Source organism: Lissotriton helveticus, chromosome 7 (genome assembly GCF_964261635.1).
Source record: "Lissotriton helveticus chromosome 7, aLisHel1.1, whole genome shotgun sequence".
Taxonomy (NCBI): Eukaryota; Metazoa; Chordata; class Amphibia; order Caudata; family Salamandridae; genus Lissotriton; species Lissotriton helveticus.
The window spans coordinates 1,846,000,796-1,846,072,884 of NC_136068.1; positions in this window are offsets into that span (position 1 = coordinate 1,846,000,796).

The window sequence follows — 72,089 nt, forward strand, 5'->3', positions numbered from 1 at the left end:
ACAGTCTTGGCGCCCACTGGTGCGGGAATAGTTCCAGGGGTCAGGCCGCGACAGCGTCAGCAGGGCCTCGATGATAGTTCAGCTTGGTCAGGCCGTGACAGCGTCAGCAGGGCCTCGAAGGTGGTTCAGCTTGGTCAGGCCGCGACAGCGTCAGCAGGGCCTCGAAGGTGGTTCAGCTTGGTCAGGCCGCGACAGCGTCAGCAGGGCCTCGAAGGTGGTTCAGCTTGGTCAGGCCGCGACAGCGTCAGCAGGGCCTCAAAAGGTTCCAGGTGCAAGAGTTCGGATCAGGATCAGCCGCGACGAGGTCAGCAGGGCTTCGACTCCAAGATACAACTGACTCCCTAATCCAGGGCTGGCCCAGATATAGGACTGGAGTCCTTTGATGTCCGGACCCTCGCGCCTGGGGGTCAGAGGGGCCGGGATGAAGGTGTCTAGACGCCCAGCAGGGGGGTGGAGCCAGTGCCCAGGGAGGCTGGAGGGCGATCGATACCAGGCGTCCGGGGACGGCTGGAGGCCCATCGAAACTCCCGAAACTCCCCTCCTCCGGGATCCGCCAAGTGGCCACTCTACCACCTGGGAGGATCTTGGTGCCTCGATGTCGGGGCTTTGCCGGGGCCGTGCCAGGGCGGCTGTGGCCACGTGCTCGGGACGTGATGGGCCCAAGATGGCGTCGGGCCGGAGATGGTGTCCTGGCATGGTCGCCAGACCGGCAGCGTTGGCGAGCAGGGTCCGCCGGGGTACCAGGAAGGGGGAGAGCCGTAGGTTGCCAGGGGCTGCTCTCATTAAGGTTTCGGGAATGGTCATGTCAGGAGGGGTGGCAGCAGGTCGAAGGAGGGCCGAGGTCGTCCTGGGCCCGCCATGCGGGAGGGGTCGGACCACGCCACGAGGCCGTGTCCAACAATCATAATTCATAATGAATTTAAAATATATTATTATTAAAAAAAGATAATAAACATTCATTGATTACACATTCTTTAACATTATAATATCAACAACACACACCTAAAATTAATTACACAATTATTAGTATAAATGACTAATTAATGAATTAATATTAATTGGCAAATAATCAATAATTCATCAATAAAAATACATTACTTCCCTTCATACCATTTATACCTATAAATACCACAACACACAGCTAAAATTAAATACACAATTACCATAAATAATTACTAAATAACTATTTTAAAATAATTAACAACTAATTCATATTTAATCAATAAAAAATAAATGACTTCCAACTATTTACACCTATAAACATCACAACACATAACTAAAATTAATTACACAAGTACCATCATTAATTACTAATTAATTAATTTAAATTAATTAACAACTAATTACAAATAAATTAATTTACACATTTAACACCATAACATCACAATTAAACAAATATGAGTACACAAAAATTATTTAATACATTTTATATAATTAAATTACTTCCCACCCTTTTCCCCTATAAACCCAGAACACACTGCGGAACTAAAAACGCAAAATTCAATTTATAAAAAATTAATAACTACTTTAAATAATCAATAAGATTTATATAATTAAATTACTTCCCACCATATTCCCCTATAAACCCACAACCCGCTACAAAACTAAAAACGCAAAATTCAATAAAAGAAAAAGTATTAACTACTAAAATTTTAACAAATATAATAAAAATATAAACAATTCTTATACAAAAAACAAACATCACTCACATATAAAATATATACAAAAATACATAACATGAATTTTAAAAAACGATATTTTTAACAACTATATTTTTACCAACGATATTTAACACTTTTTTTTTTTTTAAATTAATATTACATACCAAAAATCGATATTCTTGAGCACGATATTTTCTCTGTCGTTGTGCAAATTGATATTTTTGCATCGATATTTTGTCTCTGTACCGATTCAAGGATTTCATGCTGTGTAATGATGCAATATCATGAATCAATTTCTCTGCTTTATCCATATAATCAAAAGACTGAAACATACACAAAAACCCGATACCATCTCTTCTAGATAACTTTCCTCTACTTTCTCTTCTTAGCTTTGTCTTAAGCTTACACATAAGAAGTTTTAAAGCGAGAAGATTTTCTTGTAACCCAAGTCAATATTATATCCACCAACCTACATGGAGCACTAAATGAAGTGGTTTTTTTTTTTTGAATTTGTCAAATTGTTTCACCTTTTCTGATTGTTAGTGGTCTTCTGGTGCAGTATGTCATTAAAAGGCAACTGAGGAAAATCTTCTTCAATGTGACAAAACCTAGATCTCAAAGCAACTTGCCCATATCTACCCTTCCTGGTTAGCGAGTTTTGCACTCAACACAATATTACAGGTACAAGTTGAAGGGTCACCAATTTCCTGCTGATTAATGACCTAATTTAGATTGCAATGTTAGCAGAACTTCTTTAAAAAATCCATGGAAACCCACTCTGCTACTGTTGGCTAACTCACCTCATTTCAATAGCAGAAGAACCTCTTAATTTCCTCAGTGGGTTCTGCCATAACAAACTCTTTGCCACTGGACTATCCGTCACAGGCCCACCAACTCGACAGTGTCAGAAGGTTTCCTGGTTATGGTGTTTCCACCTGACACAGATTTCTCCTGTTCCCTGCAGCAAAGCAAGATATGGTTTTCAAAAACAAGAAAAGAAGGAGAAACTTCAGGCATGTGCTAGAAGAAAACCACCAGCACATCAGCCACATTTCATTTTAGTTTCTGCAAAACAATGGCCCAGCTGGCATTAACAGTTTTTCTACGGCTGCATTGATGGATCCTAACTTACATGGCACGGATGGCTTGGACCACAAAACACTAAATAAAGCCCTAAGTTCCTTAAGAAAATGAAGACAGCTAGCAGGTACTTAAAAACAGTGCTAAAGGATCTTTACAAATTGAAGAAAGGGGATGTCAGAAAATACTTGACTTTATCTACATTTGAGGTTAAATACATTCCCTTCATTAAGGGTACCACACTTTTTTGAGAAATGGTCCTCTGTGGGACAGCTATCAACAACTACTTTCTCATTAGTATCAAAGGTACACAGATGATTCTAGTAGAACCTCTGCTCCGGAATAGGGTAACAAGAGTTTTCAGTACACCAGCTCAAATGTTTCCTCTATCACAGACCACAGTTGCTTTGTTATTGTGTGCTTGGGCTAGTACTGAAATGAGTAACTTTTAGTGTTGTATTCTAAAAGTGTTCCAGGCTGTAGACTTGTGTGTGTTGTCTTTTAATTACCACCCTCACAGCTGATTGCAGTACTTCTGTCTTGGACAGAGATGGATGGACCATTGCTGTACTGAGGATATTAAAAGAGACAATGTTTCTCTTCCTCAGCCAAGGAGTATTCTTTAGTTCTGATACAGTCAGTGCTTTGAATGTTATTTCTGAGGTGCTCTTCACAGTCAGGTATTATTTAGGAATTCAATAACTGTCAATTGCTTTAAAGAAAATTCTTTGTATGCCACAAAACATATGTCACATTGCAGTTCTAAAACACAGATTTTTTAAAACTTGTATGAAACGTATTCATGCTGTGGATGGCTGCATTAAAATAGAGCAAACCCTCCATTTGACGTAAGTACGCAATATAGATGGCTCTGGCTCCACTTAAGCAAGAGTCCGGGTTACCCCATCAGCACGTTCACCATCAACCCCAACAGGCCACCTACCCTCCATGACAGAAGTGTGATGGAAAGTAACCTCGCACCAGTAGTCCTGACTGTCCAAACCCCGGTCACCTCCCTTGACCCCCCCTTATCTGGTCTCTTAATCAATTGCAGTTCAGTAGTCAAGCATGCCGCTAATATTGCTGACCTCATCCTCAACAAAAACTTAGACCTAGCTATACTAACATATTCTTGGCTCAATGAATAAACCTCCCCTTGCCTTGACTTATTAGTTCCTCCTAACTACAATATCTCTAGACTAGACAGCGCTCCGACAACAAAGGTGGAGGCATTGCCTGCATCTATCGATCCTTCCTCCTTGTCACTGAACTCTTGGCAGACTTCACTCACTCCTGTGAATACCTCGCACTCTCCATCTGCAGCAGTTCACTACATATCTGCAACTTACACATCTTCTACCACCCTCCAGGCTCCAACGACTCCTTTACTGATCACCTCTTGGAAATCATCACAACTAAGATTTCCTCCAATGCTAAAGAGTCCTACTAACTGACCAAGCCCTAACCCAAGCCTGTTCTCAGCCAACTCACTCAAAAGGGGCCATCCTTGACTGGATAATTTCTAAGGAATCCTCAGTCAAGCTCATCTCCATAGACCCATGTGACTGGTCTGATCACCACTCCATCTCCTTCATTTAGCCTGGGCCCAGCAAGTTTAAGACTTTGCAATCGGTGATCCCCAAACGCTGGACCAGAGACACTAAAACCCTTGACCTTATGGAACTGGAGGCTCGCAGCATACTTGACCTCCTACCACCTCCGCACATAACTGCGGTCAGAGACCTTAATGACATTACTCATCAACTATCTCAATCATTCTGGACGACCTTGCCCCTCTTAAGCTAAAATGAACACAAGTCAAAGAGAGAAATCCCTGGTTCACCGGTTCCCTCAACATGGAGAGGAGGTCCCTACGGCAATGTGAAAGAAACTGGAGACAACACCCCTCTGCGTCACATCTTAAACTTCTCCGCCAGACAAGAAACTCCTACAACAAGTACATCCTCAATTCAAAAAAAGAATACTCCAGATCTGAACTGGGAAGGCCAAGAATAGACCCCGTAAACGTTTTGAACTGGTCAAACACCAATCCAACAAACTGGCTAAAACACTGAAAGAATCCCCCAAATCTCTAATTGAGGAATTCTCCTCCTGCTTCACGGATAAAATCACAGCGTTAGGAACTGAACTTAATACCGCCTCCTACTCACAACCCTCTCCTGACCTGCCCCCTTTCCCCGCTCCACCCCCTATGGCCTCTCCTAAAAACCAAGCCCATTGGACTGACTCCCAATTCATTGTTCCTTGCTGTAGTACAATAATAAACGCCTCTCTCCAACAGGGATCGATTCCGGACCCCTTGAAAGCGGGCCATGTTCTTCCCATCTTAAAAAAACCAGCACTGGATCCATCCTCCCACGACAATTTCAGACCCATATTCAATATCCCGCTACTAGCCAAAGTACTTGAGAAATGTGTACATCAACAACTAAGTCAGCACATCAGTAACTTCCACCTACTTGATGACTTCCAATCTGGGTTTAGACCGGGGCATAGCACTGAAACCACTATGCTCCACATCATGGATGATGCCCTTCAAGCCCTAGACCATGGCAAAACCTGCTTGCTAATCCTTTTAGACCTATCCTCCGCCTTCAACACGGTCAATCATGATAAACTTCTTGAACGCCTCAATCTCCGGATGGGTCTGGATGGTGTGGTCCTAGATTGTTTCTGGTCCTTCCTCCATAATCGTTCACAGAGATTCCTTATTAACGGCAACTTATCAGCTCCCTCTCCGGTTATGGTTGGAGTTCTCCAAGGCTCAACCCTGTCCCCCACCCTCTTTAATCTTTACTTAGAGCCACTCACTGAAGTTCTTCGTACCGCCAACATTTCCTACCACATGTACGCGGACAATAATATGCAAATATACATCAATATCTCTTCATTGGAGGAGATCCTCTCCCTGACCAAGAGCTTGAAACTGACTGTCCAGTGGCTAGTCGCTAACCAACTAAAACTCAATGCAAAGAAAACCGAATTTCTCCTAATCTCCCCTTCTAAAGCCAACCCTGAGATTCAGACGTGGATCAAGGCCATCACAGCCTAAACTGCCCGCCGACCATTGTGGACTCTGCGAAATCTCTGGGCATAATCCTAGACTGTAATTTGAACATGTGGGACCACATCAACTCAATGGCTAAAGCAGCTAAATTCCACTTGAGCTATCTTTGGAAGCTGAAACCTTTCATTGAGGATGCTGACTTAAAAATGGCAGTGCAAGCACTAGTCATCTCCAGACTGAAATATGGGTTCTCCACCCTCACTGATTTACCCAATATCTCCCTTGCACCCTTAAAAGCTTGCCTCAACGCGGCTGCCAGACAACTCACCGGCACCAGGAAATTCGACCACATCTCTCCACATTTGAAAGCACTGAACTGGCTCCCCCTAGAGGCCAGAATTCAGCTGAAACTGGCATGCATCACACATGAGGCTCTTTACTCAAACTCTCCTGATTATCTGGCACAAAAACTAGTGATATCTGGAGGAAGCAGGAACTCCGGGTCCTCCAGAAACCTCTTACTCAAACCCGCCTTCTTCCAGAAAAAAAGAACCTCTTATAGGGCATTCACCGACCATATGTCTGTTGTTTCTCAGACTAGTGCCTCTCCTGGAGACCACCAACTCTCCCTGCAGAGAATTTTCGGGTCCCTTATTTTTACTTTTATTGTTTACTATTTTATTATTATTATTTGCCGACTTTAAATATGATTGCATTAGTATTGTGTATCACCAGTATCCGCATGTTCCCTACACCCGGGCCCATCGCCATCCCCCTGTACAGTTTTGTATGTATATTACGGCACCTTAACATTGTTTGTACTCCTCTGTATATCATGTAAAGCGCTCTGATACCCTCACGGGTCAAGTTCGCGCTCTATAAAACACTAAAAATAACTATTCTAGCTCCCAACCCTCCCATGAAATTAAGTTTGTCTGTTGCCTTTGCCTACTCACACAGAGCAGGATATAATAAGGTAAAAGGGTGCAATGCATAACCTCTCACCCATACTAAAATTAGTCACGAACATTGATCTTGGCGGAATAAATTAATCCCATATAATACACAAATTTTGAAAGAAAACAGGACTCATTTTATATCTTGTTCTGACTGTAAAGAAACATCTATTGTCAATGTTCTGTTGAATGAGAGAGATGTGAAGTATATTAGGTATTTTAATGAATTTTCTTTTATTTTACATACTTATTTTTAAAAGTTGTAAAATAAGTGCACAAACGTTTTTATGAATGTTTTTTAGTGTAAGGGTTTTAAAAAGACTAAACACTAGAATAAAAAAAAACTTGAAACTTGAAAAACATGAAACACCCAGCTTAGGGGCACATTAGGATAACGGGCGGATCGCCACCGCCCGTATGGCGCTGGCGATCCGCCCGCCATAAACCTCCGCCCGCATCTAATTTCCCCCGCCACATTACCAGTTTTCCGCCGGTAGGCAATCTGCCCGATTGCCTACCGGGCGGAAAATCAGTTTATATGCTGGCGGTGTCTGGTAGGCACCGCCATCCATATTAGTATGCTGGCCGGGACATGCCTTACCGCCACGGAAAGGCAGGTGGTTTTTGACATTGGGGGCCTGTAGCGGGCCCCCAGGGATTCTAGGGTGTGGGGGGTGCACATGGGGGTACCTGGAGTTCCATGCATAACAACATGCCTTCCTGGCATTGTGGCGGGCGGTGCTGAGTGCACCGCCCGCCACAATGTCAGGAATGCAGGATGCGCCCACCAGTGTGGCAGGTGCATCCTAATACCACCAACGGGACCCCCTAACCGATGCGGGCGGTCCCATTTCCCACTGGTATGATGTGCCCCTTAGTTGGGAACTAGTGCTAAAGGAAGGACCCTTCTTTAATGATCTTCTGCCCTTTGGTCCATGGACCCACCAGCCAGTACCTGAGGGAATGTGCAGAATCCTGTTGATCCTAATTACAGTAGCATAATAGTTGCAGGTGTGTTATGGTCAATCAGAGGCTCCTCCTCCGTCAGATTCAGTTTCCACAAAGCCGGCATCTTAGTTGTACCTGAACCTAAAGTAACAACCTAAGATTATACTTGATGCATATTCAGTAATTAATTAAGTATTCTTATTTTCCCTATCTTCAAACTCTACAGCTGCTTCCCAGTGTCCCCAATGGCACAGACGTATGCTATGTGTTAGTGGAGTTCTGCTTATAATGGCGGTCCTGACTTTCATAGGATGTGGTGTTTGGGGTAAGTGCTGACATGTATGAAACTGAAAAATGTTACATGTGGGAGACCTTGATATCAGGTCCAACAAAGTGTTGTTTTTGTGGTTTTGGAGTTAAACCCAATACTTAAGGTTTCAAACTAGGAACAATTTTGTTGCATGGAGCACAATAATCTAAGGCAAGAGCCACTAAAAAGCAATTAATGGGTCTATTCACAAAGTAAGTAATATTTGTCAGTGAATGACGTATCATATACTCTTACCCTTTTGATTAAATTTACTACTTTTGGCTTTGCACAAATTTCAAGGTAAAGTTGCTCAAAAGTGAAAATGTACATGTCTCCACCTCCCGAAAAAAGGGGTAGAACAAAATTTACATGTGTATGTTATAATTGCCAGAAAAGAAATAGCAGTAAGTACAGCACCACACATTAACATTCCAAAGGTACTGCAATAAATAACAGAGGTAGAAACTCAATATAAAACCACATTGGAAATAATAGTAAACTAAATTACAATATTTAAAATAGATAACAGTGTAAATAGAAAATTTAGGGGGTAATTAGGATGACGGGTGGGGGTCCCGTGGGGGGGTATTAGGATGCTGTGGTATATAAATAAATAATACCGGATCTATTTTTGACTGGATATAGTAATAACAGATAGCTCAATAAATAAGAGTCAAGATTCGAGGTAGTAGGAGTTTGCAGGTTTTAATACAGCATAAAGGACAGGAACAGGACAACCTGCAAGATCTGGGATGGCTAGTTAGCACGGGCAGGATCGGCGTAACATTTAATAACAGTGCACAAGTATATATACTAAAACAATTTCATTACAGTACATACAATAGGCGGAGCAGTGGGTGTGGTGCATAGCAGTCGCGAAAGATAAGGGTGAAAGTGGGTGTAACAGGAGGCGTATACATAGACATGTGATGTAAACGTAACAGAATATGTCATAAATGGGGCGGAAACATGGAGGGGGCTACCTAAGGAGCCGGGACCTCTAACCTAATGGTGCGCGCAAACTGACAATGACGTGTTACTAGGAGAAGCTGGGGGCTATGACTTCTGCGCTAGGAGCAGAGACTGAAGTCTGGAGAGTCAGAGCGACATGTACCTAGACACTATCTAGTATCTGATGTTTAGAGAACATGTTGATAGAATCCAAAAGTTATCGGGGTAAAGGCTAACAGATTCTAAGACTGGTGCATGCATTATTCTACATGTAGTGCGTGTTGAGGAATATAAATGACCATTAAATGCAGTATTTCTCTTACATGGAGACGTAAAGGCTAGACCATGACGGAAACTATTGATGCGATTCAGTAGCTTAGGAATGCAGAGAAGGAGGGCTGGACTGATAACTAGAATCATAACATACTCTTGGCAGACTAGCAGGCAGAGCCAGGCCGAGCTGGGCACTGTGAGGCAGGAAGTAAGTGAAGGGTCAGGAACACAGGTGGGGGCTGTATCGCTCCTCAGCGAGGGCTCAGGAGACAGGAGCTGAATCTGGTGTCCGGGCCCTTTTGAGGCCTGGAGACGGGGACTTTTCAATGAAATACCGTGCACACTGAGAAACGTGGCAACGTAACTTTACATAGGCCTAATACTCGTAGCTTTCACGAGAACTGGAAACTGGCATACTAGAGATGGACACAACTATAATTGCGTCTTTAATCGAACATGGGGAATACATATGCATATTAATCATGCACATGCAACATAAGATGGGGAACACGTAGGGACACAGAACATGGCAAAATTTACTTTTCCACATTCCCTCCTTGTCACTACGTTTCCATCAGGAAACATCAATATTCATGATACCATCTATCATTTCATACAGTATCATTTGCTCGTCTCGAATTGCCTTGGAACGGGTTTTAGAACGGGATTTAGAACTAGGAATACAAGAGGTAGCACAAATGCCGCAAATCGCAGGGCCACATTGTATACAGAGGCAGCAACTGAACATAATCGCTACTGCAATACCTAGAAAGGACAATGCTTTCCATCCCCAGGCAGAAATTATATTCCAGAACCAACCGGACCATGTCCAGGTGCCTGGATCTTGGTGTAACATATGGGCAATTTTATGCAGTCTGGTTATAGCTGAATAAACAGACGGCGCGTTATTAGGAATGAAAATGCAACAACTAGATCCGATGACTCTACATGCCCCGCCCCTATCGGCCAGTATGACGTCAAGGACGAGACGATTCTGGAGCACGACAATTCTCATAAAAGATTGCTCTTCGGTTAAGTTACCTAGAGCAGAGGTAGTCTCAATCACTACTGCTTCAAGGGTTCTGGTTAATCTACGTATCAGTTTACTATTCACGACAGTACCTAAGTAGGGAAAGACACCTTTATTGATATCTATGTATTGTTCTAGGGCAGTTTCAGTATAATCGACAATCGGGAGGTCTCTCTTGTGTCTAGTATGTACTAGGTGGGGGTTTCTATGATAGTCAGGTGGGGCTAGGAAAACTGGTGGCTGTAGGAATGCAATGTAACATGTACCATCCCAATCAAGGGGCAGACGAACATATGCGGTCCGACCACAAACAAAATAAGAATGACGTGAAGCTTTGAAAATAGATTTCCCACTGTCACTATACTTGACAATAGTAGTACAATCACTATGGCCTACATGTACGGAACCATTCTTTCTGACACATAATTCGCCTTTAACGGGTAATACTGACATAGAGGGTAAGTCTGGAGTAGTATCAGACTGAACATTCAGGACCATAAAATTCGAAGAATAATTACCCAGATTATAAACTTCATTTTCTAGATCTAACCCTGTTCTATGGGGGAGACCTTGCTTGTCTGGAAAACATGTACTATTAAGAAAAGACATATCTGTCAAGGATGACGTTAACGTGGACCATGCTCCACATGAACCGTTATGTGAAAATGGATAAGGAAAAAGTGGTAGAACTCCCTTCGGTGTCTGGAAAGGGGGGAGTCGACCACACACCCAACAATTAGTGGCATTGCTGGTCTGGTGTGAATAATGTAACATGCGGATAAAGGAATTATTTCGCATAGCAAGACGATAAGAAAGTTCATGAGGAGGCAGATCACTAAACGTATGCTCTACTGTAGCATTAGAAGTCTTATTTACATGAGGAATCGGAAAACATAAATGCAATGCATAACTCGTGCAGATAATCATAAGGCTGAGATATAGCAGAAAACATAAAATAATAATGCAACTTTTAGAGTTCTCACTAACTCTCTCTCTGTGGGGGTCTATTTTATACATGTCAGAAACCTGTCTAACCGTTTCACCTAGGGGAGGACTTAGACAATCAAACTGGCTGACTTATTTTACTAGACCTTAATTTCAACTTATACTCCTGTTGCGGAGTTTTCTCTAACAGGGAGGGTTTTGTATCATTGTCTTTTGCGGGACAGTCCTTGAGAATAGTACTTTGACAGTCTTTAAAATCCTCGGAAATGTTCTTGGAAACAGTCTTTAGTCCATAAAATTTCTTTACGTGAGACAGATGGACCCACCCCTTCCTGCCTTCCAGCTTGACGGCAGTGCGGGTGGCCAGGAGGACCTGCTTTGGCTCCTTCCAGCGAGGCTCCAGCGGACTTGAACGATCAAAGTTCCTTACAAGAACCAGACTTCCGGGAACGATTTCATGCGGTGCCACCTCGGTATTGTCTGGAAATGCGGCGGCAACCTGTGAACGACAAGAGTGTAGGGCAGACATCAAGGAAGCTAGGTAATCTGTCAGCATATTACTTGAAACATCTGTAATACTTCGGGGTCTAGGTGTACCCCACATATTAGGGGGGCGGCCAAAAACGACCTCATAAGGGGACAGACCTGATCTGGAATGTGCGACCATGCGCATATAAAACAGAGCGATTGGCAGAGCTACTAGCCAGTCCACACCTTTCTCTTTACAAATTTTAGCAATGCGGATTTTCAGGGTTTGGTTATGTCTCTCTACTAGACCGGCTGCTTCAGGATGGCGTACACAATGGAACTTCCACTGGTACCCTAACAAAAGGGAGATGTGTTTCATGAGCTCAGATGAGAATGGCTGGCCGTTATCAGAATATACGACCCTAGGGAGTCCATAGCGGGGGAAGAATTCACGAACCAACTGCTTGGCAGTGGTCGCGGCTGTGTAATCTGGAACTGGATATGCTTCTGTCCATCTGGACAAAGCGCATACAACTACAAGGACATACTTGAAACCTCGACATCGCTCCGTCTGAATATAATCCATCTGGAGGACTTCAAAAGGGTGGTCAGGAGGCTGGAATCCCCCTTGTTCCACCGGGACACTTTTACCTGGATTGAACTGGCAACATATCATACAGGTGCGGACTTTCTGCTTGGCTGCAGCTCGTAAATGCTTGTTGAACCAAATGTTCTGGATACTGTCTAACATAGCCTTTCCTCCTAGATGTGCTGGACTATGTGCGGTGTTGATAATGACTTGAACCATAGAGTCGGGGAGAAACCATGTGGCTTTTCCCTTCGTCACCCATCCCTGATCTGTCTGGACCCCTCCTTGTTCGGACCATTTCTTGATTTCATCGGGAGTAGCATGTAACTGGATATCTATGACATCTTGAGTAGGGTCCTTAACTGTCATACAAGTAGTCTGTTCTAGAGTGGATGTCGGTGTCTTGTTAACTGGTATGTCTGGTGTCTGTGCTGTAAGCTTGGCTGTTCGATCTGCTAGATCATTACCTTGGGAAATAATGTCTGTAACTTTAGTATGTGCTTTGCATTTCATGATGGCAATAGATGTCGGTAAATGTATTGCATCTAACAGGGCTTGAATGAGGAGACCATGCTGAATCTTGGTTCCATGAGAAGTCATGAAACCTCTCTCCTGCCAGAGCACTCCAAAGTCGTGTACGACTCCGAATGCATAACGTGAATCTGTATATATGTTAACTTTCAGGTTCTTGGCGTGTATGCAGGCTTGGGTCAGAGCAACTAGCTCTGCTGCCTGAGCAGACAAGGTATCAATACGGTGTGTTTCAATAACTTCAGTGTCAGTAGTCACTGCATACGCGGCTACTAGATCTCCTGTACTTGTTCTCATACATGAACCATCCACATAAAGTGTCAGGTCAGGATCTGGTAATGGAATATCTGTCAGATCTTGTCTTGGCTTAGTCATAGTGTTCACAACTTCCACACAATCATGTGTGGCAGAATTTGAATTAACTGACGGTAACAGTGTAGCAGGATTTAGAACGTGGCAGCGTCTGATTTCTATGTGTGGCTGGAACAGTGTCAGTTCATAACCTGTCAAACGTGCAATTGTCAAGTGCTGAGTCTGTGTTCGGTTTAAAAGAACTTCCACGGAGTGTGGAACTTGTACTGTCAGGGAGTGTCCTAATACTATGGAATCACTTTGTCTGATAGCTAGTGCCGTGGCTGCAACTGACTTGAGGCACGCAGGCAAAGCCTGGGCTACTGGATCTAATGTGCTCGAAAAATAAGCACAGGGCTTGTATTGTCCTGCTTGATCTTGTGTGAGAACAGATAATGCTGTACCATCACGTTCTGTGACAAAAAGTGTAAAAGGCTTACTGTAGTTCGGTGTTGCTAGAACTGGAGCTTGGCATAGAGCTTTCTTTAACTCATTGAAACTAAGTGTATGTTCTGATGTCCAAGGGAGGACAGTCGATACGGCTGCCTCCTGTGTCGTTAACTGTATCAGTGGCTTAGCTAGAAATGCATACTGAGGAATCCATTGTCTGCAATAAGAAGTAAGGCCGATAAAAGCACGTACCTCCTTCTGTGTCTTGGGCTGAGGAAGACTCGCTATTAACTGGATACGGTCTGGTGTCAACTGCCTACCCCACTTGGACAGTAAGTGGCCTAAGTAGATCACTTGCTGGACACAGAATTGAAGCTTCGAAGGGGACACCTTGTGCCCCATCTCGGCTAGAAAATACAAAACCGTAAGTGACGCACGCTCGCAAGCACGTTCAGAACGGGCTGTGATCAGTAGATCATCGACATACTGGAGCAGGGCAGTGTCAGTTGGCATGTGAATGTTGTCTAGTTGTCTCTTAAGTGCTTGACTGTAAATACTAGGACTTTCTGTGAAACCTTGAGGAGCGCGTGTGAATTTATAGCTCCTTCCATTTAAACAGAATCCGAAAAGAAACTGACTGTCTGGATGAATGGGGACACTGAAAAACGCGTTCTTGAGGTCTATGACTGTGAAAAATGAGGCTTCGGAATCAATGGCTGTCAATAGGGAAGAAATATCTGGGACAACTGGGTACTGGGGAATAATACATTTATTGAGTTCTCGAAGGTCAATCACTAATCGATATACTGGTGGTGCATTTGGATCAGTACGTTTCATGACTGGAATGATCGGAGAATTACATACATTGGAGTCAGTTTCTACAACTACTCCTTGAGCCATGAGCTCGTCAATTATTTTGGATAAGGCTGCTACAGCCTCAGGTGGTAATCTGTACTGTCTGATTCGTGGTAACACTATACCTGGTTTGAGAGTCACACGATGGGGTGTGATTTGCATGTAACCTACATCAGTTGGACCTTGCGCCCATAGATGCTGCGGAACATTAGACAATCTCGGATCAAAATCTCGTAAGACATAGTGACCCTTGAAGTCACGTAAAAACAACCGTATTCCCTCTGGGGAGCAGCAAATAACTGCACCTAATTCTTTCAGTGTCTTAATGCCTAACAGATTTTCTGGACATGATTTCGTAAGTAACAGATCAGTAGTACGGGACAATGGACCTACTTCTAGAGTAACTGGTTTAGAAATCTCGTTTATAATAGGCTTTCCTGAAAATCCAAGGGAAACATTTCTAGAGCCTGAGAGCGGAGCCCCTGGAACCTCGTCGTGACTTATGGTAGTCCTACTTGCCCCTGTATCAATCAGAAACTTTCTATCTTTCCCTAGTACTTGACTATGAACATAGGGACCTTCTTGATCTACAGGAATCTCGATGAGAGGCAAGCCTACCTCCCTCTCTAGGCTGTTTCATGAATACTGTTGATACTCTGGATACTCTGTCTGAGCATACTGATACATCTGCTGTGTAACATGCTGTGTTGCAGCAATAGGCTGCGGTGCTGGCACTGTCTGTTGTGCATTCTGCGGCTGAGAAGTCTGTGAAACTTGTTCTTGTCTAGGCGGACGTGGTCTTTCTTTAGTCTTACCGGTAGCTATATTGTGTTTCAGAACTGCACACTCGTTTATATAATGACCTGGCTGTTTACAATAATTGCAGGTCCCTTTAACGGGAGCTGCAGGATGACTGACTTGATTCGGACCCCTCTTCTGACTGTCTTGAGGAACAGATTGTGCAACTAATACTTTCATTTTCGTGTCTTTCATACGTTTCCTTTCATGTTCTTGCTCTTCTCTGATTCTATTCTGGTGATACTGAAGCATCTGAAGCATTTGTGACGGAGTATTAGCTTGCCATGTACTTTCGACTTTCAAAACTCGATTCTTAACTTGTGGACTGGAATTCTCGACTAATTTAGTAACAAAAAGATGAGGGTATGACTCGCTACTCGTCTTGAGTCCACTGTTAATGCTAAAACATTTCTCAAACCTAGAATAAAAATCACTCGTGTCTTCGTCTGGTTTCTGTTTACAGGCTGAGATTGCATCCCAGTCTTCCTTTTTAGTTGCTAACAATCTAGGCAAAACTTGTATTAATAATTCAGGTAATTCTTTACATTTGTCTCCAAGACCGGTACCTGGTACTCGTATCTTATCTTCAGCTTCTAGAACTGCCCAATCGATCTTTTTCTCTCCCACCTCCCATTCTTTTTCCTTGAGTTTTTCGTATACCCCTGCGGGCAATAGGACTTTCAACATTTTAATAATATCTGGATACGTGTATTCTCCCATACGGAGCATGTCCTTTAATTCTCGGTGGAACCCTGCTGGATCTTTGTCATGACAAGGAATTAATTTCTTCATCTCTAAGAGTTTCATTTTTGTAATCGGGGTGTAAACAAATACTCGTTGCATTTCACCATCTGCTGTCCTGACTGGGTGTACTTCTCGTAGCGGGTGCTGTCTATCTATGTAAAACTGTTTACTTTCTGGAGGTGAGACATGAACAAAATGCGGGTTCAAAAACGTTCTATATTTGTGACGCTGTTCTAGAATAACACTAATTAAATCGGTACCTAGACCTTTCCATCTATACTGGAGTAACTCGTTCAATACATCGTGTAACGGACCTGGATCGGAATGTTGACCCTCATAGAGTGTAATGAGGTGCTGAATCATATACATACCCACCAGTCGCTGCTCGGCTGGGGGCAGTTTCAGAAACATTTGTGCCACTATTTCGTCCGGAAAAGTGGTAGAATCAGAAGTCCATCGGACTGCTGATCGGACTAGTTCTTGGTCATGCATAGTACTTAACTCACTATAACCAATGCGTGATTTCAGGATATGATCGGTAGCTTGAAATACTTGTTCTAGAGAACCTTGTTCCGGTGCTGGATGATGAAAGACTTTCTTGTGTTCCAGACGTGAATGTCGGTCGGAAAGTCTAGTTTTACCTACATACGCTATTCTAGCGGTATTCTCGTCCTCTACCTCTTCTGTAGGAGAGTCATTCTCTTTCTCGCTTACTTGTGCTGTTTTACGTTGTTCGTGTAACCTTATTATTTCCTTACGAATTTTCTTGTACATACTCTCTATACTACTGATGGTTCTGTGTTTACCCTCGGCTATATTATCACTCCACCTTGTCAGAGTTCTCATTTCGGTCGGATCTTTGGACGGGTAATCTTGTTCCCTTATTAAACAATTAATCAGAAACTTTAATATCATGAGCTGGATCTCAGCTTTCCTTTGAGACATGGTTTCGCCAATACTTTCTGGATCATCCCCTGTACGGATGAAACGATATATTCTGTCTAGATCCTCTTTCATATCCGGTAGGGTGTCCAAATACCCGGTCACCCGTCTTACACGTATGGAATATATAACCGTACTATCATCGCCTGGGACTGGATCATATCGGCATTCAGTAAGGGCTCGTCGGATTTCTGCAACGGACCTATATTTGGGCGTACGCTGTAACGCACGTTCATGTAACTCGACTAATGTTACACGTTGGTGTGGTGGCGGGGTACCAGGAGGACCTCCTCCTGCGGCCCCTATACTGGAATCGTCGACTGATACTCTTCGTGCTGGCGCGGCGGGAAATTGTAATGTTGGCTGGACCGGGGGTACCGTAGCAGGTACTGCAAAAGGTGCCCCGGTGTCTGGAGGAGCAGGAATTGCATTATTTACAGGAACTGGCGGAACAGGATTTGCATATTCCGGGACTGTGTCGTCTAAATAGGACGAGATAAAAATATCAGCTGCGGTCGGTTTGTGACGTAGCTTGATCGGAACTAAGGGTGGTGGAAAATTACTGGATGCCTCCGGGGTCGCTTTTGACAAGCCCTCGGCAAGAAGAGGATACATACCCTTAATAAGGGCATTCCTCTGTCTGTCTGACTGTTCGGTTTTAACTCGTTCACCTATCTCGATTAGTTCCCTTTCTTGGGCTCTTTCTAAGGATTCTCTACTTAATTCTGACTTTCTGATTTCTTTTTCGGTTCTCTTATGAGATTCTTTGCGCCATAACTCGATGGCATCTTTCTGTGACTGTCTGGCTTTCTTTTTCCATAATGCTTCTTCTACTCGCATGATGCACTCGGCATCCCACGTACCTGATACGGGCCATCTATACTTTTCTTCTAACTGTTTGGTGTACTCTACCCATAAATCTAGATACAATATGGCACTTATGCCATGCTTTTGATACATAAAGTGACCTGGGCTGTCCCTAGGCGGGACAGGAACTGCTGCTTCTAACAGACCTTTTCTGGTTTTTAACTGACGTAGTTTGGAAAACAACGGCATGACTGGACTGTAATCTAGATACAATACAATACACAATAAACACGATAATTACACCACTTTCATACCACGACATTAGAATACATGAAGGACATTTAAAAATAACAGTTCTGACGAAATACTACCTGGAATATTGAAAACAGAATACAGAATTTCTCGAGAACAGAACTGACTAGAACAGAAACTAGATGCACTGCTAAAACAGTACGAAACTTACCGGTCTCATAAAGAGACACGTCAGGACCCGCATCCACCGGAGTGGACACTTCGTGTTGGGTCTGTGTACCACCAAACCCACGGACCAGAGTCAATTAGATTGACCCTGTCTAGATACTACCCCAGCAACGGTACTCACCGGGCAGCAAGAACGGAAGGCCTCGGACTGGACTGGACTGCTTCGACGCCGGACGGACGAACTTCGGACTTCAGTTACGGGTGGGCCTCCGGATACCTCGGACCTTGGACTCTTGGCTTGGGCTCTGGTCGGGACTCGCCGCGTTCCTCCACCGCCTCGTCTGGATGCTGGACGGCAACCTCCGTCTCCTCCGTGGGCCTGAGGGATACTTGAAGCAGAAATATCTGCACGTGCACGGTATGGTTCCGTCACGGCTGCAGAGGTTCAGGGGGCCTGCGTGGCTTCACCGGCGCGTGGGGAAAGGGCAAGTCCCTGTTCGGGCGCCATTATGTGGTATATAAATAAATAATACCGGATCTATTTTTGACTGGATATAGTAATAACAGATAGCTCAATAAATAAGAGTCAAGATTCGAGGTAGTAGGAGTTTGCAGGTTTTAATACAGCATAAAGGACAGGAACAGGACAACCTGCAAGATCTGGGATGGCTAGCTAGCACGGGCAGGATCGGCGTAACATTTAATAACAGTGCACAAGTATATATACTAAAACAATTTCATTACAGTACATACAATAGGCGGAGCAGTGGGTGTGGTGCATAGCAGTCGCGAAAGATAAGGGTGAAAGTGGGTGTAACAGGAGGCGTATACATAGACATGTGATGTAAACGTAACAGAATATGTCATAAATGGGGCGGAAACATGGAGGGGGCTACCTAAGGAGCCGGGACCTCTAACCTAATGGTGCGCGCAAACTGACAATGACGTGTTACTAGGAGAAGCTGGGGGCTATGACTTCTGCGCTAGGAGCAGAGACTGAAGTCTGGAGAGTCAGAGCGACATGTACCTAGACACTATCTAGTATCTGATGTTTAGAGAACATGTTGATAGAATCCAAAAGTTATCGGGGTAAAGGCTAACAGATTCTAAGACTGGTGCATGCATTATTCTACATGTAGTGCGTGTTGAGGAATATAAATGACCATTAAATGCAGTATTTCTCTTACATGGAGACGTAAAGGCTAGACCATGACGGAAACTATTGATGCGATTCAGTAGCTTAGGAATGCAGAGAAGGAGGGCTGGACTGATAACTAGAATCATAACATACTCTTGGCAGACTAGCAGGCAGAGCCAGGCCGAGCCGGGCACTGTGAGGCAGGAAGTAAGTGAAGGGTCAGGAACACAGGTGGGGGCTGTATCGCTCCTCAGCGAGGGCTCAGGAGACAGGAGCTGAATCTGGTGTCCGGGCCCTTTTGAGGCCTGGAGACGGGGACTTTTCAATGAAATACCGTGCACACTGAGAAACGTGGCAACGTAACTTTACATAGGCCTAATACTCGTAGCTTTCACGAGAACTGGAAACTGGCATACTAGAGATGGACACAACTATAATTGCGTCTTTAATCGAACATGGGGAATACATATGCATATTAATCATGCACATGCAACATAAGATGGGGAACACGTAGGGACACAGAACATGGCAAAATTTACTTTTCCACAATGCGCCCGCCACAGGGGCGGGCGCATCATGCATGTTTAACATTGTTGCGGGAGGTGCTCTCAGCACCGCCCGCCACAATGCTAAAAATGCATGTGATGCATTTGCATACACAAAGCGGCAAGCACCGTGCGGTGCCTGCCTCATTGTGTATGCAAATGCAGGGGGGTACCATAGGTACCCCCCATGTGCACCCCCCGCCTCGCCTTCACCATGGGGTCCCGCAGGGGGGCCCCAAAGTGAAGACCGCCTGCCTTGTCATGGAAAAGCATGTCCCACAGCCCATGCTAATATGGCTGGCGGTGTCTGATAGACACCGCCACCATATCAACCCTTTTCGGCCCTGGCCGCAAGGCGACCGGGGCGGAAAAGCGGCAGACGGTCTTTCCGTCCGCCGCGGAACCCCCAGCCATACTAACATGGCTGAGGGTCATTCCTGGATGGATGGCGGGTGATTCGACCCCGCCAGGCTGGTGGTGGCTACCGCCGGCCTGGCGGGGGCGAACCGCCCTCCATCCTAATGGGCCACTAAGTGTTTAAAAAATCTGTATATAGTATATATTTATTATTAAATAATAAAAAATTACTAATCAGTTTAAATTACCTCTACAAATCCCCTATGATAATTAGTAATGCTTAAAAAAAACTATTTGTTTTGCTGTTTATTTTATAACTATTATTTTAGAAGAATTGTAATTGAATTTATACATTTATTTTAAATGTAGAACAAAAGGAAAAATGCCACCGCTATTGTACCTTGATTTTGAATTAAATCTTTAATTCATAAAATATGAATTGAACATTATTTACAATGGGGATTTATTTTACGTCCCTATCTCCATCATTTTCTATGGGAGGATATTGCTGTACCAGAGGTTGACCATGTATGGTGATGGAGTTAGTCATGCTCTGTGCTAACATAATTTACAAATATTTTAGGAGTAACTTTAGGAGTACAATTTGTGAATAACAATGTGCTTTCTCTTTTCTGGGTGGGTGTACATCCCTCACTAAACCCCTTCCCGAAACCCCTCCTTCCACCTCCTTAATCCGCTACCATTTAGCCATATGTATCCCCTTTTTTCAGCCATTCCCATTTTTTCTCTCACTTTTACTGCTAAAATATATACTAATATATAGAGACTCTGCAGTCAGGGTGTAGACTCACAGAAAAAGAAGAGGTGGAGGCAGAACCTCTGTAATTTTGGTTGTGAATTCCATGTTGTAGTATGTTTGCATTTCCATAATGGTACTACAAAATGTACTATAATATGCAGTTTGTGAAACAGCCTCCGAAACTACAACGGATCAATATATGTTAAGAAATTTGGTAGCCATTAGGTACAATGATATTTCCATAGAAGTCTAAAGCAAATGAGTTGAATGTACACATTCTATTCAAGGATATTTACCCTGTCAAATATTTGACAGTCTGTACATTGGGGATCCTAGGAAAGGAGCCCCAGACAGAATTACATGTAAAATCATGAAAAGTTGATGCACCACCAATCTACTATGGCAGTCAAAACATATGATGCTACATTTTTATTTTTTATTTTTTTATTTAAAAAGGTTTTATAGAGCGCTGGCTAGACCCGGAGGTATCAGAGCGCTTTACATGAGTATCAGACCATAATTTCAGGTTACATCATTACAAAGGTTATACAGTTATTAGAGCCTGGCAACATAGTTACAAGTAAGGTCGATACAAACAAAAATGGAACATTTACGTGAGGGAAAAAGAAGGGGAGGGATTCAAGAGAGGGGGGTGGGTAAGAGCAGGGGAAATAGAAAGAGAATGGACGAGGGAAAGAGGAGTGGAGGGTGAGAGACACAGCATGGAAAGAGGAGGGGGAGGACACAAACCGGTAGACGAGTCAAATCTGCATCCAAACTCCAGTTAGCTGTGATCCCAGGGGAAGAGGTATCATTTCCCCATCTCTGTTGCGAGAGGCTCCCTAAGCGCAGTGGACTCTCTCAGAGGGGTCTCTGGGACTCCAAGACCTACATACTGGATCCTTCCCCAAAAAGGGGAGAGGGAGTGCTTTGGCAAGGGGTGCCAAACCGTGCCTCAATTGTCAGTGGCTCCCTTGGCGCTGTGGACTCTCAGCATGGTACGCTGAGACTCCAAATCATATATTTTAGATCTTACCCCAGCAAGGGGAGAAGGAGTGCTTAGTCAAAGGGCACAGAAGAACAGGGGGCTTGGCGGTGTAGAGGGCAAGGGAAAAGATTCAGGTGAGAGAGGATAGGAGCAAAGGAAGTAGACAAAGAACGAAAGAGTGCTGAATGGGAACAGATAGATAGATAGGCAACAAGGAAAAAGCAGAGTTACCGAAATACGATGGGGGGTGGGCGAGACAGGGAGACGGGGAGAAAAACTGTGCCCAAAGTCCGGCTGGGTAGGTGACGGTCAAGGGATGAACCAAGGCCGATCTCCTCAATAGCTGAACAGAGCAGCTCCACCAGGCGTTGGACATAGTGCTCGGACTCCGCTGTCAAAACACAGATGGGGGAGATGGTGTCATTTGCCGTCCTGAAAAAAGAATACGAATTAGCTGATACAGAATATTTCCTGTATTTACAGGTGCCACATGCACTAATATCGAATTTGCCCAAGGGAGAATCTCCACCAGAGTCGCCGCCACTGAAAGACAGGTTGCTGGATGGCTACATGCCCACAAAAGCGATCTCCCTCACATACAAGAAACAAATAAACAACACTTCCGATCCTCTCGTTTTGATCAGGGGGCGGTGGGAGAGAGATGGATTAGAACTTGACGACGAGGAGTGGCAGGAGGCAGTAGAATCCCCGAGAGAAGTCCCAATTTCCTCCAGACTCCACCTGGTTCAGTTGAAGAATTTACATAGGGTCTATAGATCAGGGTACAGGCTCGCATGGGGAGAGTGTCTTATGGGTTGTGCAGGAGGCAATATGGGCAGGAAGGTATATTCATGCACATTATATGGGACTGTGCAGAATTCAGACTTACTAGAAGGGGATACATGAGCTTATAAATTAAGTGCTCGAAGTAAGACTCAGAACTGAAATCCAAGCAATGTCTGTTGAATGTCTGGGAACCTACCGATTTAAATAGCAAAGGGAAAATTTGGGTCACATTGGGCCCGATGGTGGCTAAGCGAAACACTGCCCAGATGTGGGGCTCCGAAATATTGCCTACATTGACTACCTGGAAGGCAGATATGGATTGGTGCATGCTTGGGGAAAATACTTTTTTTTGGAGGGCTCGGGGGTGTCCCAAAAAGTGGTCCGCAATTTGGGACAAATGGAATGTATACAGAGGGAACATTTGTATCCCACCTACTGTCCATACCCCCAACGAACCTCTAACGCCTTGAGTCCCCACTTTCCCCGTCATACCGCTGTGGTTCATTGACAGACTGATGTCTATGTAGAATTAATATATTGTTCCTCCTTTTGTATTCAGAAATGATTTAATGATTTATGATTTAAAAAAAAGAAATCTAGCAAACAGAAGAAGATATTGGGTATTTTGACTTTGTTAACCACATTATCTACAACTCGATGCAATGCATGTTAGTCTCCTGTATTCCAAAATCTAATGATATTGAACATTTTCCAATTACACTAAAAAGCGGATGAAAGGACAGGCTGTTTATTAGAAAACAACCCAAATCATCAAAGGTGATCCGGCATGGAAAATGGCTTGAACTATCAAATTGTTGGGAGATATACCAAAGTGCCTTTCCTAACCAATCTACCCGCAATCACTATTGACACTCTACCGTAGCTCCTAGAAACATCCAATTACAATTTGTATAATGTAATAAATCCCTACTCAAAAGGCATCTATTACCTCAAGAAATGATCAATAACATTTCCATAACAATATCACATCATTTGCAACTAATGGGCTTATTTATGAAAGGCTTGCGTTGGTGGCCAGTCACTTTTTCTGATGCTCTGGCGGTGCAAATCTCTAACATGTCTACGAGGCCACACAAAGCCACTTTGCGTGGCTTTCTATGGACTCATAGTTACGAAGTAAGACAAAGCAGCTCAAGTCACTGCGTTGCCTTACTCTGGGCCAGGTAAGTATTGCATGGGCATTTCAGTGGGTTTTCCCAGACAACACCCATGAGTTTTAAACTTGCGTCGTACTCACTTTCTTTACCTGCCCACTGGAGACCTTGCCAACTGCCTCAGACCCTGGTCCGTCACGGCTTGTGCCGCTTGAAAGGAGGGTCGCCTTGGCAACTAATCAACTTCCGGTACACCGGCCGGAAGCTGCAGTTAGCATTCCAGCCCTCGCCTGCCACAATTCCCCACTTAAAGCAAGCCAGGACGCGGACGCGCGCAGCGTCACAGCGGCGGCACGCCAAAGGCAAACCCGCCTGCGCCCGTCCACGCCTGACCGCCGCCAGTTGCCAGGACCCCTGCCCATTTTTGTCTGAGACCCAAACACCATCCAGTTTGAAGAAGCTCTACGAATACAAGGTTTCCTGGTACTGTTAAAATATTCTAGTATCGAACTAAAATGTTTAAATAAACCTCATCTAGAACCTACTAAAAGACAAATTGCTGAAATACATAAAAATCCAGACATCGCATGTCTAATCAGACCCATTAGTCTAAACCAACCCCTAAATGCCCTTAGTCCTGACCAATCTACTGCTTCTAACCAAGTCAGTGCTGTCTATTTGAATGCTCGCTCCATCCCAAAACACTCGCTAGAGATCTGGAGTCTTCTAGACCTTGTAGCTCCTGATATCTGTTTTATTACAGAGACTTTGCTGCATGAAGATGCACACCCTGATGTGTACACCGCCTTTCCGTCCCAGTATAAGATAACTAGAATGAACTGAAAAGAGAAAAGAGGAGGAGGCCTATTAGTAGCCTCCACCGAGGATCTAAACATCACAACCTTAGAAACCATGATCTCACACCACATAGAACTATGTATTTTCAAGATAGATATCCAACGGCACCTGGAGAGGGGCCTTAATCTATAGACCCCCTGGACCCAAAGAGGACTTCACTGATAAATTTTTAGAGGCCATTGCTCCCCATATACCGGCCTCTGACAATTTTCTCCTAATCGGAGATTTCAACTATCATGCCAAGATTTTATCAAACTCACACACCGACCAATTGATCTCAAATATGAATAAGCCTGGACTTTGCCAACTGGTCACAGGCCCCACTCATAATGCCGGCCATACACTCGACCTTCTTTTCACCAACTTTTCAGATAGCACAACAGAAACCCCAGAACACTACTTGTTAAAATTTGCCATCCATAATAATATAATCAAAACGGACCACAAAAACAAATAAATATCATGAAGATCTTGGCGAAAAGTTACTCAATCTCTCTTTTCAAAACATTTTTGCCTAGACCTCCCAGGTCAAGAAGTCAGTGTAAATCAAACAGCATGTGAACTTGACAAAGCAATCATGGCTGCGTTGGACAAAATAGCCCCCCTCACCCAGATTAAAATGAAGCCCAGAACCGCTCCCTAGTTCACAGATCAACTAAAGACCATTAAGTTCCTGTTTTGAACTGCGGAGCGAAAATGGCGAAAAAGCGAACATATTGACGGTCGCAAAATCTACAAAAAAAATTCATCACAGCTATATGAATGATATTAAATCGGCAAAACAACTATTTTTTCTAAACCGGATAAACCAGGTAGAAAATTCTTGTAAAGAACTTTATCAAATCTTGAAAGAATTTACACCCCTTCCAACCAGCCATCGGTCCTCAACTCCCAGGACTGGACGGACTCGCTTTCTAAATTCTTTGAAGACAAAATCTCAGCCATCCATCATTCTTTTCCATCACAACATAACAACACCTATTCTCACGATGTGCCCAGCTGATCTCCTGACCCCCTTCATATTCTTAAAGAATTTGTAAAGTGTGACATAAAATCAGTTACTACTGTCATGCTAAAGATAAAATCAGGTTCGCCTACATACCCAGTACCTCCCAAAAATTTCCCAACTATTGCACCTCTGTTATTAGAAGTCTAAGAAGCCTATTTAACAAGTCTCTTTCGGAGACTGTTTTTCCTAAAATGTGGAAAGCTGCCAGGGAAAGACCTATCCTAAAAAAAACTACAGCTGACCCAAAATTACTTCTAAACTATCGTCCCATAACCCTACTTCCCTATTTTGTCAAAATGTTGGAATCTCTCATAAACCAGCTAGTTGCCCACCTCAAGAGCCATGGACTACTTGACCCTTCACAGTCTGATTTTAGGGCCGCACACAGTACAGAGACAGCATTGGTTGAAGTAACGGATAACATCAGGCTGGCTCTGGACAAACACCAGTCAGCCTTTCTCGTCCTGCTCGACCTGTCTGCCACCTTTGACACCATCTCCCATAGCATTTTAGTACATCGACTATGGGAGATTGGTGTCAGGGGGAACGCCCTTAAGTGGTTCAAGAGCTATTTAGCTGACCGAGTAACTGCAGTCCAAATGGGCAAGAATGTTTCAGGTGATAGACCAGTTGCCTTGGGGGTGCCACAGGGCTCTATTCTGAGCCTGACCCTCTTCAATCAGTACATGACGCCACTGACCAAGGTGATCAGATTCTACGGTTTTGATGTCATATGCTAAGCGGATGACACACAGATTGTGGTCACCATTGGCCCAGACCCTGCAGAAACAAAGCAGCGTTTTAAACAATGCATGTCTCACGTAGACAGGTGGATGCGTTCCAACTGCCTCCAATTGAATGGAGGAAAGTCTGAGATCATGCTTTTTGGTAAGGCCCACGAGCACTGGTCTCACGACTGGTGGCCTTCCAATCTTGACCCCTGTCCAACCCCCAAACCAAAATTACAAAATCTAGGCGTTTACATGGACAATCAATTGTCTATGCAAAGTCAGATCAACCACATCACTGGCACTTGTTTTGGAGTGATGCGTAGCCTACGAAAGGTTTTCAAATGGATCCCTATTGAGGCCAGGAAACCACTAATCCAGGGATTAATAATAAACAGAATGGACTATGGAAATGCTCTACTGTTCTCAATCAATGAAAACCTGTTGAAAAGACTCCAAATTTTGATGAACACGGCAGCCAGGCTGGTTGTCGATCTTCCGCCCAGAACCTCCTCTGTTCCTTGTTTAAGAACACTACACTGGCTTCCAGTAAAGAAGCACATTCTTTTTAAGGTCCTCTGTCTGATACATAAGCATATGTATGGAAGGGGGCCAAAATACTGGTCCAAAAAACTACACTGGTACCAGCCTAACCGGGTGCTCAGATCATGCAATGCATCATTGCTTACTCCCTTGAAAATTCACACAGCCAGAAAAGGAGGACAATCTTTCTCCTTTCTCGCCCCGGCATCGTAGAATAAAACCCCTGCTCACTTACGTATCATTCCAGATCATAACCGTTTCCGTATACAGCTGAAGTCATGGTTATTTGATAATTAAGCCAATGTCTAATCAGAGCCGTCTGCAAGCGCCATGAGACTCTTGAGTGATGTGTTGTACTATACAAAGGTCCCTGATTTGATTTGATTTGATCTACAATGGAGTACCAATTAAGTCTTCTGGATTGGTTTACTCCGGGCCCTTGTCGGCATTAGTTAGGTGTGTGCAGAGTTGAGCCTGCATTTGATTTATAGACTTCCAAGTGCTGACTTGTGGGGTCCATTTATGACACCTATATTAGAAATATTAGAAATTTAGAGTGATTCCATTGTTGTTACAAAAGGGGAAAACAGATACATGGCTCAACCTTAATGCTGGCTGGTGGAAACTTTAAGGCAAATATTCATGGGCAGATGGGCAGTAAAACCATTGGACCAGTAAACTTGCAATCAACACTAATGAAGTGGGTCTATTCAAGAGACACTAGAGCCCTAATTGCAAATGCTCAAAAAGTTGTTGAATTTGTTTTAAAGATTTTAAAAACCCAAAACTCAGGAAAAGTTTGGGCACTGATTGACTATGCTTTTGACACAAAGAAATGCTAACAGTTTCACATTGTTTGACAATTAGAAAAAAGCATATGTAACTCACTATAGTAGACTTTATACGTCAGACAGTTAAATTACTACCAGAGCAATTGTAGTCCTAGTAAGGACACTAATATTTACTTTAATTGACTGTTGATATTTGTGGTGATCATGCTTAGTTTTTGGAAACCTGGTGCTCCTTTCTTGAATCTATCGTTGGTAACCGAAGGCAAATGCAACTGCCAGACTACCTGAGGAATAAGACCCAGTTGCGTAGGAAAACCTTAGGGGCCCCCTTGCAAGGCATGATGAGGGGCCCCCAAAATGCCCATACGTTTGTAGTCACTAACCACCCTTTAGAAGGGCTTTGTGGTCTGCATCCACATGACATCAGCAGGAGTTTCCATGATAGGTTTAACATAAAAGAGAAAAAGTTATACTTCCGGGATGACCTTAAATCTGCAGCTTTCACTTCCCTGCCCCTTTTCTGGCTGAAACCTGCCCCTATAAACTACTTTGCGCTGGTACAAACTGAACCAACTCTTGGAGAGTAAAGGGCACCATTTAGATCGTCTGCCCACCGTTGACCGCTTTACGTGTGTCCCGGATGTGCAGCATTGCTTGATGCTGTGCTACCTGCTATCCGGCCCGATTTCGGCAGCCCAGCAGTGATTGCCACCCAATTGGAGTGAGTACCTCTGAATGGCAGAATGGATGTTCGATAACACAGACCTCCCCACTTCACTGCCCCTTCCTGGCCAAAGCCTGCCCCTTGTGACCACTATACTCTGATCTTCTATGACGGCACTTCAATGGCATCGTGAGTAGTTTTTCACAATCTTTCTCTATCGAGACTTGCAATCCTGGTAAATATCTCAAGCAATCTCGAGCAAAAGTCTAAAATGGGTTCCGGCTGTTTCTAACTCCAAGGTTAGAAACCCCTGCCTAACCCCAAGATGGCTGCCACAGTTTTCCCTACCACCTGACTCCAAGCCTTGAACACATCCCCCATTGGCCTAAATGTCAGCCCCAGCTCCTTCTCTGGTTTGTTTTTAATTCCTCCACCCCTCCTTCTTCTTTTACCTCTATCCTCTAGTGGGGACATGCTCTTCCACTACTTGACTCTCTTACTGTAGCCCATGTATCTATTCAAAACTGTTTTTCTTGAACGTTGAGACCTGAGCAACTTGGCTGATGCCATGTGGAGTTGCTAGACAGCTAATGAGGAGATTGGCCCTGGTTTTACCCTCGACCATCACCTACCCAGCCGGACATTGTACACAGTTCCTCCTCGTCTCCCTCCTATGGCTCCTTCCTCCCCTCCTTTCCTACAAATTCTCTCAACCTCGTTGTTTATTTACAGTACCTTACTACGCTATTGTAACTGATCTAACTTGTAACGCAATGCTCCTCTGGTATAGCGCTCTGATACCGCTGGGTCTAGCCAGCGCTATATAAACCTTTTTAGATGAACCTTGTAATGCAACGATCCTCTGGTTAAGCGCCCTGATACCTCCGGGTCTAGCCAGCGCTATACAAACTTCTCAAGACAAAGAAACTCAAAACTGGTTTTCCTGAACGTTGAGACCTGAACAACATGGCTGATGCCCGGTGGAGCTGCTAGACAGCTAATGAGGAGATTGGCCCTGGTTCCCCCTTGACCGTCACCTACCCAGCCGGACATTGGGCATTGTTCCTCCTCGTCTCCCCGCTATTACTCCTTCCTCCCCTCCCATCTACGATCTCTTGCAACATTGTTTATGTGTACTGTACCTTACTATGCTCTTGCAACTGATGTAACTTTCAACACAACAATCATAAATGTAAAGCGCTCTGAAACCCTCTTGGGTCAAGTTCGCGCTATATAAAACTTTATAAATAAATAAATAAAATAAAAAATAAATGACCATACTCCTCTTACATGCACACTGAAAACTGAGCTGTGTTCATATTGTTTATTGTTTTTAACAACATTGAACATTATGGGTGAGTGTATGTTCCCCCTCACTGATGTTTAAATGAGGTAGTACGTTTGTAGTGGAAGTGCAAATACAAGTTAAATCTATCCAGTAATAGTGAAAGGAATAATCAGATTGCTAACAATTTTAGTGTTGATTAATAAATATTTTTCTTCGGTTCAGCTCAGTAGGTTGTGGGGAGGTGGTTTCAGCACCGGGCTTGTCGTAGGACCAGACCAAGTTTCACATTTGCTGCCCATAACAAAAGCTGGGCTCCAGGAGAAGGGATGCATCACAAAAGGTCTGGCCAAAGCCAAGGACCAGAGCCTGCAGTCTGTTTACCATATTCTAAGATACATCCCAGCTTGCTCTGTGGTCATGAACTCGGGGTGCGTGTTTAGAGTGCTCGAGGTGTGACCAAAAGCCAGACCCCTGCCAAGAATCTATGTGAAAACAGTACAGGTCACATATATTGGAATCTTTGATGCCTGGGTGTTGACCTTCATCACAATGCAATTGATGATGTTGATGGTAATTTAATATGTGGTTTCCCTAGTGCTGCCACTTATAATGTCATTTTGATGATGTATGTGGCACAACATGTGAGGTCAGGAGCAATGCATTTGAGTAGTAATGGTAGTGCAGTCTCCCAAATCTGGCAAATATCTGTGGAACCTTTTCACATACTCATTTGGAGTATGTAAAGTATTACTCCTATGCTACTCTTTTATGTACTTTTACGTGCCTGTGTGGAGGGACCTCGAAACATCTAAAAAGGGTGTACAATGTGAGCATTCAGGAAATATTCACGTACACTTAGGACAAATAAAAAGGAATGTGCTATCTTTGCACTTGTACTAATAGTGAGTACGTTAGTATAAGTGCGTCATTTCTAATTGTACACGAATATTGTGTATTCACCTGGTCTGCCCACCTTATATGATTTGGAGCCAGTTCACAAAGACACGGGGCAAAATATGTAAAAGTCTTCTATAGTAGCACTCTTTCCTGTACTCATAAAGGTTTCTGTGAATGAGCCCCACCGCTTTTTTTTTATTTTAAACACTAACCAGAATGCCCCTCCATCTGATTTTTATAGGGAAGGTTTTCTGTTTTATTCAGAGCAAACTTTATTTTTTCATCTGAGGAAATAAATATAAACTCTCTTCAACAAAGGTTTAAATGAACTGCATTGTTTTTTAATAATATGTGTATTCTTGACAAAGTAAAAGCCTGCTACACAAAGCCCCTTTCTCCTTAGATTTCACAGTGCATTGATATTTCTGAGCTCAGGGAACAATGGGTTCCAGGCTGGCACTGGGCCATACACTCCACCCTTTTCACCTGCATTAAGTGCCAATGTCATCCTCATTACTGTCTGGGAGTGCAGGGCAGTACAGTGCAGGGCAGTGCGCGGCATGGTCAACCCTGTGCAGTGGAATCTGGGGGCACCGGGAGCAGGCGCAGACCTGTGTCTATAGAGAAATGACTTTTGTCTCTGCAGGTCGTCACTTTGGCCAAAGTATATCATGACTAAAGCAAAAAAAACAATTGAAAAAACTTTGAGACTCTGGCGCCTGATGTTTTGAGGCCATCTGGGGAAGCTCTAAATCACAAGGGACTGTGGACAATAACAGAGTAACAAATGTTGTAACTAAAGATGTGATGGCTGGCTCTGTTACCGCGCAAGTGGCATTGAGTGTCCAGCTTAAAATGAAGAATACCACCCTATAATTGTATTACCTTGTCACACTCGAAATTACTTTATGCTGTATATTTTCCTGTCACCTCTTCTAACTTTGCCCTTTTCTTGCAGTAGGCTTCAAGTTCCATGGGAAGAATCCTACGTGTAACTGTGAATCGAACACATCGCCTAGGAGCAGGGGTAACACGTTTTAACTTATTTTGATGTTATTTACTTAACAGACTAATTGATTTAACCCCTTCGATGTTTATTTAATGGGGACCGAATCCACTACTAGATAAAAGGGCCTTGATGCCTGCATGACACAGACATGGAAACCCTGCTGACCAGCCTCGTGCATAACTACAGACACTGGCAAACCCAGACACGGAAGCTTCTAACCACAGCTCGTGTGCGATGGAAACACAATGACTGCACGCGAGCCAAACCTCTGCTGAGGGTTAGTATAAGCAGCCCACAGGGCACCGCTCTGGTGTTTGGTGGCAGTCACCTTGACTAATAGCACGTTGCTTCCTTTCACGAGCCCACTTCAGGAAGTGGCAGTACCACGAGGCATAAAGGTCATCTTTAGCCATCAGCGCCGTGCCCCACACACCAGGAAGCCATTTGCTGAGTGGGATGTAAGGGCTGGGGCTGGAGATAGCGGTGCAGCCCCCACAGAGGAAAGTAACTGCAGCAGCATTTTGGACGCTCAGATTGGCATTTTTCCAGTGTGTGTTTCAAGCTTATCTTGACATAATTATGAGGACTTCATTTTAACTTGTTTTCTGCTGGTGCAATAACCGACGTTTCGACTGCTTCCAAAGAATGAGGTGTGGGGGAAATCTAATATTTATTTGAGTCACTTTATATCATTCAGTGACTATATTAACCATTGCCTTGTCCGTGTCACTTGGTAACGACAGTAGAGCATTGCTACCTGTAAATCTGCTCTCGCAGCCACTTATAGGATACAGTTATTATGTACAGCTGACTGAGGTGCTTCCAGCAGTGTCAGGGCAGCAAATGACAATTACAAATATCAACAGTCCTCACCTTGCTTGGGGAGTAGTGAATGGCAAAATGAAATTTCACTTCCAGAAGCATAAATACTTCAAGCCCTCCCCCCCAATATTTAGTGTTAATCGGGAAACATGCCATAGTGCGCTGGCCGGCTGGGTCAGTTCATCTGCAGACTGATTCCGTGGCTGCAAAAGTATCATGTGTGACGGCGGGCTGAAGGCAGGTGCTCGTGTGATCTGAGGCAGACACTGCACTGCAGAAAGTCAGAGGTGTCTTTATCTATATTTATTCCAGCCAATTGAGATATCATGCGCTCGGGTAGCTGATTCACTGGTTGGAGGGGAGGCTGTTGCTCTTCTTCCACTGTTAAGGTAAGCAAAAAACAATATTTTGTGCTGATTGTGTGTTTGTGTGTGTGTGCACGCTTGAGTGTGTACATATGAATATACGTGCAAGTGAGTGTCTCAGGACATGTGAATGTGTCTACATATAAATGTGCCTCATGTGTTTAACCGTATGCTCAAAGACTCCACTCACAGTGGGTCTACTCCAACTTACATCCTCCAGGAGTAGATAAAATCAATACTGTTGGACTGGGGATCAGTAAACGTGTATCATGCAGCTGCAAGATAACGCAAGGGTTGAACGTGCAACATTCACCGATACACATGTGTTGTCTTATGTGTAAGTATGGGTTCTAGGTGCGAGCCAACACGTTATTAGGGAGGCCCAAGCCATAGTGCCAATATCAACAACACTACCCATCCCACATACAGCAACAATATTAGGAAATAAACCACAAGACACCTTCTTTGTGGAGAAAATTGTTGCAGGTTTATTTGCATACCAAATATCCTAACATGATGGGTTATCTTACGGGTGATCCAAGGGCAGGAAGCCCCTCTGCCGCCTACCCGCCTGATGAGCCTAATTACATGGTGGCCTTCGCCAATCGGTGCTTACCAATTTTGGGGGAGGGGATAACCCCTCCCACCGGTGGACCACCACTCCACCCCCTAACTCACGCCCTGAAATGGGCAGAGCGTTCCAGGCAACCACCGGTTGCTCAGGCTTACAACTGTCTGTAAGACTAATGGGGCGCCGTCACTCCTCCAGGGTCCAGCGCGAGGACATGCTGGGGAATTTGGCCTTTGCACCCTTTGTGCTCCTGAAGAGGGTACCCCTGAGTACCTTTCTGCCTCTGGATCACCCTGTTACTCCACCACAGCTCTGGGTGTCACCAGAGTCACATCCAGGGCCCCCCACCAATGTAGGCATTCTTATCTACATCCAGATGATTCCAGGGCCTCTCCCCGGTCTAGCAAAACAAGTCCATGCCAGCTCTAGACAGGTGAAACCCCATCTTCTTCAAAACACCCTGTGGTCTTGGCAAGCAAACCATGCCTGATAAAGCCAAACCCACACTGTTAGTGAATTCATGCCTGACACTGTTAACTCTCCTGAGCGAGGTTTCCCTGGCCTCCCCTGACCGGGATCCTCGCCACACTAAAGAGGGGTTATCTCTGACCACCATAGCTCACATGCCCCCAAATGGTTGCATAACTTACACATGGAGGACATCATTTCTTGCAACAAATCCTTCTTGCTCAAGAGAGTCTGATCATTGCCTCGCCCAGGCCCCACAAAACAAGTCCATGCCCACTCTAGACAGGTAGACTAGACCTTGCGCACCCAGCCAGGGGGTCCCTACCCTCTACCAAACACCCTGTGGATGTGGAGGCAACCCCCCTAGTTTGTGCCGCTGCTTCTTCAGTAAGCTGTCCCAGTGCATGCCTGGGACCCACAACCAAATTAACTTAGTGGAGGAAAACCCATGCCTCCATTTCCTGAATTCCGCCCCTCGCGCCACTCTCAAGATGCATGGAAGGCCATTCACCCAGACCCTTGATCGTGGCGAAATAACAGGTTGCTAGCACCTTTCATGAGCCCTGCACACCATCCTATACAACTACTCAAGCTTGCACCTAATTTACACGATAACACTGCACTCAACTTCCCATTCATAACCTCCCTGGTGTATGACCAGCAAGTTGGAAGGTAAGGCACCGCCCTTAGTCTGTGCCACAGCTTCTTAGCAAGCTGTTCCAGTGCATGCCTAGGAACCCCAACCAAATTATCTCAGTGGCGGGAAACCCATGCTTCCATTTCTTGCTTTTCCGCCCATCGTGACACTCTCAGAATGCATGAATGGCCAATCACCCATACCTTCGACCCTGGAAAATTAAAGAAATGCCAGGAAGCCAAATCCGTCATGGGGCACTGCAAACCATTCTATACAACTACTCAAGCCGGCACTTAATTTGGCATCATAACACAGCACCACACCAAGCATCTGGTGCATCACAGGGGTGCCTTTGGTAAGCTCAAACTTTGCCTGTACTTGATACACTTATCCTGTCTTCCAGCCACTCCCCAGGGTGGCTTACGGCCGGCTGTACCATTTAACGCCTTGGGACTCCTGTTGCCCCACCTGCAAGCATGTCCTGCATGTCTAAAACTCAAAAGGGGACCCAGTATCCGGGGCACTCGCCTCGCCCAGCCCTTCAGTTCCGCCCTGAAAAGGAGAGACATAGTAGGATCGTCCTGCCCCCCCCCCCCCCCCCATTTAGCATATTGGCAACTGCCGACAGGTGCTGTGTTGCCACGCTGGTGTCCCCACCCCAGCGAGTGTAACCCAGGGCAGGTTTGCTAAAGGTATACCAGAGCTCCCCAAATTATTAAGATATTATGTATCTGAATGAACTATGCACAGGTAATTGAAATTCTCACCCGTACAGTTGCTGTGAAACATTTTGGACTAGTCCATCAAAATCAGCCAACCACCCCCCTAGGTGGAGTCTTGGACTCCCAAACCTCTGCTAGTGTAAACCACGGTCACGCCTCCTGTTCAGTCAAATTTAGTAATTCGTGGCACTGTGGCCCAGATGCGAATCCAGATGCCTTTGATCGGAGCCTGGTCGAAGTCCCAGATATCGTAGCCAGATACCATGCGAAATAAATAAAGACACAGGTGAACAGTGCATTCATCAATGGTCATGATAATGAGCTCATATGTTTAAAAGACCCATGTTTTGAGACACTCAACGTCCAAATATTGTGAACTTGCAGTGGCATATGCCCCCAGACCTCACCGATCTCACGTCATTGCTTATCTTATAGAACACTATAGGCCAAGCCTGGCATCAGGTGGCCACTTTCAGTTCGCACCACACATTACTCCTGCTGCGGTGCCAATCATCGAACATCACAACTATGCCCCTGGAAGCTATATGTCCGGGATTACAACATGCGGCCACCTCAGGTTGCACCATACATCGCTGCCAAACCTCACAACCCCACAACTGCTAACCCTGACACCTGTGCAGGTGTAAACAATTCAGACTAATCCAGGCCCCCAAGCTATTAGAATAGGCATAGTAAATGCTAATTGTGATGCGGTCCCTCTCACACCTACCGCTATCCTGTTCGCCAAGTGGAAGCTCCCTCGGACGTTTTTCTAACTCGAGAAGGAGTCCCGACACAGTAACCATGACTAGCAGGCCCCCGCCCCTCTCTGTTTTGCAGGAACCAATCGGAAGCCGACATCAACAGGAAGCACTTCCCTCTGACCCCGGAAGTCCCAACCCTGTGGTGGAGACGGAACCAGTGAAAAGCGAACGCGGAGAACAGAACGCCGTCGGAGCATCGTGACAGGACACTCGGACCGGAGCGGAAGAACGAGAGCAGGCGAACGACGACGAAGACGTGTGGACCGAAGATTGGTGGAGTCCTCAGGAGGTGGCTGAAGAGTGGCCGCAACTCACTGGAGAGTTGCGTCGGACCGTGTGAGTACCCTGTTACATACCCCGTTAGAGGCCACTAGGAGCTCACTGTGTATATACCGTAGATAACTCCCCAAGACACACCTGCACTGTAAATCTTGAACAGCACCTTCACTGTAAAAAGCCCTGCCCGCTCACAACCCTACGGGACACTCTTCCTTCGTACCGCTCCTTTTTCTCTCCAACCCCGATACCTCCCTTCCACACGACCTCCTTTCCACCCCTCACTACCCGGGTGACGGTGAATGGATACAGTTTATCCGTAACAGCTCAAATCAGACTAACGGTCCTCTTTTCTTTTCTCTTATTGCCCTCAGAGGAACCTCCCCGACAGCGGAGCTGACAGCGAACCCGCCACTGGATTCCTGAGACCGGAAGACGGACCCAAGACCCGAGAAGACCCGGAGATATTCCCTTGGAACCCTTTCGTATGACTTGTTTTCTGCTTTTGTGAAATAAAACACCAGCATAGCCCACTATATTCGGCCTCCTTGCCTGCTTTTCCAGCCTGCAGCCCGCCCACAATCACATTTGGTGTCAGAAGTGGGATCTACTGGAAGCATGGAGGCCGTCATGAAAAGAATGGCTGAATCTCAAGAACAGTTGGGAAAGATGATGGAACAATTTCTGAAGACCGCAGAGGACGATAGGGGTCAGTTACACGATGTCTTGAAAGGACAAGGGGTTGTACACGAACAAGCCATGGGGAAATTAACTGACACCCTTGGACAGCAGAGGCCAGTGACCACTCTCCCTTCCGTGGTACTGCAGAAGTACGTATCGGGGGATGACCCGGATTATTTTTTCACTAACTTCGAAAGACTAGCCCAAGCTGCCAATTGGCCTGCAGAACGTTGGGGCCAATATCTGGGACCCCTTTTAACTGGCGACTTGCAAGCTGCCTATCAACAGGCCAACATACAGGGCAATAACCCCTATGCGGATATAAAGTAGTGTATACTAGAGCGTCTCGGAATAGACGATGATACTTACAGAGTGAAGTTGAGACAGGCCAAGGAAGGGCCCCAAGAAAATCCCAGAGCGCTCTCCTTTAGGATCAAGGATCTCGCGAATAGGTGGCTTAGACCTGAAGCCTCCTCGAAGGAAGACATTCTGGGAAAAATCTACCTGAAACAGTTCCTGAATTCCCTACACCCGGCCACCCAGCGTTGGGTGAGACAACACTCCCACCTCACATTGGACACAGCTGTCAAAATAGCCTGTGCCTTCAGCTGAGCACAGGAACTCCAGCGCAGCAAGGAGGAACATCCTCCTAGGCACCACAACGTGACAGCCACTCGCCGACCCCGACCGCTCTTATCCCGAAGACAAGAACCCCCTATTCTCTTACCCCCGCCTGTCCTGCACCGACCGCCTAATCCCGGACCCCAGTGCTACAACTGTGGCGGTTTTGGACACATAAGTCGTGTATGCCCCCAGAAGGAAGAGCCGATGGAGATCGGCCTTGTTCGGAACTATGTTTGCAACACTCCGGGGGCTACCCCCCCTCCATTTCACTGTCCTGTGTCCATAGATGGACAAAATGTCTTAGCCCTAGCCGACACCGGGTGCCGTCAAAGTGTTCTCAGACCTCAAGATCTGACCCACCCTGTGGGCCCCCCTACCGGAACGGTAGCCATCCAATGTGTTCATGGGGATACCAAACGTTACCCGACAACCCAGGTACGAGTACAACATTTCGGGGACCCAGGAACCAACCTTACGGTCGGTCTTGTGCCGGCACTACCAGAACAAGCTATTTTAGGGAGTGACTACCCCGGATTGCCTATGCTCCTCCAGGCCACCACTGACTCCCTGACTCAGTGGTGGAAAGAGGCCCCTTATGCCCAGGCCCTCTCCTACCCGAAAACAGAGCCCAAACCTCTCAAGACCAAAAGCCAGAAAAGAAAGGAAAAGAAAGAACATACCAGTGCCTATCCCACGATTGTTGAGGAACACCCATGGCAGACAGACCGGGAATTCAGGGCGGCACAACAAGAGGATCCAGTCTTACAAGAAGCATGAGGAAGGGCCCTAGAAAATGAGGATCCCTTACAAGTATGTCCCTATTTTTTTAAGAAAAATGGGTTGTTATACCGAAAAGGAGGGCCACAACAGAACCCACCAGTTGTTGATTCCAGGTCCTTTCAAAGATAAAGTCCTCTTTCTAGCACACAGTCACCTTTTAGGGGGTCATTTTGGGGATGAGAAAACCAGTCAGGCAGTCCTTGAAAAGTTTTACTGGCCCGGCGTACACCAGAGGGTTAAAACCTACTGCTGTGAATGCGCAGTATGTCAAAAGCATAGTCGATACAGACCACCTAGGGTACCGCTACAACCCCTCCCCATCATCGACATCCCGTTTAGCAGAGTAGGTATGGACATCATTGGACCCCTCTTGCCCTCACAAAGCGGGTGTCGCTACGCATTGGTCATAGTAGATTATGCCACTCGCTTCCCTGAAGCCGTACCCTTGCGTCAACCGACAGCTCAAAACATCGCCAAAGCCCTTATCTCTATCTTCTCCCGGGTAGGGTTTCCCCGGGAAATCCTGACTGATCAGGGCACGCCTTTGGTTCATCACTCATGAAACAAGTCTGTTCCCAGTTAGGGATAAAACAAATCAGGACGTCTGCGTACCATCCGCAAACCGAAGGATTGGTTGAGCATTATAACGCTACATTAAAGCAAACCTTAAAAAAACTGTTCGGCCTTGAAGCAAAACGATGGGAAGAAATATTGCCACCGGCTCTATTCGCCATCAGGTGTGAGACCCAGAGCAGTACTGGCTATTCCCCATATGAATTGCTGTATGGTCGCCCTCCTCGTAACTTATTAGACGTGGCACAGGAAGCCTGGGAAGCAGAACCAGACCGCACTCGACCACTCCCAGAGTACATAGATAATTTGAAAACTCACCTGTCAGTGATTAGGGACATAGTCAGACAGAATCTAGAGAACGCTCAAACAGCACAAAAGAAACAGTACGATAAGGGCACTAAGCCACGTGTCTTCGCCACCGGGGATCTGGTCCTCCTGATAATGCCCTCTTCTGTCCAGAAACTCCTGGGATAATGGCAAGGACCATATGTTGTTCGAAGACAGGTGACTCCGGTTACCTGCGAGGTCGAACTGGACCCCACTAGGGGCACCTCGCAGATATATCATGTTAATCTCCTGAAAAAGTGGGAAGGACCCCGTCCTGTTCTATCCGCATCCACCTTGACACCTCCTTTTCATTTTGACTCCTGCCTTGATCCCGAGCTGACCACGGTACAAACCCGGGAGCTACGGGAAGCCCTTTTTTCCCCTGCAAGGGGTCTTCTCCTCCTTGCCTGGCCGGACCACGATCACTGAACATGTCATAGAGACAGAACTAGGGAAGGTTGTCCGACTGTGGCCCTACAGGGTCCCAGAGGCCCGCCAGACAGTCATCCGAAAAGAGATAGAGGAAATGCAAAAGATGGGGATCATAGAACCCTCAGTAAGCGATTGGAATTCCCCTATTGTCCTTGTCCCAAAACCTGACGGATCTGTCAGGTTCTGCATAGATTTTCGAGAGGTCAATAAGGTCTCCTCTTTTGACACCTACCCATTACCACGTGTTGACAAGATGATTGAAAGGATAGGCAAGGCCAAATACATCTCCACCCTAGACCTCTGCAAAGGATACTGGCAGATATCCCTCAGGGAACAGGATAAAAAGAAAACCGCCTTTTCCACACCTGATGGATTGTATCAGTTCATAGCCATGCCTTTTGGGCTTCATGGCGCCCCTGCTACTTTTCAGCGGGCTATGAACCATGTCTTACGGCCCCACTCTCTATATGCAGGAGCCTAATTAGATGACATTATCATTTACAGTGATAGCTGGGCTCAACATCTAGGGCATCTCGTCAATGTCGTCTCCTGCCTAGGGTCCTTTGGTTTTTCCATCAACCCTGATAAAACCACTCTGGCAGCACAGACCGTCAAATATTTAGGCTATCTCTTGGGCAAGGGCCTGATAAGACCTCAGAAAACCAAAACAGAAGCCATCCAGTCCCTTCCCTTTCCTCGGACAAAAAAAGACCTCTGAGCCTTTTTGGGACTCCTGGGCTATTATCGCAGGTTTGTTCCCAACTTTTCGCAGAGGGCAGCTCCCCTTACAGACCTCCTGAAAAAAAACACCCACACAGACGCAGCCTTGAAAAACCCCACTCCCATGTTATGGCAGGCCTTTACAGACCTAAAAAATGCCCTGACCTCCGACCCTGTCCTGGTAAGCCCTGACTATTCATTACCCTTCATTTTGCAGACTGATGCATCAGACCAGGGCCTAAGAGCGGTCCTGTCCCAAAAAGACAGACTAGGGAACGAAAAACCCATCCTGTATCTCAGCAGAAAATTATTCCCCAGAGAAAAAAAATACGCCGTGGTGGAAAAAGAAGCACTTGCAATCAAGTGGGCTGTGGAAAGCCTACGCTATTACCTGGAGATTCGAGATTTCACCATTTATAAAGACCATGCCCCCTTGGAGTGGATGGCCCTGAACAAAGGACATAACGATCGGGTCCTCTGTTGTTTTCTGTCCCTCCAGCCTTTTCATTTCAGAACGGAACAGCGAAAAGGATCGGACCAGGGAAATGCTGATTTCCTTTCTCGCTATCCCTCGTCCCCAACCCTTACAGGAAGGACAGCTAGGGGAAGGGGATGTGATGCTGTCCCTCTTTCATCCCCGCCGGGGCCAGGCCCCCTCCCTCACCTACCGCTAACCTGTTCGCCAGGTGGAAGCTCCCTCGGATGTTTTTCTAACTCGAGAAGGAGTCCCGGTACAGTAACCATGACTAGCAGGCCCCCGCCCCTCTCTGTTTTGCAGGAACCATTTGGAAGCCGACATCAACAGGAAGCACTTCCCTCTGACCCCGGAAGTCCCAACCCCATGGTGGAGCCGGAACCAGTGAAAAGCGAACGCGGAGAACAGAACGCCGTCGGAGCATCGTGACAGGACACTCGGACCGGAGCGGAAGAATGAGAGCAGGCGAACGACGACGAAGACGTGTGGACCGAAGATTGGTGGAGTCCTCAGGAGGTGGCTGAAGAGTGGCCGCAACTCACTGGAGAGTTGCGGCAGACCGTGTGAGTACCCTATTACATACCCCGTTAGAGGCCACTAGGAGCTCACTGTGTATATACCGTAGATAACTCCCCAAGACACACCTGCACTGTAAATCTTGAACAGCACCTTCACTGAAAAAAAGCCCTGCCCGCCCACGACCCTACGGGACACTCTTACTTCGTACCGCTCCTTTTTCTCTCCAACCCCGATACCTCCCTTCCACACGACCTCCTTTCCACCCCTCACTACCCGGGTGACGGTGAACGGATACAGTCTATCCGTAACAGCTCAAACCAGACTAACGGTCCCCTTTTCTTTTCTCTTATTGCCCTCCGAGGAACCTCCCCGACAGCGGAGCTGACAGCGAACCCGCCACTGGATTCCTGAGACCGGAAGACGGACCCAAGACCCGAGAAGACCCGGAGATATTCCCTTGGAACCCTTTCATATGACTTGTTTTCTGCTTTTGTGAAATAAAACACCAGCATAGCCCACTATATCCGGCCTCCTTGCCTGCTTTTCCAGCCTGCAGCCCGCCCACAATCACACTAATGTATATTGACTTAATCAATGCCTGTTGATGTGGTCATCTCTAAATAGACAGACAGCGCCAACTTATGGTCGACTGCCACAGGTGCCGACTTTGACAATTAAGTGACGGTGCCACCACTAGAAACCCCCGTCGAATTTAGCACAGGTAAATAGATGCTGAATATCACCAGAATAGGCAATTCAGCACATAGTAAAGTCCAAGGGTGACTTTCTCATAGTTGTTTCAAACAAAGGATGCTGTAACTTAACCGCTTAACCTCCGTGCAAATTCTACCGTGGTGCAGCGGTTTTAATGAATTGGCAGGGCCGCCACTGAGGTACTGGGTTTTTCAGAACCGGTACTGATCCGGTAACCCAGCGGTGTCAGGGATAACACCCGAAGACCTCGAGTACTTTCCTGATTTAGACCACAGAAACACGAGTCTTCTAGGTGAAGTCAAAGTTGGTATTTATTGGCTGCAACCAAGTAACAAGCGTACTAGAAGTACAACAGCATTTAGGTTCTCAGGAGACTGTTTCATATTACAGAACCAGGCTTCTCTTTTTATGCCGAAAATTGGGCTTCAGGCAAGCATTCTTAGATTTACAATACAAACATTCTTAGATTTACAGTAGGCTATTCACATATTTTAACTACAAAGAAAAGGCAGAGTCATGCCACAGTTTCACATTTCAGTGTGTCCAGTTTGTGATCAATTACCCGGCAAGGCCCAACATTCTCATCAGATATCGGTGTACCCCCAATAAAACCGGGCTCCTCCTCATCATAAAGCAAGAAGAAGAAAAGAGCTGAGACAGGTGTGAGCAAGATTTGGGCGGGGGTGTGTGCGCGATGGGTACAGTTTATGGCTTGTGTGCGCTGATGCTATCTCGTTCGGCCACTGGGAGAGGAACTGACCGAACAGGTTTGGCTTGGGGCAATGGTTCCAGCTTGGCCAGGTCACAGAAAAGTCAATCTAAGGTGTACGTGTCCTTTGATATCAAATTCAGCCGCGGCCACAAGCCTATGTGAAGGGCAACTCACAAAATGGCTGCCAAGCGTAAAATGGAACCCAAGGGTTCAAAAACGAAAATGACGATTTCGAAGTGAAGACATTACTCGATTGTGACGCAAATGCTTGTGTATAGTGTACCAGTCATTATCGGTATTTTGGTATAAAAATCGTCATGTTACGACAAAGTTTGTTGCACGAGTTCCAGAAATTTTTCAATAACTACAAACCCTCCTTTTGCCCTTACATGGGCAATTAAACCTAATCTCATGCTAATCTGAGTCTAGGTCTATATTCCTAAAGTCATTGAGATGTTGCTGTAACATCATCCTGGTACTTAGTTCGTCTTTCGACACAGGCTTCCTTACACATGATGTAGCACAGAGGCCACATATTGCAGGAGCACACTGCACGCACAGACAGAACAGGAAAAGAATGGCTAAGACCATCCCAATGACCATCAGAATTTTCCATCCCCAGCCAGATATCAGTTCCCAGAACCATCCCATGAAAGACCAATCTTCTTTATCCACATGAATAGATTCGGAAATTTTATGCAGTTTGGAGATGGCCTGGTACACTGTTGGAGCGTTATCTGGTATGAAAACACAGCAACTCGATTGGATCAATTTACATACCCCACCTCGGTCTGCAAGAATGACGTCTAATGCGACCCTGTTCTGCAGGGTCATAAGTCGGTCCGACTGGATCTCAGCAGTCAGGTTACTAAGGGCACCAGCCGTTTCGATCACGGTGGATTCAACTACTCTTGTCAACTGGCGAATGTTCCTGCTGTTCACCATAGGCCCCCAAAACGGCAGAAAACCCTTTGCGAAATCCCCAAACTCTTGTTCCGCAGTGTCGTCTTTACTCACAACACCCCTAACTGTCCTTGTCCTATGGTAATCTGCCGCGGCCGTGTAGGTGGGTGGCAGCAGGAACGAGATGAAACATGTGCCCGAAAAATCAGGGGGCAGCCATGTATATGCTCTATCGTGACAGATGAAATATGTACCCTTAGCTGCTGAAAACGAAGGGGAGGCCTGAGACGGGAAGACATATGTTTCGGTACAGACACTCTTCCCTAACTGAGCTCTGGGGTTTTTGCCATTTCCCTGCAGACATAGGTGACCTTGATGGGGCACTATCCAGATTGGGGAGGATTTCTTTGTTCGCTGGCTCTCACTTAAGGAAATTCCATACCTAGTTATATTCCATCTACTGTAGGCTTCTAGTTCGTCTCTGGGGAGTGTTCTATATGTGTCGATATTTTGGCTCATGTTCCTGATTCCCAGTAATAGTGCCCTGTTGCTTGAGTTGTTCCCTGTGGAACGTGGGGAATATGGTTCGAGGGAGAATAAGAACAATGTTTGAAATGCCCACAAAGAACCGTAATAACTAAAAGGTAGGACAAAATACGGGATACCCTTATCCGTCGTGTGTGGCATAAGTCCACACACCCAACAATTTGTTGTATTTATTACAATCTGGTGTTGGTGTAGAAGTTGAATGAATGAGTATTTTATGAACTCCCATCTTCTGGCAGACTCGTGTTCAGGTAGGGGGTGAAAAGAGTGCGAGGAAGCAGTAGGAGGAGGTATGGGCTGTGTAGTGGGTGCAAATGAGACTCGAAAGGTGAATAAAGCATAGCCTATAAAAAACATTATTATACTACACAACATAAAAATGCATATTATCGAAAATTGTATTCTTGTCATCACAGTGCATATTCTTGCTTTAAAGTTCGCAGGTTTGGCAGGGCTCTTCATCTCGGAAAACTCCATCCGCTCCAATTTGCTGCCCGCGGTGGGAGGTTGTTTCTGCTTAAGAGTGCTCCTGTCAGTCCAAGATAACTCCCTTGAACTAACAGAACTGTCGACCTAACCGTCTCCAGCTGCACTCCAAAGACTGTGGCAACCGCGACCCTAGCAGCAGAACCGGATGGCGGTTCGAAAAAACAAAAATAAGCAAGTTTCCTAGATGAGAGCTGCACAATAAAATGAAAAAAATTATTTATTTGTCCATAGTCATGGGTCTTGGCCTCAAATTGTAACGGTTCCTGCCAGGCTCTGTCTGGTCCAAAAACAGGAGTTCAGGCTCCGCAGTGTTCAATCGAATCGATGGAGGCACAGCTTCTTGTAAAATGTTATTGTTTTCTTTTCCGGAATTAGTTCCTTTTATACGGGCATCGCTGAAAGGTAGGTAGCAAGGCACAGTCTCTGCCTCGGAGTCGGCAATTTTCTCCTGGACCCACCGGTCATATGGCAAAGGTAAGGGAACTCGTTTCACGTGCACCCCGTGCACCCAGCTTCTCTTGCCGTGCACTCGGACTGCGGTGCGGGTTGACAGCAGCACTTGGTGGGGTCCCGTCCAGCGAGGCTGCTCGTTCTTGGTTCGCTGGAAATTGTGCACTAAGACCCATGTGCCAGGTTCAATAGTGTGGCCTGGATCATCAGAAGCTGGTGGTAGAGAACTGTGAACCTGTTGGTTCAAAACACGTAATTTAGTTCTCAGTTCATACAAATAGTCAAACAGCACAGGATGTTCTACCTCACTAAACTTTTTGGGTCGAGGCACTCCCCATATGTTGGCCGGACGGCCGAAAACTATTTCATAGGGACTAAGTTTCACTCTAGAGTGCACAGTCATTCTGGTGGATAGGAGTGCTAAAGGTAGAGCGTCAGGCCATGTAAGGCCAGTGCTCGCTTGAATTTTGGCGAGTTTTAGCTTTAGGGTGCCATTGTAGCATTCTACTAATCCAGCTGATTGGGGGTGATTTGCAGCGTGGAACTTCTGTCAGATGCCTAGCCCTTCGCACACTTGCTTCATCACTCGTCCCACAAATTCACTTCCGTTATCACTCCAGACCATTCTCGGCATTCCAAATCTCGGGAAGAACTCTTTCACAAGGGCTTTCGCTGTGGACAATGCAGTATTGTCCTTTAGGGGGTATGCTTCTACCCATCTTGAGAAGGCACAGACAACAACGAGTACGTATTTTAAATTGTTGCACCTCTCCATGTGGATGAAATCTAGCTGCAAAACCTCGAACGGATACGTAGGAGGAGCAAAATGACCAGCTGGAGTTGGGGTTCCCCTACCAGGATTGTGTTTCAGACATACCATGCAATTCTTGACCACGTTCTCTGCACACTTAGGGATTCCAGCATTTTGCCATACTGGGGCCAACAACTTGCAAATCCCTTTCGCACTGATATGAGCCATTCCATGAGCCATTGTAACCACTGCAAGCACGTACGCATCGGGTAGCAACCATCTCTGATGCTCTGACAATTCAACCCAACAACCCTTTGCATCCATTCTACCCGTACTTTCTCTCCACATGTTCAACTCTTTCTCTGTGGCCTCAGACTGTATTGACTTTACGCTCTCTATTGTGTCCTCACACATTCCAACATCACCTACCCATCTTGCAGGACCTGCAACGTACATTCGGCTCATCACATTCCTTGCTGTTTCTTTCGCGACTTCGTCAGCAAATGCATTGCCACGACCGACATCATCAGTCACCCTCTTGTGAGCACTACATTTCACAATCGCAACTTGTAGTGGCAAAGTCAGTGATTCAAGAAGCTCATTCACCAACTGACCATGTTGGATTTTTGCTCCATGCGAAGTCAGAAATCCACGTTCACGCCACAAACGTCCAAAACTATGAGCCACGCCAAATGCGTATTGGCTATCAGTATACACATTTACTTTCATTCCTTTCGACAACACACACGCTCTTGTAAGTGCAATTAACTCTGCTGCTTGAGCTGAATTATGTGGAATACGTGCAGCTTCAATGACTGTATGCAAAGTGGTGACAGCATATGCTGCAGTCGTGTCACCGTTCGGAAGCTTAAAGCATGAACCATCCACCCATAAGGTACCATCGCATTCAACAAGAGGAGTATCTTGGAGATCTATTCTCCCTTTCGTTTCTTCTTCTGTTCTAAGAAAACAATCATGCTGCTCTTCAGCATTCTCTGATTCAACTGGGATTGGCAACAACGTGGCTGGGTTTAATGTGCTGCATCTTTTGATGTGCACATGGCTCGCTAACAAAGTCAGTTCATAACCAGACAGTCGAGCACTGGTTAAGTGCTGTGTCTTGGTTCTGTTCAGTAACGTGTCCACTGCATGTGGAACCATGACCACTAATGTGTTATTCATTACTAAGCCCGCAGACTGTCGAATAGACACAGCTGCTGCCGCAGTTGCTCTTAAACAACTTGGCAACGCTTTAGCCACTGGATCCAAAGTCGACGAAAAATATGCACATGGATGCTGCTTGTCCCCGAACAATTGTGTCAACACTGATAATGCACAACCTTCTTGCTCATGGACACACAATGTAAAGGGCTTACTGTAGTTGGGGGTACCCAACACAGGAGCCGAACATAATGCTGTGCGCAATTCAGAGAAACTTTTCTGACACTCTTCAGACCACGGCACGGGATTGGGCGTATCTTTACACGTTAATGCCACCAATGGTTTAGCCAGTAAAGAAAAATTTGGAATCCACTGTCTACAGTACGATGTAATACCCAAGAAAGCACACACTTCTCTCTGTGTTCTTGGCACACTTAATTTCGCTATTGCCTGAATTCTTTCTGGGGTCAGTTTCCTTCCCTCCTTCGATAAGAGATGACCTAAGTAGGTCACTTCTTGTCGACAATATTGTAATTTTGAGAGGGACACTTTGTGATGCAGATCACACAAATGACGCAACAGAGACAACGTGGCTTCTCTACATATTTCCTCAGAGTCTGCAGCAACAAGTAAGTCATCGACATACTGAATGAGCGTAGCACCTTCAGGTAAAACAATCGTATCAAGCTGTGTTTTTAGAGCTTGACTATATATTGATGGACTTTCACAGTAGCCCTGGGGAGCGCGTTTAAAGCGGAAACTTCGTCCTCCTAAACTGAAGCCAAAAATATCCCTACTTTCCTCAGCGATCGGAATGCTGAAGAAAGCATTCTTCAAGTCAACCACCGAGAACCATGTTGCAGAGGCTGGAATCATAGTCAATAGGGCAGTAATGTCAGGAACGACTGGAAATTGTGGCACAACTATTTTGTTCACCTCTCTAAGGTCAATCACAAATTTGTACACAGGTGGCTGAGAGGGATCAGTTCGTTTCAAAACAGGCAGAACAGGACTATTGCAAACGTTGCCTCTTGTCTCTTCAATCACATCTTTTTCAATCAAATCGTAAATGATCGCTAACAACGCTTTTTCACCTTCACTAGAAATTTTGTATTGTGGAATTCGTGGCATTCTAACATTGGCTTTCAATGTCACAACATATTGTGGTATTTCCAAGAGACCCACATCGTTAGGACCAGTAGCCCAAAGAATATTAGGTAGAGACAACAATTCTGCCGGCATTTTATTCCTTGACAAATACATTGGAGAAACCACTTTCTTACCTAGTGTAAGTTGTACTCCCGAAGGAGAACAGTACAAAGTCGCATACAATCTTTTTAACAGATCCAATCCCAACAAGTTTTCACCACAATCTGTTGTTAGGATAAGGGGTGCTTCGAATTCACAAGGACCAACAGACAGGGACATAGGACATGAAATCGGGTTCCTAACCGGGGCGCCAGAAAAACCTACAGAAACATTCATTTCGCCAGACAAAGGTGCGCCAGGGAGTTTTGAGTGCATCATAGAACTCTTTGTAGCACCAGTATCCAACAGAAAAGGTTCTGACACACCTGATGTAATCACCTCAATGTATGGTCCACTCTGATCTACTGGAACTGAAACAACTCCCTCTCTTTGTCTATGGCTGTCCTAGCAATCGTTACCTTCCATACACTCATCTTCGGCATAGTAATCATCAGCGTAGTACTGAGCTGTCCTACCAGATGCGTTATTCTGCTGATCGAACATATTCATAGAATTTTGGGGTGGAAGGGAGCGTGTATTCTGAGGGACGTTTCCACGTCCTCTACCTCTAGGTGTCTGCTGAAGACCTCTACCTCTGGTACCAGAAACACCATTCATGCGTTGTAATAAAACGGGACAGTTATTCTTATAATGACCCTCTTCCTTGCAATACGCGCACTGATTGGGACCATATGGTAAACGTGGTTGGGAATACTCTTTTCTTTGCGAGTTCCCCGAATACTGTTGAGGCTGCTGATAATCATTCTGATAGTTATTCTGACCACCATTATTCTGACCACTACCACCACGTGGTGGGTATGCTTGCTGTAACAAGACCTTCGTTTTCAACTCTTTAGTTTTCTTTTCTGCTCTATCTTTCTCATCTTTGTCTCTATTTTCATAATATTGCGCAGTAGCCAATATCTGCGCTGAAGATGAAACTGCCCATGAACTCTCCGAATCCTTCAACTTCTTACACAACTCTGGTAGCAGATTGTGCACGAATTTATCGACGATAAGTCGCTGACCACCTTCTGTACTCATATCTTGACCACTGTGGTCGACAAACGTCTCTTCAAACCTAGTGAAGAAATCAGACACTGTTTCATCTTTCTTCTGCTTACACGCAGACAACTTATCCCAATTTATGCGCAACGCAGGCATTATGGTTTTCATGTAATCGATGATCTTACCAGGGAGTTCAGTAATCGAATCCTCAGGCTTAGCACCGCCTACTTGTCTATTGTCGGCATCTCTAAGATTAACCCATGTATCACCCAATTCAACCGCATGATCTGTATGACGAATTTTACTCCAGATAGGCTGTGGAACACAATTGCCAAACAACATGTCGATGTCTGCCAAGTTCATAATACACGAACCCACAGTCTGAGTCAACTCTTTATAGTACCCTGCTGGGTTTTTGCGCGGGCCAGGCAAAGACTGCTTAATGGCTAAAACTTCCGCACGTTTCCAGGGGACATGCACCCAAACACGCTGAAAATGTGCCGGTATAGCTGGTGGGTTATTACCCGGACCAGCGACCACTGCTTCTTTCCACACAGGAGGAACCTCTCTCATCGGATACTGTCGCGCTTTTCTCTTAACGGATGAATCAGGGTCAAACAACGACTGAGAAATACTCTCATTCCTGAATGACAGCAATATTGCAACTGCTTTGTCCACATCAGAACCCACAATCGTACCCTTTGCAAACTCGAACTGGACGCGACACAACTCAGGCGGAATAGGCTTCAAATCATTTTCTTCCAAATCCTCATAAAGAAAAGTACACATTTTATCGAAGACATACCTCTGCTTTGGTGCTTCCCATTGGCGGAAGACATCCATAACAGACTCTAACTCATATCTTGCGGGGTCGTTAACCCATTTACACGCAAGGCGATCCAATATTTCTTTCTCTCTAGAATCAGGCAGTTGACTACGCAACTGTGTGCGTTCCGAATCAGGGTTCGTATTATGCGACCAAAAGAAAGGAGAGAAGAGACTAGCAACAGTGTTTGTCATTCTCTGTCGAACCGAAGGAGAAGTCGACAGGACAGGAGATAAGGCAGATTGAGAAGAAGCTAAGGCAGGAGCTGTAGTAGAGGAGGTAGCAAGAATAGGTGGATAAGTCGTAGGGGGAAAAGGCGAAGCAGTTAGCAAAGTCGGTGGCCCTTGAGAAGGCTGCACCGGAGGGACAGGAGCCAGCTGAAGAACAGCTGGTGGATGCTGTGGAGGAACAGGAGGCATAACAACCATGGGTTGTACTAAAGGTTGTGGAGGTGCTGTAGCGTTTTGTGCATAGGGTGGTGGCGAGCTTAAAAAATGCGACATTAGGGGATCTTTTTCAAGCTCTTTTGTTGCTTCTTGTCCTTTGTGCGGTAAAACTGGGTGGCACTTATCTACCGCTAGCTTCGTTATTCTACGCATTTGTTCACTCTCCTGTTCTTCCTCATTATCCCTAAACGCAACGGCAGCTTGTACCATTGACATGCCTCTTTTATTTTTCTTCGCTAATTTAGTTTCTTTCTGTTTGGCTTCCTTTCGCCATAGGCGAAAAGAGTCAAACATTGCCGGCCGGGCTCTTTTCTTAAACAGTTTAACTTCGAGGTTATCCAGGATTTCTGTATCAAAGCTACCATATTGGGGCCATTTTAAAACACCATCCTTCCTGGTGTACTTTATCCATACTTCATTGTAGGTGATGGGGCCTACCCCATGTTTCACATATAGTTCATAGGTTGGAGTTCCAATCGGAGGAACCGGACATGAGTCCTCCAATCGGGAGTCCCTATTATTACAACCAAGACAAAACAAATTTCCAAGTCTGCTAAGACCAGGCATCTCCGCTCTTTAGTCTAGCTTCAAAGGATTATCGGTTACGATATTCTCGTGAATACACGAGTCCTTCGGTTTTGGTGCTTGCAAGTACCAAACAAAAACGGTCCAAAAAGGGACACCAAACAAACGAAGGACTGGGAGGCGCTCCACTTATACTTAACTGAGGTATCGATGGCTTCACCAGAAGACTCGTCTATCGTTTCGCTCTACCAAACATCGAGGATCCAAATCCGGGTGGCAGTCAGGGCAGCAGTCCTTCGTAGCCGTCGGGACGCAGAGAACCTCGCAGCAAAGACCTTCGGAACCACGTCGACATACAGGGGTCGCTGAAGTGGCTGGCCTTCCTCTGGAATTTTCACACAAAGCTCCTCACGAACATCTGGCTTGGACCGGTACCGCTGATACCGCCCCACGTTGGGCGCCAACTGAGGTACTGGGTTTTTCAGAACCGGTACTGATCCGGTAACCCAGCGGTGTCAGGGATAACACCCGAAGACCTCGAGTACTTTCCTGATTTAGACCACAGAAACACGAGTCTTCTAGGTGAAGTCAAAGTTGGTATTTATTGGCTGCAACCAAACAACAAGCATCCTAGAAGTACAACAGCATGTAGGTTCTCAGGAGACTGTTTCATATTACAGAACCAGGCTTCTCTTTTTATGCCGAAAATTGGGCTTCAGGCAAGCATTCTTAGATTTACAATACAAACATTCTTAGATTTACAGTAGGCTATTCACATATTTTAACTACAAAGAAAAGGCAGAGTCATGCCACAGTTTCACATTTCAGTGTGTCCAGTTCGTGATCAATTACCCGGCAAGGTCCAACATTCTCATCAGATATCGGTGTACCCCCAATAAAACCGGGCTCCTCCTCATCATAAAGCAAGAAGAAGAAAAGAGCTGAGACAGGTGTGAGCAATATTTGGGCGGGGGTGTGTGCGCGATGGGTACAGTTTATGGCTTGTGTGTGCTGATGCTATCTCGTTCGGCCACTGGGAGAGGAACTGACCGAACAGGTTTGGCTTGGGGCAATGGTTCCAGCTTGGCCAGGTCACGGAAAAGTCAATCTAAGGTGTACGTGTCCTTTGATATCAAATTCAGCCGCGGCCACAAGCCTATGTGGAGGGCAACTCACAAAATGGCTGCCAAGCGTAAAATGGAACCCAAGGGTTCAAAAACGAAAATGATGATTTCGAGGTGAAGACATTACTCGATTGTGACGCAAATGCTTGTGTATAGTGTACCAGTCATTATCGGTATTTTGGTATAAAAATCGTCATGTTACGACAAAGTTTGTTGCACGAGTTCCAGAAATTTTTCAGGAAGTACACCACACCCAACGGACGTGCACAGCACTACCGAGATAGTGCACGCGATGGCCATTGGCCTACAGGAGCATGGAAGGGGTTAATAGCTGGTTCAAGTATGTAACACATGTATCACTCTCCCTTCTGTGGCCTGGGAGAAACATGTTTGTTTCCCTCTCCCTGCAGTATTCAATTTCCAATTTTATATAAATCCAGTACTTGTATAGCGCATGAATCACCCCCGAAGGGGTCTCAAGGCGCTGGGGGCCGTTGGGAAGATTAAGCGAGCTATTGCCCAGAGTCGCATGGTGCTGGGCAGACCCCTGCCGCCGGAGCTTTAATGTAATGTAATGTAATGTAAAATAAATTTCTATAGCGCTGCTACCACTCCAAGGAGCATCTTGGCGCTTAATACCAACCCAGGTGGAATGGGACGGTTAGGTGAAGCAATGCGAAGAACACTACACTCCTTACACTAAAGCTTTACAGGCAGCATCATTGAGCGAGAAAACCCAGGTCTTCAGGGCTTTCCTGAAGAGGGATTCTGATGGAATTTGCCGAAGCTGAGATGGCAGTTTGTTTCATGCTCTGGAACCCAAAACAACAAGATATTTCCTACTTTTGGTGGCCAGTCTGAATTTTGGGGTACTAGTAGATTCTGGTTAGAAGACCTCAGACTCCGGACGGGGGAATAGCGTTTAAAGCTTTTTGACAGATACCTGGGCCCTTGTGAATGAAAAGCTCTGAAGGTAATGACTAACATTTTAAATAAGATACGCTTATATATTGGGAGCCAGTGAAGGACATTGAGTGCGGCCGAGGCAGATGACTTTCTGGGCCAACCAAGGACTAGGCGAGCCGTGGCATGCTGGACCATCTGCAGCCTGTGGAGCACAGATGTATTCGCTCCCGCATACAGGCTATTGCAGTAGTCCAATCTGGATGTTATGAGCGCCACCGCTACCGTTTTCCTTGTTGACAATGGGAGAAGGTCAAAAAATTTCCTGAGCGTTCTAATGATATGGAAGCATGTGCCAGCCACACCAATTGCTTGTTGCTTAAATGACAATAAGTCATCAAACTTAACGCCAAGGTTACGGGCCGAAGAGATGGTGTTAGGTGGGGCTTCAGCATCTTCAGGCCACCACTGCCTGGGGGAAAACAGATTTTGGGGACCGAACGGCAAAATTTCAGTTTACCCCGAGTTACATTTGAGATGGTTGATCTTCATCCACTCAAACGTAGCAGTGAGTCAGTTTTTAAGGTTTTCTTCAGCTTCGGGCAGCTCCCTGTCCAGTATCAGGATGAGCTGCGTATCATCAGCGTACGATATTGTGCTGATCTGGTAAGAGGAGATAAGCTCGATCAGGGGGACCATATATAGATTGAAAAGTACAGGGCTCAAACGAGAGCTCTGAGGCACCCCTGTACTGATTGATTTTTCTTCCGAGCTAAATTCTCCCAGGACCGTGACTTGACGTCTTTGGCTGAGGATGTTTTTGAACCAAGTCAACACTACTCCTCCTATCCCTGAGTTGACTAGACGGTCAATCAAGATTGTATGTGAGACCGTATCGAAGGCCGCCGATAGATCGAGTAATATCAGGACGGCCTTCTTCCTCTGGTCCATGGCGGTTCGCAGGGTCTCTGCTGAGAACAGGAGGGCGGATTCATTAGAGTGCTTGGACCTGAAGCCTGATTGATTAGCGTGCAAGATGTTATTGTCCTCCAGAAATTTCGTGAGTTGTTTATTAACAAAAGATTCGGTCAATTTAAACAAAAATGGTAACAGTGAGATGGGACGCAGGTTATAAAGGATGGTCGGGTCAGGTAAAGGTTTTTTCTGGAGGGGTTTGACGGCTGCTAATTTCCAATCACAGGGGATCTCGGCTGTGGCGAATGACAAATTAATAACGCCATTGATAATTGGATTGACCTCATTTACCAAAGCTCTTAAAAACATAGGGGGACAGGGGTCAAATGGAGATCCAGAGTTACTTGATAGAATGGCCTGGTGTGACTCCTCTGAGAAGATGGGCAAAAATGCATTAAAGCAGGTCATGTTGAGATTATTCTTCCTACTAGCTTCCATCCTTTCCTTATCAGAGGGAATCAGAATCGATTGGGGAAAATCCTTGACAATGTCTAGGATTTTCTTTTCAAAATAGTCAGAAATGGCATTTCAGAGGGGCAGGGAGTGAGGGATTTCCTGTGAAAGTGCTCTGGGGTTTGTGAAGCTGTTAACAATCTTAAATATATCCTTCTGTCCATTTCCAGAGGAGGCTATTGCCTCTAAAAAGTAAGCTTTTTTTGCCAATTTAATTGAGGCGTGGTATTGCCTGCGGGCTGCTTTATAAATACTACGGGCATCAGCTTCGTAGTGCCTACGCCACCTACGTTCCAATGATCTTACTTCACCTAACTCTACTTTCAGGGCTAGTGAGAACCAAGGAGCGCTTTTTTTGTTTTTAGCACCGCATACGTTTTTTGCATTTATTGGGTCTGACTGTTTACTTAGTGTGGTAATCCACTCGCAGAACAGCTGATTGTCTGTCGAGGTGTGCCCAGATAGTGTGGGTTTACTCTCTCTTACTTTCTCCAGAAGGTCTGGCTGGGTAAGTAATTTTTTCCAGTCGGGTTTGTGGCTTTTTACTGTTCTTTTTTTAGCTTTTGCTGGAACATTATGTTTTAATACAAGGTCAAAAGGGATAAATTTGTGATCTGACCAGGTCTGGATAGAGGGGGGTTTAATGCTCAGAATATCAGAATTGGAACAGATGCAATCTAAAATGTGACCTGCTATATGTGTGGGTTCCTGAGTCAACAGAGTTAGGCCAAGGACACTAATAATATCCAAAAAACAAGTTACCTCTGGTTCTTTAGGGGAATCTAAATGGAGATTGAGATCCCCTAGCAACGTAAAATGGGCAAATCTAAGTGTGAGATCGCTCAGTACATCCCCAAGGCTTTCCAGAAATTCTTTAGGTTGACCCGGAGGGCGGTATACCAGGGCGCCAGAGAATGTCAGGGAGTCATGGATATTTAGGCAAAAGGCCATAGCCTCTGCCCCATTAATGTCTGGCAGTTCAGAAGTAGTGCATGTCATGGTATAGCGGTAGATGATCGCCAGCCCCCATCCCCATTGCTCCTGCCTATCCAAACGCTGGATTAGAAACCCTTGCGGGAGGGCCACTGCTATGTCCGGATTGCACCAGGCCTTTAGCCAGGTTTCCGTGATGAGGAGCCAATCTAAATTCCCCTCAGTAATCAAATCATAGATATGTTGTGCATTCTTGCACATTGATCTTGCATTAATGAGCCCCCCTCGTAAGACAATAGGTCGAGGTTTCCCTTTGGATACTGGCTCTGGGCAAAATATTACCTTACAATGTTGACAGCAGACCGGGCCGTCCCATGTGACAGGGTTCAAAACATCATGGCAATGAGTAGAAGGCTTATTAAAAGAGAGAAGACCTGTCCTGGACAAATTGGAACATCTAGTTAAGGGAGCATTACATATGGCCCCTGGCACCTCCTTGGCACTGACGGGCGCAGACGGGCAGGACTCTGGCATGACTCCGGCGTGAGTCCCGCATGTCCGCCAAACGCGTCCTCTACGCGGAGAGAGCACGTCCCCTTTTATCCTAAACTAGAGCGCGTCATAGCGCTTGACAGCCCCAATATGGCCACTGTGGAAATTACGTCTCCTCGGGACTGATCTCTCAGCGTCTATACTCAGCTGAGAATGGCCCGAGTGGTGGAAAAGGGAGGAGAGATGTCTGGCGGTAAAACGCTTCGAAAATCAAGCAGTATTGCCAAACACAAGTAAAATACAAACGCTTATAAAATCAAGCCGCAAACAGTTTTTACATTAACAAATGCTCGAGAAAGTTTGTAGGGTAAGGACCTCCCAGCTTCCGCCTCAGGAGGGTGAAGAATTGCACAACAAGATCAGGCGCAGGGGACAGGGAAACCTCTTTTATACTAAACTAGAGCGGGTCAGAGCGCTTGACACCCCCAATATGGCTGCTGTGGAAATTACGTCTCCTCAGGACCGATCTCTCAGCGTCTATACTCTGTGTGGCCCGAGTGATGGAAGAGGGAGGAGAGATGTCTGGTGGGTAAAACGCTTCGAAAATCAAGCAGTATTGCCAAACACAAGTAAAAAAAAATACACAAGCTGGGGATCGAACCGTGATCCCCAGCGTCCAGCGCAAGTCGCCCTGGCCGTGGCGCAACACCTTTTCTCTATATCAATATAATACTCGGTAGATGAATGCATTTAATAGATGTCATGTACATCACAATGTTAAACCAATTAACGGACAGGCAACCATGAGAAACACACATAGCCCCTATTAGTTAACAGTATTCCATCTGTTCTGCTGTTAAGTCATCTGCCTTTATATTCTTATGATTACAATCTTTCCTTCGTGTTTTTCTGCTCTACACACATTTGCATGACCATCCCCGTGGATGAGAACTCTGGAGTTTTGACAACCCCATCATTTGAGCAACAATCTTGTCACAATAGTGAATTATTTTATGTGCGGAAAATTCCAGTGATGCAAGCTCTGGGCCTGTAATTTCATAGATACATCCCCACGCTGGGCCAGTTTATGAATTCACCTCACAAACCCTTGCACACGGTATCATGGTAGGAGGCAGGGGAAGTGTAGGATTTCTGAAACCTTGTGAAACGCTACACAAACTCTTGAAAGAGAGCGGACCACTACTTCCCCGTGCCCCCATCCCCGCTGATCTATGATCCCGTGTCACAGTTCATGCACAGTCCCTTTCAGCAGCAGACGTTCTATGTTAGTTCACTGGTCGGGGGCCGGGGACAGACAGGTCCACGTCTGATTGTCAGTAACGGACAAGGTCTGCTTTCTAGTTATCTACTTATACACAGACTGCCGTCTTGCAGGCGCTTAGCGCTGTGCAGCCCTCATCAAAATAAACCTGCAGATTCTACTGTGTTCCGTCACCTGGCAAGAGCAGGTGAGGTGCAGGGTGATGAGACGACACCCAAGCCGCGGCACACAGGATGTGAGAGGTAAGGAACGTGATGAGGACTCGAGTGTGCCGGTGAGATCTTCCTCGAGTGCCCCTTTCCATGCCCCCTTGCACACGTGCAGGTTACAGAAGTCCCTGTGAGCAATCAGGGTTTGTTTACACTGTGCATAGGAAGGTGGATCTACAACACAGAAAAGGTTTTTTTGAAACACAGCTTTAACACACTTTTAATCACATTCCATCCTCGTAAGAAGTTGGGTGGAGCATCTATTTGCGTTACCTCCAGGGGCATAATGCAGTAGCGTAATGCCTTGGTTCCTGGTATCTTTCACCTACAGTCCCCTTCTCTCCCTGTACTGGTACACAGTTGCTTCTGACCGCTGTACCTCCGTGAGGCCTCTCTACCCGCCTGTCATTTAGTGTGCCTTGGTCATGCTCTCGGAAACACCTGTTCCGCGGTACCCAACAAGTTTATACCCATTTTCACTCCTACACATATAGCCGCCTCCCGAGTCCATCCCAGCCACCCTGCTACTGTCCACGTACTAAAAAATGCACAGGGCGAAGGAGGCGAGGGAGACCCATGGGGACTGGTGCCTGCCTGGGGAGTAGGGCAAGCAAGGGTACACCAGCAAGGAGCACTGAACCCGTAGCTTTTGTTGCTTTCCACAATCACTGTCCTCGCCTCTCATCAGGGCCCGGGCTCACCAGGCTCTCCGCATGTGCCGCTCTCCATGACCCTGCCACCGACAAAGCAGACCATACCACGGTTACGCAGCGACCCGCCCTGCAGGAAAGTTATACTCCCGACGCCATCAAGGGAGGGAAGGTGGAGGGAAGTGCTGCCAGCTCCGCTTGAGACCCCACGTCTGTGAAAGGGAGCCAGGCATTGTTTTTTTCAAAAAGTATTATATGGCACAGGCTTGACCCGAATGTATCAGAGTGCCTTGCATGCCATGAGTTTCGTTACACTTGCACGTGTACATTTTGTTATGCACGGGGAGATTACACGATTTGTGCAGGACCACTGGACTTTGAGGTTAGGTGCCGGGACTCAAACCCAGGTGTGTTTGTTGTAAACAAGGGAACCCGCAAGATAGGAAGGACCCTGGGTATCAACTAGTTATGAAAAACAATTGGTGCTTCAAATATTTATAAGTCAGAAAGCAATGAATATAGACCAGAATAAGTGCTATATTGAGTTACGATGTCCAGCCGGAAATTTATATTTAATAATTTCAAAAGCGATTGTTTGTAATCAACCAGAACGTAATTGAGTGGGACACAGTCCTGTATCGTTCAAGAACAAAACATAAAGACATTCACAAATATACCCCAAAAAATTCTGGCAAAACAAAAGAGCTTTTCGCCAATGCAAATAGTGGGGGCAAGCTTTTTTAGAAGTAACAGTAATGCACTTGATTTAACACATGAGTTTAACGTGCATGCTGTTTAGAGAGTCGACGACGTTTCGATCTATAACTAGATACATAGATCAAAATCAGGACAAGAGTTTTAGCAAGCCTGAAATTACACTGCCTAACTGTATTAGAGACAGTTAGAACCCATTTCCGATGTAAAGGGATGACCAACCAAGGGTAAATTGAGGCGCCAGTGGTAAAATAAGACCAGGAGGGCGTTTGTGGCAGCCACTTGCGATCAGGGATACGCTGCAACTTGCCGATCACAAGAAAAGCCGTTCGTTCATGCGAGCCGAAAGGAGCAGAATCTCTGGTGTCCCCAGGTATGAGGTCAAATTCCCTAGCCGCTAGTCCATATCCTCTTCACCTCTTCACTGAAGACGTCTAGTCTGAAGTAAGCAAGCCTCAGCTAGGTCTACCAATGCAAGGGGTTTGCCCTTCTCTGCACTGAGTCCTCAGACCATAGGAAGAAGTTGGCACAGAAACTGGAAAATACAAAAGCATAGTTTATTAAACCTTTAAAGGTGGTACACAATGAGGGGGCTCAAAAGAAGGCGGTACAAAATACAAGAGCAAGTTTTATGTACATATAAGAGCATATTGGAAGGCACAATCGATGAGTGGGCGGAGTTAACAGTTTTCAGAAACTAGTAAACACATTCCTATCTGGAACTAATTAGTAACAGCTGCAGACCCTACTGGGCATGCCTGGGCATAATAAAAGTGGGGGATGCTAATTATAGCCTGTTGCTGGGCAGCTTTCAGGCGCAGTTAACAAGGAGGTAGGACAAAGCACATGATGAGCAAATGGCAATGTAAGGCATACAAAACGGCCGCTACGAATACAAAATGGAGTCGGTTTATTTGCTACGACAATGGTTAAATACAGCATGTCTTCTGCTAATGCTTACCCTAATCGCCGTTGATTTACAACAGACGCCCATTTCAGCATTACCTGAAGACATTCGACTTCCTAGGATAAGCTAGATGCTAATCCCTTATATCAATGACCATCATCTCAGCTATCTCCTTGTTCAAATTATTCTGCATTTTGACTTCTGCAACATTTCTTTTGGTCGGTATGCAAGCAGTAATGCACATAGAACATATCATCGGACTACACTGGATACACACACAACATGTGAAGACTATTGCAATTATTATACATAGAGCAGTCAGTACTTTCCAGCCCCAGGCAGAAATTAGAGTCAACAACCATCCTGCAAGAGTCCACGTACAATTCTCTGTGTGGAGGTCTGTAGCGATCTTATGGAGTTTATTAATCGCTTTATACACTGATGGTGTGTGATCTGGGATAAACACACAGCAACTTCTACCTATAATACGACATGCACCACCTCTATTTGCTAACATAACATCCAGAACCATTCGGTTCTGTAAGGCAACAATTCTAGCAATTTGCAATTCTTCAGTGAGGTTTCCTAGGGCTATAGCTGCTTGATCTGTAACAGCTTCTACAACTCTAGTTAATCGTCGCACTTTTCTACTATTTAATGCAGCACCCACAAAGAAGAACAATCCTAAATTAAAATCTACATATTGTTGCAGGCTAGTATCTGTTTGATCTACATCATCAGTATTCAAGGTCCTCTTATAACAATTTACAGTAATATTGTTGAATAGTTTAAGATCTTGGTGATACAATGGAGGTGCCAAAAACACAGGAGGCAACAAAAATGACACATAACATACACCTGTCCACCCAGCTGGCAATCGATAATATCCACGATTTCCACACACAAAGTAGGTGTTATGTGTAGCTAAAAAGGTACTATTATTCAATCCATCTATATTCAAAACAGTAATACAGTCACTAATTCCAACAGGAATATGTCCAATGCTCTGTACACATAATTCTGCTTGTGCCTGAGTGACAGAGATAACAAAATGTTCACTTTCAATAGAGTTTCTTGTGTTGGTGAAGATATATGGCGTTGAAATATTGTCCAGTCGATATTCCTCCCACTCCCATTTAGTTCCATTCGCTTCGGGATACCCATCTTTGTCTTGATGACATTCTTTATTCAACCGGAAAAGCAGTCTGCCCACGGTAGGCTTTCTAGTTGCAAATAACAGGGTATACCAGGCTCCACAGGAGCCATTATACGAAAAAGGGAGAGGTATAAACGGTGTATCTCCCTTCTTTTGATGTGCAGGCATCATCCCACAAATCCAACAGTTCGTGGCATTTGTAGCAATGTGGGTATGGTGTAGCATCTGAATAAAAGTGTTATTAAGGTAGTATTGTCGGTGCTTCAATTCTTGCTATGGGAGCGTGAAGAAATAATGCTTCTCAGGTGTCGGTGTAGTAACAACAAACAACTCATGAGCAGGAGTTGTCTCCTCAACAGACCATGTAATTTTTGCCACAATCACCAAGACAACAATAAGCCCTACAGCACAAAAAATCTTCTTCTTTTCCATTTTTGCTTCCTGAAACTAAAGTAGTTGTCAGAGCTCTTACCCCTGGGGCTCCATTGATTTCTTCACTACGGGCCAAGACGGGTGTTACTACTCTAATGCAGGGCTGATCTCCCTCTTGCCACATCGGCTCTCCGTTTCACTAACCCAGGGAATGCTCAGACAACTTTCACAAGCACTTCAGACTCCTTTCTCGGTCTCAAATTATATCTCGTTGCTCCAGGGATTGTCTGGTCAGGGAAGAACTCCTCAGATCTGTCAGGTGTTACAGCACGGCCTTTCTCCACAGTCAGAACCTCTCGATGGTTGGTCAACACAGCAGGCTCCATCAAGGTAGGAAGTGCTCGCCGACAATGGGTGCTGTGTATCCAATTTTTCCAGTTCGTGACTCGAACTGGTGTCCTCGTGGCAAGTAGCACTTGCTCTGGTCCACGCCACCTTGGCCCCAAACTGCTCGACCTCTCAAAGACCTTGATCATCACATGGTCGCCAGGTCGGAGTTCATGGCCTTTATTTGTAGATCTGTCAGGAAGTGCTTCTCGAACCTGTTGATGAATAGAAACCAAGTTATCAGTTAATTGTGCCAAATAGTCATTCATTAAGACACAAGGTACATCACACACAGAACTTGGTTTAGGAATTCCCCAGATATTCATGGGCCTACCAAACAGGATCTCATAAGGGGTGAGACCTGTTCGAGAATGAGGCACTGATCTAATAGACAACAATGCCAGTGGCAACGCATCTGGCCAAGTCAGAGAAGTAGAAGCCTGTATCTTGGCTAATTTCAGCTTCAGAGTAGCATTGTATCTTTCCACCAATCCTGCTGATTGTGGGTGGAACACTGCATGAAACTTCTGTTTGATCCCTAATCCTTTCAGGACATACTTGATAACATTCCCTATACAATGAGGTCCGTTATCACTCCACAAAAGTCTACAAACAACATAACGAGGAAAAAATTCCTTCAAAAGCACCTTTGCCGCAGTAATTGCAGTATTGTCCTTTGTAGGGTCGTCTCAATCCATTTACTGAAGGCACATACCACCACCAAGACATACTTCAGATTATTGCAGCGTTCAAGCTGAATATAATCCAACTGCAAAACTTCAAAAGGTGCAGTTGGTGTAGTAAACCCTCCTGATGGAGTTCGTGTGCCTTTTCCAGGATTGAATTGCAGACAAATCATGCAGGACTGTACTACTCTCTTAGCTGTACTAGCAATTTCTGGATGCTCCCAAACTTGAGTAAGCAATTTCACTATTGCTGAAGCTCCAACATGTGCTAGCCCATGTGCCATGTGAACCATAGGTTGTACAAAAGCTATAGGCAACTTCCATCTATCCATCTGTTTGTTTCGCCAACAACCTTCATAATCCAACTCTCCATCCTTGGACCATTGCTCCCGTTCTTTGTCAGAAGCGGTCCTCTGTATTTCTAATACTTCTTTCCTAGCATCATGCCACCGCTCAGCTTGTGACTTCACTACATACATGGAAGTAGTGTCAGGCTGCATCGCAGTCTCACGTGCCACTCGATCTACAAAAGCATTTCCTTGTCCCACCTTATCAGTCACTTTCTTGTGCACACTGCATTTCACTATAGCTGTTTTCTTTGGATATGTTAATGCAGTCAAAAGATTATGCACTAGTTCTCCGTGCATTATCTGCATCCCGTTTGATGTCAGAAAACCTCTTTCCTCCCAGAGCAGACCAAAATCATGTGCCACTCCAAAAGCATAGCGGCTATCTTTATAAATGTTCACACGCAAACCTGTACTAAAATCACATGCTCGTGTCAAAGCTATTAGTTCTGCTGCTTGAGCTGACTTCTGTGGTATGCGAGCTGTCTGCACTATTGTGTGAAGCGTAGTAATTGCATATGCGGCTGAGGTTGTACCATCCGGTAACTTCAGACAAGACCCATCAACCCATTATTCTCCATCTACATCTGGAAGGGGCATATCTTGCAAATCAATACAACCCTTTGTCTGGTCCTCAGTCAGGAAAATACAATCATGTGTTTCTTGCGCCTCAGGCTGAGTCACCGGAAATGGCAACAACGTGGCTGGGTTTAATGTTGCACATCTCCTCAATGTAATATGAGGGGCCAACAACGTCAGTTCATATCCTGTCAGATGAGCACTAGTTAAATGCTGCGTCTTTGTTTGATTAAAAAGGGCATCAACAGCATGGGGTACCAGCACCAACAGCTTATGTGATAAGCCTATCCCTTCACTCTGGCTTATTGACAAAGCTGTTGCTGCAACCGTGCAAAAAGATCCAGGCAACGCTCGAGCAACAGGATCAAGTACTGCTGAAAAATATGCACAAGGGCGTTGCTTATCACCATGTGTCTGTACTAAAACTGACAGTGCACATCCATCTCTCTCGTGTACATACAATGTAAAGGGCTTCGTGTAATCTGGAGTACCTAACACTGGTGCTGAACAAAGGGCTTGTCGTAACTGTCGAAAAGCATTCTCACATTCATCTGTCCATGGAAGGGGTATTGGAGTGTCTTTTGTCAAAAGTGCTAACAAAGGCTTAACAATGTATGAACATCCCATTATCCATTGCCAACAAAAGGAAGTAAGACCTAAAAATGCTCGAACTTCTTTCTGTGTAGAAGGTACTGGTGTGTCTAAAATTGCCTGAATGTGATCTGATGTGAGTGCACACCCCTCCGTAGACAAAAGGTGACCTAAGTAGGTTACCTTTATTCTACAATACTGCAATTTCTTTTTCGATACTTTGTGATGATGTGAGGCAAGGAAAGAAAGCAAGGACAAAGTGCATTTTTCACATTGTTCAGGGGTATCAGCTGCCAACAAGATATCATCGACATATTGTATGAGCGCCACACCTTCGGGCAGAACAAAAGAATCAAGTTGTCTCTTTAATGCTTGGCTGTAAATACTAGGACTCTCAGTATAGCCTTGAGGAACTCTACAAAATCTATACGATCGATTATTCAAAGTGAAACCGAACAGATATCGGCTATCAGGATGAATAGGGATCGAAAAGAAGGCGTTCTTCAAGTCTATAACAGAGAACGTGGTTGTAGTAGGTAGAACTAAAGTAAGAAGTGTTGTGATGTCAGATACCACTGGGTATTGTGGCACCACTATCTTATTCACCTCCCGTAGGTCAATTATAAATCGATAAATCCTAGTATCAGTGTCTTTCTTCAAAATTGGGAGAATCTGGCTGTTACAAACATTAAATGGAACTTCTTCAACCACCCCCACTTCAATGAGATCTTGTACAATTCGTGTGAGTGCTTCCTCACCCTCCTGGGAAATTCTATATTGAGGCAAACGTGGTAACACAGCTCGCTCCTTTACACTAATATGCACCGGGGGAATAACCTTCTGTCCCACATCAGTATCTGAAGTAGCCCACAAAGTTTTAGGTAGGGAGGCTAATGCAGTATCCTCTTTAGCAATGCAAACTCTGTCCATCACTGGGTAATTATCATTCAAAATCACACATACTCTTTCAGGGGAACATCTTATTATAGCATTGAAATACTTAAACATATCAAGACCCACAATATTATCTGGTGTATTTGGGGAGAGCAAAAAAGGGCATGGAGCAGCACATTTATCGTCATAAAATGCAAGTGGTTGTGATAATGGGTAGGGGAGGGTGAGATCGTTAAGCCAGACAGGGGAGCCCTCGGAACCAATTGTTTATACAGAGCGCTACGAGTAGCTCCTGTATCAACCAGAAACTGATCAGTAGAACCCAAAACATGCGCTGTAACATTTGGACCCCTCTGATCTACTGGAACTTAAACTGATTCCTTACCCCATCCTACGCAATCCTATGCATAAGCAGAATCATGTAAATCAGGCTGTACACAATCAGACATCTGGTATTGGTTGCGCCTGTCAAAAGTATTGAACCCATTTTGTACCCGCACATTAGAATCAAACCTAGCGCAATCATTCGCGTTGCCCCTAGGACCTGAATATCATGCGCAATTTCTCATTGGTCCTCGACCACGGACATAGCGTTGTGAGCGCAACAATGGACACTCATCAGCCCAATGGCCAAATTTCCTACAATACGCGCATTGATCACCAGCCAAATTCGAACGGGTGTAAGAAGAGCCATAAAATCCTCGTCCGCCTCTATCATTACCTCTAGGAGGTGGACCATAAACCTGAGATAACATAACCTTCGTTTTTAGTTCCTTAGACTTCTTATACTCCCTACCCTTCGCTTCTAATTCCTGACGCTCATAACATTGGCCATCGTCAGGAGGGATGCCGGAGACGAGGTAGTCCAAGAGCTTTCACTAGCTTTTAAATGGCTAGCCACTCCTGGCAATAGATTCGTAACATACTTATCTACAAACAGATGTCGGCCCGTATCGTCCGTTAGCGACTGGCCACTAAAATCATGAAATGCTTCTTCAAAACGCGTAAAAAAATCTGAAACTGATTCATCTATCTTTTGCTTACACAATGCTAAAATAGTCCAGTCAATCTTTTTAGGGGGAATGATTGTTTTTAACTTAGTTAATATTGCAGCGAGAAGATCTAAAATCAATCTACACTGCTTTTGCGCTGGTTCCCTTTCCTCATCTTCTGTCTCTATGTCTACCCATTTCGCCCCATAAGCTGCGCAATCATCAACTTTATGTATGGATCTCCACATATCAGGCGGTAATATTAGCCCGAAGAATACATCAATATCAGCTAACGTCATAGTACAAGAATTTATGGCTCCCTCAACTTCTTCATAGAAAGCGGCTGGATTTTTCCGCGGATCAGGCAATGCAGCTTTAAGTGCCATTACATCCGCCCTATTCCAGGGAGTGTACACCCAATTATAAATAAATTAGCCTTTAGCATCTACAGAGGACTTATCATCACTTGTACCCGCTCCCTTAGGAGGAACATATAAAGGCGCAGCCTCTCGCATAGGTTTTGCATGCACTATTGCGGTCTTATCTGTTCCAAACATAGATGATTGTTTCCCGCCGAGCGAATCCGTCCGTGCATCTGCATCTGTTTTCCGTTTCTCCTCTCGCATACGAAGCATCTCAGTTCGTAGTTTGAACAACTGTCTTATCGTATCAGCCACCTGGGGGAGAGTAAAAAGCCCATTACGTATTTGCTTAAAATCGGCTGCTACATTATCAGGTTCTAAAACACCTGAGACTTTCTGAAACATGTCAACAACTTCTTCAGCAAAATGCTCGGTAAAATATAATCGCTCTCTGTCCTGCCACCCCTGTAAACTATCTAAGATGTTAGAAACTGTAACAGAATCACGAAGTGCTTGACGAGCAGTATCTGGTTTTGTTCGATCTGCCCTGGAATCGTCATCTTCGTCTGATGGAGCGGACGGAACGGCATACGGAGGCGGAGGACGATCTAGCAATGAGAAATCATCTTGTGATTTATTAAGGACAGGATAAAGAGGTTGCCAAACAGCATATTGGCCAGATATCTGTAATCTGCGCTCCTTCTCCTGTCTCTCTTCCAATTCTTTCACTTCTTTCTTCCTTAATTCTTGCGCTTTTTCATACACATTCTTCTGTTGCTCTTTTTCAATCAGCGCTTGCTCACGTTTCTCACGGTCATGTACTTCTTTCACCCACATTCGCACACATTCAAACATGTGTTGTCTGGATTTCCGCTCGAACATACACTGTTCCACATTCTCAATCTTTCGCATATCAAATGACCCATACATTGGCCAACGTAACTCAGGATCTTTTTGCGTGTATTTCCTCCATAATGTGCTATACATTATAGAAGAAAGACCATATTTTATGTACATATCTCTATTAGGCGTCCCCTCTGGGGGAGCCGGCTGCGATTCCTCAAGTCTTAACCGGTTATTTCCACAAAAGCAGCACATCCTACGAGGTGCGCTAAAAGCAGGCATGCCAAAAATAGTGCACAATATGCAGTATTATAATCAAAGTAGCACTTAAAGTATCTGTAATACGTTGTGCCGTTCAAATCAAAATCACAATTTCAGAGAAAAATCTCCTCATTACCTGCCCATATGTGTTGCAACGCATATATTTTACTTTCACATACACATCATGACTAGTCATACCAAACCAAAATTGCCACAGCAAGCGGATCCTAAAACTGCCTTGCCAATCCCAGGCTTCCAAAACCCACAGCAAGTACGGTACAACGGTTCTTACCAATCACAGGGCGTCCAGATTCCAACTGCCAAGTTCTAAATTCGACCAAACGGCCACTGCACGGCAAGCCAACAGAAGAGATCCCAGTCGAGGACCGTCAGCACCTGGATGGTCAGATTGGAAAAAAGGAACAACGCCTTGGATGCCAAGACTCAGGTCTCTTCTGGCAGTGATCACGTCCGCGGCGAGATTCCAATCCTTCGTCATGACCACTCCTTTGGGCATCCGAGTCGCCGATGAGCCCCAAGTGTCGGGCGCCAATTGAAGTAAGCAAGCCTCAGCTAGGCCTACCAATGCAAGGGGTTTGGCCTTCTCTGCACAGAGTCCTCAGACCATAGGAAGAAGTTGGCACAGAAACTAGAAAATACAAAAGCATAGTTTATTAATCCTTTAAAGGTGGTACTACAGTCCACACAACACCCTTCAGTATTGCATAGAGTAGCACACCGTACTAAAGCACATGGCCCCTTTTATACACAATGAGGGGGCTCAAAAGAAGGCGGTACAAAATACAAGAGCAAGTTTTATGTACATATAACGGCATATTGGAAGGCACAATCGATGAGTGGGCGGAGTTAACAGTTTTCAGAAACTAGTAAACACATTCCTATCTGGAACTAATTAGTAACAGCTGCAGACCCTACTGGGCATGCCTGGGCATGAGAAAAGTCGGGGATGCTAAATATAGCCTGTTGCTGGGCAGATTTCAGGCGCAGTTAACAAGGAGGTAGGACAAAGCACATGATGAGCACATGGCAATGTATGGCAAACAAAATGGCCGCTACGAATACAAAATGGAGTCGGTTTATTTGCTACGACAATGGTCAAATACAGCATGTCTTCTGCTAATGCTTAACCTAATCGCTGTTGATTTACAACAAGTCGAGCCTCCTGCTTGCCTCCGACACACCGTCTGCCCCTGCACAAGTGACCCGGTCCGACTGGAGGCTGTGCTTGGCTGAGGCCTGGGCTGGAGGCAGCATGTGTCATAGGGGAACATGTAAACTAGTTGGTAAGCAGCGCCGGGCCGTCGCGCACCGGAGTGTCTTAAGCAACCCCTGGCCGGAACAGCCTCCTGACCTGGGACCAAGTGCGGCCACTACAGTGGAAAGGCAACACGCGGGTGGGGACACCCTGTATCTGAGACTCTGTTGTACCTGGGGCAGAGGGCGCAGTATCATACGAACAGTGCCTGTCCCCAAGGCAATATTCGCCCCTTGGTAGTGCCCAGTAGGGAGGGTTCCGGAGTTAATGCAAGGCCAAGGAGTGACACCCTGTCCCTGTATTATTCATGGGGTCCCGCATTCATCAAGGCGTCAACTGCTCGCCATAGCAGAGGGGTCCAGCCACCAGCCGGAGCAAATGAGCGCTCTATCAGTGTTAGTAAGCTATCCCCCAGCTGCTGCAACCCTTTAAAAATGGTGCCGCCCCTTGACTCCTAATCACTGTGGCGGAAGCAGCCTTGTTCCGTGGCCTACCAGTGAAATCACTCCCCAGGCCTTTATGCCACCAATCAAAGGCACAATGCCGCATGGGGAAATAGCAGGCCATCCACAGGTCCGGGTAAAGCTGCCCCCGCCGGGCATGGTCAACATGGTGTCTCACCCAGGGGGGAGGGACGGGCACACATCTTCTCAGCTCCCAGACCCGGCCAAAGGACACAGCCAAACGGCGCCAAGGGCAGCGACAAAGAGACCGCCAGGTCGGTGGGGAGAGGCACTTATACCTTATCCCACACCCCACTGGAAGTGAGGCTCCCCGTGGACTTCCATGGGGTCCCACAATGCTGGACTGTCTTGTGTGCCCTCATGTAGCACTAAGGCAGCCGCCCTTTTATGAGGGTCCCCTTTGTGGACCACGGGCAGCCAACAGAGCCGAGCCAATGGTCTGACTTCACTCTAAGAGCCCTGGAACGAGCTGAGCCATGGACATGTTCATAAGTATATGCAAATGATAGAATGCACTCCAGGCATTATACCTTTTGGAATTAGTTTGTGCTCAAAGGCAGCATTTTGGTGTACAACACTGGGGCATGCATTGCCCCAAAACCTGCTAAACACATTACAGGACACTGCCTGATGCCCATGTGGTGCACCAGTCAAGATGCACTACCAACTGGCTTAGGCCAATCATAAACAGTATGAGTCCAATGTTACAACATTAATCCTGTTTAATCCATTTTTCTTTTTTTCCAACAGTTTTCTTTTATTTATTTATTTATTTATAAAGTTTTATATAGCGCGAACATGACCACCAGGGGCATCAGAGCGCTTTACAATATATGAGGCAAGAGTGTACATGTAAACAACCACGGGTAACTACAGAGAGAAGATATATACATGAAATATCATAGCAGGAGAAAAAAAACAAAGTGAAAATTACACAGTCACAGTCGTCCGAACATCCTCCTGACCCTTAAGTGTCCAACATGGTAAGCACAGCTAAAATTGCACAGTCAAAAGTGATCACACATTCTCCTGAGTCATAGAATGTCAAGGCCGTCATAAACAGGGCGAAAATTCACAGACATGAAAAGGCAGAGCATTCAAATGGTCCAGGCCACCGGGCCACAGATTGACGGTTAGACCATGGCATCAAGTGGTGAGGCCAGATTGAGGTAAGAATTTCTTCATTAGGAGCCTTTTGACTTCTTTCTTGAAGAGAAACATGGAAGGATTTGTCCTGAGTTGTTGGGGGGGGGGAAGGAGGGACTGAATCCAATTCCTCAGAGCCATACCCGAGAAGGCACGATTGTAGTTCATTTTTTTCTTGAATTTATGCGGTTTGAGTAATAGGGTGCTGGCACTTCTGGAGGCTCTCGAACCACATGAGGGCTCCAATTTCTGCTCGAGGTATTGGGGAGTCTGGTGGTGGATAGCTTTGTGTGCCATACATGCGATTTTTAAGTGTATCAGGGCTTCATAAGAAAGCCAATTAAGGGCTTTCAAGTCCGGAGGGATATGGTTGATTTTTTTGTGCCAGTTATGAGCCTAGCAGCAGAGTTGAGGGCAGCCCTTAGAGGAGCCAACTTCACTCTGGGAAAGACTCACAGCGTGGCACTACCATAGTACAGCTTTGAAATCACTAGGGCTTGCACTGTAACCTTAAGGTCAGGAGCAGGAAGGTAGGGTTTGAGTTTTCTGAGGATGTTGAGTTGGAAGTTCGCTCCTTTGGTGAGGGAACTGATGTGTTTCTGATGGCTTAGGCTTTTGTCTTAGATGATCTCCAGAGAGGATGCCAAATCCACTAGGTGAGGTCTACAATTCAAAGCAGTAATCTGGAACAGCCATTGGTCCATGTCCAGGGATTTTTTCTGGGGAGAGATTAGAAGGAACTCAGTTTTTAAAGCATTAGGCTTCAGGTGATTGCATGTCAGCCAGCATTGTGTTTCCAGCAGGATTAAGTTGAGGGATTGAATGTGCTCAGGGGAAGTGATCTTCGGGTAAAGTTGAGTATCGTCCGTGTACATGTGATAATAAATGTTGGATGATTTCAAGATTTCTGTCGGAGGCTCCATGAACATGTTAAATAGCGTGTGAGTTAATGCTTATCCATGTGGAACTTCAAGAGTTCCACATGGAGGCTGTCACTTTTCTTGGACTATACTATGTTTTAAACTTCAGTGATATAAAGGACATTAGCTTAATTTGTTTAATTGAAATAAAGACTACAGCTGCCAAAGCCAGAATTTTGTTAAATGAAAAAGCCCATACCTGGAAACATCAGTAGACATGGCTGAAATAGCCATCCGTACTTAACTGTATCTGGCCTGAGGTCCCAACAGACTCTTCACATAATTAAGAATCACAACACGAAGCACAAGAAATAATGACGTTATTCTGTCCTTTTCATTTTATTGTGTACATAAAAAAGAATGTGAAATTATATGTGAGTATGGCATTTTGCTTGTGTCTATAAACATTTTAGTGTCCAGCACCTTTCCAAAATGGCTTAGATTGGCATGGGAATAGTAACTGGTGCCCCTTTCATGTCCAATAGATGGCCAGTAAATGTTAGCCTTTAAATGTACAACACCTTCCCCAATATGGTATGGTTTAAATCAGAGTATGAATAGTAAATGTTGAATCTTTAATTTCCAACAACTTCCCAGAAATGGTTCAGATTCAAGTGGGAATAGTAAATGTCACGCCTTTAGTGTCCAACACCTTCCACAAACTTATTTAGATTGGAGTTGGAATAGTAAATGTGAACACTTTAGTGTCCAGCACCATCTCCAAAATGGTTTAGAATGAAGTTGGAATCGTAAATGTGACCACTTCAGTGTCCAAAACCTTCCCCGAAATGGTTTAGATTAGGAATAGTAAATGGGACCACATTAGTGCCTAACATCTTCTCCAAAATGGTTTTTATTGGAATTGGAATATTACATGTGGCCACTTCAGTGTCCAAAACCTTCCCCAAAATGGTTTACATTGGGGTGGATATAGTAAATGTCGCTCCCTTTAGTGTCCAACACCTTCCCCAAAATGGTCAGATTTGAGTTGGAATAGTAAATGCTGCCTCTTTAGTGCCCAGCTATGGGAAAGTGCCCCTTTTATATGGTCACTCCCATACTTTTTTCTTCAATGCTGATGAT